Genomic DNA, 72,089 nt, shown 5'->3' on the forward strand with positions numbered 1-72,089 from the left:
GAAAATGATGAAACAGTTATAAACAAGATATTGTTCATTAGTGAACACTAATGCTACATTTGATTGTGAACTTGTTAGCTTTTTTTGGATATTAGATGCAAAAAAGTGCAAAGAATATGCAGTCAACTGTTACAGTACCACATTACAAAATAGTAACTTTTGGGGCACAAAACCCCATTTCCTATAATACTTTATATTAAGATAAATGTATACTCAAAATAGTTTTTGAATCTCGAGATATATAAGTATGTCTCTATATCAGCCTTGCAAAACTATCACGAAAATTTACCAGCCCAGGCACAAAATCTCATGATGATGATGGTGATGAAAACCAAATTACAGTTTACTCTCCTATTTAAAAAATTTACATGCCCAACGCAAGTGGATGAGTAAAACTTTGCAAGGCTGTATGTATATGTATTTATTTATTAAAATATAATCTTGAGGGTTAAAATACCATGGGACAAGAGGACCAAATCTCTAGAAGGAAACAGTTTCTATAGGATTCAGCAAAGGTGGCTTGCAACGAATTTTTTCAACCGTTGGTCCCTTTTTTTGTTTTTGTTTACAGTAATATAGAAAGATGGCCTATGTGTTTGTGTATGTAATTATTTTATGCTTGGTTTTACTAGAACATCAAGACTAGCTTTCTGTGGTTTTTCTGGAGGAAATAATAGACATCTCAGAGCATGTTTACTGGGAGCTATCACACCCTAATTAAAAAGCTGGAGGTGATGGATTTTTATAAATAAATTATTTTTCCAAAATGTTAGTCACTGAAATAAATAGGTATTAACAGAGCCAACCAAACCCAAAAGATTTTTTTAAGTCTGAGTAAAAATCCCCTCCTCTCAGTTTTCGTTCTCTTGACTTCTGTCATGTCAGAATTTGGTAGTTCTCCCAACATTACAGAGTTTTTCTGCATAAACAGGACATACATTTCTAATTTTAAGCTGTTTTGGGATTTGTTTTTAAACTGAAACCTTTCTGGCTTTCTTTATATGTCAAAAAGAAACAAGCAAACAAACAAACAGAAAAAAAGGAACAACCCTAATTAATTTTCCTATTGTAGCTCATCTTTAAAAGTCCAGGGCCCAGTCCTGCAGCCTTTTCTCTGTTCTTACTCAGTACAAATTCTCTCACTGAGCTAAACTGGAGTTTTACTGAGACTTGGATCAATACTGCAAAGTAACGTGCTAGTATTTGTTCAGTTTTTTTAACCAACTAGCTTTAACTGATGCTCAGTTTGTATTTTTTTTCCTTGAATATTCTTGAGTTTACTAGCAGGAATGTTCTATGAGTTAGTAACATTTAAGTTTCTACCTCACTATATTGACAGAAGGCAAATTTCAAATTCATAATCCCAAGTATTTTCACTGGACGCCTGATTCTAAGAAAAACACTTATCCAGTCCTATTAAATTCATAGGAACAGAACAGAACCAATCCCATGCGAACAAGGCATCCAGTCAAAATAGCTTGGATATCAAATACCACATAGTTGTCTCCATAATGTCAGTAGGATTGTTGTAAGGGTTCAACTGCATGCATTCATTTGCAGGATATGGTCCATAGGACCTGAACTAAAACCAAATGAATTCAATAGGATCCTTTCCATTGACTTCAGTGGGTTCTGGTGCGGGCCCATGGTGAGCAAAGTAACATTCAAGACAATCATAGAGAAACTGGACATTATGTTGTTAGAATTGTTTTTTCTTAGTACATCAAAATCTGTAAACGTTTTCTTTAATGGTCATATACGGTTTAGTGCAAAATTTATAATTTAGAGGCAAGTTACAAAGTAAGTGCGGTATATGACAATTTTGCTACTTTAAAAGGAATAGCATCATAAACTCAATTTATTTTCAAGTGCTAGTATATATGTATTTGTTTTTTTCTGATTTCCTTCCATCTGCAAAGAAACAGGTTGTATCAAAACAATACTTTATGACAGAGAGAAAAATGAATATCTTTGCATAAGGAAGGAGTATTTTGGCTCAAGTGAAATTCATTCTTAAGAAATTATTAGAAACTCTAATATAAGACTTAGAACAGGAAGAAAATCTATTTTAATACAAAAATATGGATACAGTTCATCTCAGGAAGCCAAACCTTTTGTTAATGTAGGTGTGATGGACATGGAGCTTGGACACTGGATGTGATGAATCCGTTCTCGTGCCCTAGGGTGTAGGTGGTGGTTTTGGTGATGAACAAGACCCCTGGCTATCAAAACTGGTTGCCTGGCCAGGTAACTGAAAGAAAAGTTTTAGTTTTACTATCATCATCAGGTCTCTCACTCATCATGGTTATTTCTGAGGATGAGAGAGTCATAAGGACCCTCTCCAAAAGATGGAGCTGAATTGTACCTCCAAATGAAAAAGACATTTTTAGAAAATGAAAACTTAATCTGAAGTAATTTTTATGCCTCAGTACACCCCTCCTGGAGAATTAACCATGGTAAGGAAACTTTTTTGGGGGGACCTCATAAGGACCCTCCCTGAATCATTCCATTTGGGTGTGGTTTGCTTCACCATCTACTGAGTTCTGTCTCCAAACCGTGCATATATGCTGGAGAATCCAGGAGGAGGCCAGTGCCCTCTGTGCAGTGCCCTCTGAACTGTTCTGGCTCCAGCTTCCTCTCTCTCACACATTCCCTGAGATTGTAGTTCCGGCAGACACTCCCCAGCTGCCACCGCCCTGGACGCTTCTTTAAGGGTGGTTCCCCACAGTAGAGGGAGCCATGAAATAGTCAGTGCTGCCTCAGGTTGTATCAGCTCTCAACTGGGTTATCTGCAAGGCTTGATTGAAGAGAAGGGGTGAACAACATTTGTCCCCCTGACCCTAATCCTAGCCTGCTCCCTAATGAACCCAGTCTGCACCCTCCCAGCCCGAAAGCCATGACTCCAATGGGTGTTATGGATCTGGAAGGATGTTGTCCTAAGACACTGAAGGGGATCTTCTCAAAGTTCACAGTTACACACAGAATTTTCCCTGCCTTAGGAGTAGAGGGTTCAAATAAGTGATTGTTTTAGCATTGCTGTATGTGGTGTGACAAAGCTCTGTCCTTGCCTCTATGGGGCCTGCATTTCCTGGCGGATTTCGCTAGCCTCAGAGGCTCACTGTGACTCCACGTAACCCTTCTTTCTCTAGAGACAAGGGTCACAGTCTACTGAGCCATTTTCATCATAAGCCAGCAAGGGAGGTGAGGAGAAGTTATCCTTCCTTGCACAGTCTCTGTTGTCTCCCAGTCTCAGTGATTAATCAGGGGGCAAAGGTGGGGGGAGCCCGGGCCCACCCTCTACTCCGGGCTCCAGCCCAGGGACCCTAATAGTATCAGCTATGGTAGCTGACCTTTTAGAAACATGACATGTACAATTCCCTGGGCTACTTCCCCCACAGCAGCCCTCACTTCCTCAAGCTCCACTTCACCCTTACCTCAGGGCCTCCTTCCTTGTGCCTGATATGGTGTGTACTACTCAGCCTCTCCAACAGCTCAACTTCCTCCCACAGCTCCTGACATGCACACTCACCTGACTGACTGGGAGGCTTTTAACTAGTTTCAGCCAGCCCTTGATTGGCTTCAGGTGTCCCAATCAACCTAGCATTCTCCCTGCCTTCTGGAAAGTTCTTAATTGGCCCCAGGTGTCTTAATTGACCTGGAGCAGCTGCCATTTCACTTATCCTGGTACAAGGGATTTGTTTAGCTTGGAGCTAATATATCTATCTCCCACTACTTTTCTATAGCCATCTGGCCTTGCCCCGTCACAGTGGCTACTGGTGTGTAGCCTCAACTCAGCCTACTTAATGGAGAAATCTAAACTCAATATTTTAGTGACACAACTCTCTTTAATGCTAATGATTTCAGATAAGAAAATGATTGCCCTTGAAATATTTACATTTACCACTCCAAAGTAATTAAAAGAAAAAGGAGTTCTTTTGGCACCTTAGAGACTAAGAAATTTATCTGAGCATCCGATGAAGTGATCTGTAGCTCACGAAAGCTTATGCTCAAATAAATTTGCTAGTCTCTAAGGTGCCACAAGTACTCCTTTTCTTTTTGCGGATACAGACTAACATGGATGCTACTCTGAAACAAGTAATTTTAAGCAACCCTTGGTAATCTCAAAATAAACACTAGGTAGCTGCTAAGAAGATTTGAAAGAACTTTATATCAAAACCTTGAGAGCAGAGCAAGGCAACTTCTGAAGTGACACTTTCAGATCAAAATTAAAGCCCTAAATCAGAACCTCACTGATTAAAATAACAGCATAAATCAACAAAATCATTCTTTAGACATGAACTGAGTCATAGATTTCTTTTGACTGTCCACTATTTAGAGAAAATTCAATCCATAAACATAAGAAACTTCCTATTCAAGTGGAGTGCAGGATGGTTTAGGAAGCGAAATGCATCCCTGAAGCCCAGGGTCAATTTCTGACCCCTGGCCTGCCCCAAAGTGGATCTCCATACCAGCCTTTTCAGGGCAGGGCAAGGTGCTTTTCTGCAGTATGTAAGGTATGCACAGGCATCCCCGCTTGGCCATTCAACCCTCTCTCCCCCATCACACACAACTCTCATGCAAGATTTAAGTGGTGTGGAGGATCTTCCACAAGCTCCTCACATGGGGAGTGGTACCCACACCTTAGTGACTGTCATGATTCTCAGAGGCTCATGGAAATGAGTTATTAAATACAGAGAGATGTAGCAACAAGTTGGCTATAGAGATATTCTACTTCTTACCTCTACCAATGGATGCCAATGAGTAATAGGTTTACGGGGGTAAGCCAGCATTTCATTCCAGTGATCTCTTCCAAGTCCTTCAGCATCAAGTCCTGTCCTACACACCCCGATCACCTCATTGTGTCCTACTCTGAGGATTACAGAAGGGCAGAGAAAGCTTTTCGTAATGCAGATAGATTTATTAACATCTTTGAACCATAATGCAGTTTGATTGGTTTAGCACAAAATGTTTTTGAAGATGCCCAAAGTGTGCACATTATTGTTATTAATCATATTTATTACAGGATGACTGAAAAATCCCAGTCAGGTTTGGGGCACCATTTTGTTAGGAGCTATAAAATCACAGATGAAGAAATTGGCCCTGCCCTGGAAAGCTTACAGTTAGAGCCCTGCAAATCTGTGGATATCCACTTTAAATCCACAGATATCTGCGGATGCGGATAACCACGGACCATGTTCGCAGATTGGATGCAGATACAAATTTGGTATCTGTGCAGGGATCTACTTACAATCCAAAAGAACAGGCAAAGAGTTGGAGACAGGGATAACATACAAATAAATGACGATGGTTTTGAGTATGCAGTGTTGCGGCTGTGTTGGTCCCAGGATATTAAAGAGACAAGGTGGCTGAGGTAATATCTTTTATTGGATCAACAACTTCTTGGTGAGAGAGACAAGCTTTTTGAGAGTTTACACAGAGCTTTGCTTCGGGTCTGGGAAACTTACTTATTGTCACAGCTATTTCTGTATTGGAGCAGGTTCTCTCGGGGTATTTGGGTGGCCCATTCCATGAGATGATCTACTTCTCTGGTGGAGTGTCCTTGTTTGATGAAGGTGGTTAAGTGTGTTAAGCTGTGTATCCCAAACTTGCTCCTTAGAGCATATTCTATGGTATTTGAGTACCTGGCTGTAGCTAACAGATTTCTTGATGTATTTGGGGTGGTTACCGGACCTATGAAGGTAAGCATCGTGATCCATGGATTTCTTGTATATAGTTGTCTGTAGGTTTTGAGTGTCACAGGTTAGTTAGTTACATGTTTTGCTGTTGTGTTTTAAATTGTGGGGAGAGGGATGATGATGAGTAGGAATTGGAGGAATGAGGGTCCATCCAGGATCCAAGAGTAACTGCTGATCTTAAGGTATATTTTTCATCTTTAGTCTGTCAGAATAATTAGAACCTCAGGTACAGAAACATAAAAAGTAGATCTATGCTTCTTATCAAGGCATTCAGGGGTGTAACCGTGACTGGCAAAAATCTTAACACCAGCTAAATGCTTAATAGTGCTGACTCTAACATTGATCTATTGTGTGACCTTGATCAAGTCACTTTCTCTCTCTTTCTCATTTCTTCCCTCTGCAAACAGGCAGTGATACTTATCTTCCCCTATGACAAAGCCTTTAATTCTGAATGTCTCTGGAACTCATGAGTAATAGTAGGTGTGAGTGAAGTAGGCTCTGCCCAAGTATTATTCTGTCAATCCATTTCTAACGTAACTTGCAACCCCCAGGCTATTTTACTCATAGGGATGATGTTGTCCCCTTTGTGCTAGGAAACTGGGAAAGGATGGGAGGGGATGGAGCTCTGCCCATATCAGAACATAAGTGGGCGATGCAGTTGTGGGGTATTTCCCTCCTCTATATGGAGACAGGAAGTAGGCAGGGCCAGGGTAATTGACCTGAAGTAATGAGTCCCCTTGTTGAATTATCTGTAAGAATTTAACCCAGGGTCTATAGAGCTAAAATATTTTCTACTGCTTGAGCTAAAGGAATAACTCCATTTGCTGGAAGTTTTACAGACTTACAAACCCTTACACGGTCTAGCCACAGAGTCGCGGGGGGTGGGGGGAAGAGGGGAATGGAACGGACAAAGACTCACACTGTTAATGTGGGTTACATTTACATGACAATTTCCAGTCATGTTTAATTTTCTTCATACCATCATTAATGACACTGATAAACAGAAGTAAACACTGAAAGGTATGGTAGCTTTGAATCCTCCAGGAGAGGATTCAAAAGTGTTATTTTACTGACAGTGGATTTACTTAAAACATGAGGCGGTTAAAATAATAAATCAATTGCTATAATGAGGAAACCACTTGCTGAAGATTAATATTTTCAGGGGACAAATTGCACTTACCGATCATAGTCCATCACAGCAATGGAGAGGCTGACCTGGTCCACATTCTCTGGAGGGATATCGAAGATGATGGCCTCATTATAAATTGGATTAAGTGTGTTTTTCTTTGTAGTTGTTTTCCGCTTTTTCAGCCTTCGACCCTCACACATCAGTGAGACTTTGACATATGGATCTGAGTAACAGGAAGTCATTTTCACACACTGGTCTCAATGCAGTTGAAATGTAAAGCAAAAGAGCAGCACATTCTTAGCAAGTGAACATTCAGGAAAACCTAAGTTGTATAGGTATTACTGACATAAGACAACCAGAGCTGTCTCTGCTGCAATTTCAATTTCCTGTCTACTCAAAAGAAGGTTCAAGCAGATAGAATAGATACACCCACCTCTACCTCACACTCAGCCAGTAGCTCTAATGTTGACCTCTCCACCTGAACCAGTTCTCCTGAAGTTTTCCTGTGATAACCATATTAGTTAAAAAATAAAAGGAGGAGATTTTCAAAAGTGCAGAGGGCAGTTAGGTACCTAACTCCAATTGAAAGTGAATGGGAGTTGTGTGTCTTTGAAAATCTCTCCCCATGTTTTAATGCTTCATTTTCTTTTAATTATCTTCTGCTATTATTTTAGCAGGATAGATTAATCCCCATTGTCCTACCCCTCCAGAAAGCAAAGCAAAACTTAACTAAAAAACAAACAAACAAACCCCAAAACTTTGTAGGTGAAAATCAAAGTACAATATAATGCCAACTGTATCAAAACTTTCCACTGGCTATAGAGATTTTTAATGCTCCACTGAAGGGGTGTCTTCTGAAGAGCATTTCCATTCTGAAAAGTGTCTTTGGTACAACAAGACTGTGGATTTACATGTTTGCCTCGCAGTGCTTTCTGTATCAAGTTTCAGTTTACAACTTTAAAACTAAAACAAAACAACAGTCCTGCAAACTCAGCCTGAACTCTAACAGCCAACCAGTGTTTTATCTTACTCAGCATCAAAATAATAAATGTTGGGATGGCCCGATTATACCCTCTCTTTCACCTGCATAATCCCATTGTCTTCAGTGAGTGCCCTCAGTGACTATTGCTTTCAATGGCTTTGCTTGGAATTGTTTGGAACTTTGTAAACAATTTCGTTGATCATGCAAAAGATTAAACAGAATCCTCATTTCACTCTTTCTGAGCCATGTTGTCTCTGCACAGCTAATAAAAAGAAAACGCAGAAAAAAAAACAACCCCTATTTTTCCACAAAACTGAGCAGATATGACTCAGCATATTCAAAATATACATATTTGTTGAGTAAGAAGTTGTTGTTTTAATATAGCTACTTTTCAGACCAGAACCCCACGTTGTTAAGTGAAAAGAAGAATACCCACCCGAAGCGCCAGTTACATCCATGGCTTTGAGATTTCTACATTTGATTACTGTTAACGTCATTCGCCCGGCAGTAGGTAAATAGCAAAGGGAAAACATGATTTCACCCAAATCTATGCTTTCCTAAAAAGGAGAAATATGGTTAGAATTTTGTGCATTATGCAAACAGTTCAAACAATCCAAAACTGTAGAATCATTCAAAAAATGAATGTGGAAACCTATTTTGCTGAAGATCCAATCTCATTTAGATGTGTTTATAAAGAGATTATAAATAAACTTTTCCAAAAAAAAAATTATTTGAAGTACAAAAAATAATTAGAAATGGAAGAATATTTTGGTGACTGGCTTTTGAGTTTCAGATTGAGGATTTTAGTTCAGGAACAACCTCAGAACTCTGATGTTCCAGGCTGGTGGGACCAGAGGCATGTTGCATTCAGAGTGAGGAACAAGGAATGCTGAATGTAGGATCCTTGCATGCCATGGCTCCTTGGAAATCATGGAGAGATACTAATGTCAGCTCCGGAAGGGACTTCGTGTTCTACCCTCCCAGCCAGGCAGTAAGGTGGTGAGGTATCAGCCTAATGTATATTCACATAAATTAAGCCCATTCCACAAATGTGTGAACAATTTGTGTGGATGTGAAAAATTTGCCTCATTTTGTGAGCTTTTAGAGAGGTCATTGTACTTGTAAAAGTCATCAACATGAAGCTCTTTACCATTTCCTTCTTCTGTGTTCTATTGGTCAGACAGAAGGAAGGAAAGAGCAAAGTAGCATTCTCTACACTATCTTGTTCCTTCCTGGGTGCAACACAACCTTTAGGAAGGTGATGTACAAACCTGGGAAAGATGGACAAAGTCCAAATAGAAAAGGAGTACTTGTGGCACCTTAGAGACTAACCAATTTATTTGAGCATAAGCTTTCATGAGCTACAGCTCACTTCATCGGATGCATACTGTGGAAAGTGTAGAAGATCTTTTTATCTATCAGAGGCTCGTTCACCTGCACATCCACCAATGTGATATATGCCATCATGTGCCAGCAATGCCCCTCTGCCATGTACATTGGTCAAACTGGACAATCTCTATGTAAAAGAATAAATGGACACAAATCAGATGTCAAGAATTATAACATTCATAAACCAGTCGGAGAACACTTCAATCTCTCTGGTCACGCAATTACAGACATGAAAGTTGCGATATTACAACAAAAAAACTTCAAAACCAGACTCCAGCGAGAGACTGTTGAATTGGAATTCATTTGCAAATTGGATACAATTAACTTAGGCATGAATAGAGACTGGGAGTGGCTAAGTCATTATGCAAGGTAACCTATTTCCCCTTGTTTTTTCCTACCCCCCCCCGCCCCCAGACGTTCTTGTTAAACCCTGGATTTGTGCTGGAAATAGCCCATTTTGATTATCATACACATTGTAAGGAGAGTGATCACTTTAGATAAGCTATTATCAACAGGAGAGTGGGTTTGTGTGTGTAGGGGGGTGGGGGGGGGGAGAAAACCTGGATTTGTGCTGCAAATGACCCAACTTGATTATCATACACACTGTAAGGAGAGTGATCACTTTAGATAAGCTATTACCAGCAGGAGAGTGGGGTGGGGGGAGGTATTTTTTCATGCTTTGTGTGTATAAAAAGATCTTCTACACTTTCCACAGTATGCATCTGATGAAGTGAGCTGTAGCTCACGAAAGCTTATGCTCAAATAAATTGGTTAGTCTCTAAGGTGCCACAAGTACTCCTTTTCTTTTTGCGAATACAGACTAACATGGCTGTTACTCTGAAAAAAGTCCAAATAAAATTTCTTCCTATGGAACTTACTCATCACATTACATAGAGATATTATTTACATACAGGAGAGAGACACTGGCCAGAGATGGAACAAGGAAATAAACTGGCCCTGTTGCATAAATATGAAGCTTGAGAACTGAAGGATAAAAAAAAGAGGTATGAATTATGGAGCCTTTCTCCCACGCATGTGTACAGTAATTTCCCTACAAACCAAATATATTTGACAGCAGATATGGTAGATATTGTTCAGGTATGTTTCTCCAGTGAAATCAACAAACAAACAAACAAACAAACACTTTTTAAACCTTAAAAACACAAAACTGGACAAAAAGAAAGTTGTATAGTAAGAACTAAAGGCTCAATCCAAGACTAACGGAAGATAAGGGAGGTCTTTCCATTGACTTCAAAGAGTTTTGGCTCAGGCATCAATACCTATAGTTATATGGATAGTGAGAGATGTGCTGTAGATACTTAATCTTAATACATTTGAAGTTGGCTTATAAATATCATGTTACTGGGCCATTTATGGTCAAACAATTATGGTACGTGGAGGAGAACGTGAAACATTTTACCATAATATGCTGGATTAATAATGCCTGTGTAGAAGGTGATACACAGTATGTTGCTGATAATTATGGGCCAGACTGGGACTCTTCATTCACATTGGTGAGCAATTACTCTCATGAGTAGTTTCATTGACTTCAATGGGATTTAAATTTAAATATATGCTTAAGTACAGTCTTTTGCAAAGGTGGATGTAACCACGTCCTTCATTGCTTTTCTGAATCAGGGCCTCTAATTGTAGCTCTAAATTTGAGAATGTAGGTTTCAGAATAGCTTTAAATTATTTCTTGTACTATTAATAAATACAAATAACTGACTGCCCATGTGTGTGAAAAAGCAAAAAATAGCATATAACTTAAAAATTGGATGGTGCCTGCCTGCGAGTCCCAGTGATAATTCAACCTGGTGACGAACAAAAAATGCTCTTGACCATGCTTGTAGTTGTTTTCTTTACTTCACAGTGACTCAACAGACTTTCTGAGCTTCAGAGTAACCCATAGACATAGTGACAATCTTGGAAGCTTATTTAGATTGAATTTTGTGCAGGTCATCTTATATCCCATTCACATATAAAATATGTTTTAGAGTAACAGCCGTGTTAGTCTGTATTCGCAAAAAGAAAAGGAGTACTTGTGGCACTTTAGAGACTAACCAATTTATTTGAGCATAAGCTTTCATGAGCTACAGCTCACTTCATCGGATGCATACTGTGGAAAATACGGAAGATGTTTTTATACACACAGACCATGAAAAAATGGGTGTTTATCAAAACCTTTTGTAGTGATAAACACCCATTTTTTCATGGTCTGTGTGTATAAAAACATCTTCCGTATTTTCCACAGTATGCATCCGATGAAGTGAGCTGTAGCTCATGAAAGCTTATGCTCAAATAAATTGGTTAGTCTCTAAAGTGCCACAAGTACTCCTTTTCTTTTTGCACATATAAAATAGTTTCCTTGGGGTTTTGTTTTGAAAATTAATAGGTTAATAGGCATGTGCCTATGCAATTTTCATTGCTTGACAAAGGTTCCAAATATTTCAAAATGACTTTTGCTCACATTCAGTCCACATCAGATGGAATTGACCACTTCACCTCTTCTCATACCTTATTTTGTGACACATTACTTTCAATTTTATAAATTACAATGCATTAAAAACACTTCTGGAAAATATGAATAAAACATAAACAAATGAAAAGAGACATTTTTCCACCCATTCACAAAAGGAGTGAAACGCCTTAAATTACCTTTAACAGTTTTGTCATATCTGCATGTTTATTCTAATACAGCCCTTTCAGTTATTAGTACTAATTTATGTACATGGGGCCAGATTATGACCCGTGTATTTGTATGCAGAAGGTACTCTCTTTGCATGGATCCCACCCCATTACACATGGAAAGAGAGTGTAACTACCTTCATACCACCATCTCTTCCATGTCCCCTGCCCCCGCAACAAATACACTACAGATGCTTCTTAACATAGTCTAAGGTCCATGCTGGGGGAGGGGATAGAGATGGACTGGCCCAGGTAAGGGAGTGGGCTGGCCAGAGGAAAGACAAGTGGGACACACATCATCCTTCCATTTAGTCCTGTGGCTATTAAGAGAAAGAGCTAACATAGCCCAGGTGGTATGATCATTCCTAAATAGCCTTTAAGACCCATGACCACCTGGCTGACCTGAGGGCTACCACAGCCAAGGGGATGCCTTGGCAGAGTCTCTCTTTGGCTTTATCATGCATGTTAAGGTTTACAGCTATGATTTGTGACCTTAAATGGGAGTTTCTCTTTTAAATTAGATTTCCAAACACTTCTAATGGAAACAAATGAAACCACAGTTCCCAGAATACTCACGTAACCCAAAGTGTCGGAACGTTTGTATCATTCTTTTTTTGTTAATGGCTATTTGTTTACTAAGCATGAGCATGGTGCTCAGCACCATACCAAAAGTACAAATCAGACACAGATTGTTCCTGAAGTGCTTGTACAATTACAGCTGGGCAAAAATTAATGAAAGAAATTGCAAATGTTTTTCAAAATTTTAATGAAAAGTTGTAAGCAAAATTTCAAATTTACTAAAGGAGTTGACCACTCCATAAGCTAGTTGTAAAAACAGCAAAATATGTTGGGGGGGAAACTTTCAAAAAATAAAAATCACAACATATTTTCTGGACTTTTCAAAATTGAGAATGTTTCCCCCTGCAGTTCTACTTACAATCTAAAACCCAAGCAAATATGGGGCAGGAAGATCCAGAGGATGATGGTTACTTAGATCTTTTAAAAACATTTCTTACAAATATCATAATTCAAGTGAGAGTGACATATTATGACTTTGTGATGTCTAATCTTTGGTTTAGTAGGCGATTGCTAGAATTATTCATGCATTAAAAAGCTGTCATTGAAAGTGCGTGGAGATGTAAGTGATATTGTAATGCAAGGGTGAGGGTGATATAGAATTATAGCACAAATTATGTTATATTTGGGATGGACACATTGTGCCCAATTCTTCCCTCAGAAAGCCAGATGTGGGGGTAATTTGTTATATTTGAATGGTAAAGTTCTCATTGTACAGACTTGTAAATTCTTAGGATAGTTACTATGTCTTCCTCTCTGCATTCTGCAGTGCTTAATAAATAATAAATAAATAAATAAATAATAATTCGTGGCTCTGGATCATCCCTTTTTCATCCATTTAAATATTCCATATACAATGTAGATGGAAAATGACCTTGAAAAATTACTATCCAAACACCCAGTATTTAACAATATGTTGGACATTGAAGGGAGTATGCAGGTTACCTTGAATATAAAGGAAAACATTATTTCTAAATTTCCAAAGTCTTCTCTGTTCCACATACTATTACATATATCACAGAAGGAAAACTGAGTCATCTGGGAAGCATGGATATCACAGGAAAAGTAGGCTATTTGGAATGGCCTACACCAGTTGTAGGAGTCTTATTCCATTGCAGTCCATTTATATGGTGACTGTCTAAAGTGACCATCAGTTAGGAATAGATTGCAGCTGCTTTCAGCTATAGTACAGTAGATCCCTGTTCACCCAAGCCTCCATTAGCTAGCTTTCCATATTAACTGAACAACCAGCACACACCCTGAATGGTTGCTGATGAAACAACTCCGTGATTGTGCAATGAAAAAGAGAACCTTTCATCTAAAACAACGCAAACTGTTCAATTTTTTCCAGCCATTATGAACATGAGTGCTGCTGTAACTACCGCTGTGCTGTATACAGTATTGTATTTTAATGTGATACTTTATGCATATTATATATTCTTATTATTGTTAGTTGTTACCATTGGTATTGCTGTTTGTTGCAGCTTAAAACGCTAATTTCTGCATTTTTAAAAACTGGTACTGGTTACGAGAAGTAACGTTTCGTGTATGCTGTAAATAAAGAAGAGTGCTATGTTTTAATGCTTTTCCGGGATGGGTCAGCTAGTTTAAAAGCAACTCTGCATCTTTAAACTAATGGATAGAAAGCTCTTAGCCCATTCTTCTGATTGTGCAAATTTTGGATTATCTGATCTGACCTTGGTCCCAATTAGGTCAGATGAACGGGGTTCTGCTGTGTGATAACTGCTCAGGTGATTTCACCCATTACACTGACATTTGTGCTCTGACGGCTGCACTGCTGGCCTATTGTAGAGCGAGTGTGCTTTAGAATCTTACTACTAGTAAATCTATTTTTTTTATTTAGCGTGTGCACAGTCGTCTCGCCAAGTGATGGCATCTTCAGTGGCCTGATGCAGTTCTTCTAGGCCACTGCTGAACCTAATCAGCAGGCATTCGTCGACAATGTGCGTCATCATCTGTGTTGCTCCACAGCTGCACAAAGGGCTGTCATGAAGGCCCCAGTGATACTGGTTGGCTGCACAGAGACCTTGTCCGGTCCAGAACCTATTCAACAGGGACCATTGGTAATGGGGCAGGTCAAAACCAGGTGGGAAAATTGTGGGGTTGGCAACGAGGGATTGGTTGGGGATTATAACAGATATCCATTCCTCTTGCCAGAGTGTTTCTGCCCTAACATCCTGGTGTGGCAGATGAGATCATAATGGGCGACGTGATGGCAAACGTGCAGCTGGTGGTTTAAAAAGGTTAATGTGCAGTGGCAGGCTTGAGTTGGCGCATACTTTCTCTAGTAACTTGCCAGTGGCAACCTCTCGTCCAATATGAGGAGGAGCAATATTGCTCAGAACTGGGAGCCATGGGAGTGGAGTCGGATACAGGGTGTCATGGAGGTGATACGCATGGTGGCATGTAACTACTTATCCACCAGTTTGGTGTGTGACGATCGGCTCCATACTGGTGCACAATACTCCACCACCAAATATGAGGTGGCAAGAGGTGACGTCCGCAGAGGTGGGGCACGAGCACCCCATGACGAACTTGGCAGTTTGCTAAGAAGATCTATTTACTAAATAAATTAGTAAATCAGGCCCAAATGCTCTGTCCAATGTCTGGGGCAGTGTGGGGGGGGGAGGATATTTCCATCCAGGGTGCAGAGTGGCTGAAGAGCAGCTCCACAGAGGTTACTATGGCCCAGTGAGCCCTTTCATGGGACTTCCCGATCTCCACAGGCTGAAGGCTGTGTTTATGCCTAGAAGCAAGGCTCTATACCCTTGCATTGTCTACACATATATCCTCCAGAGTAGCTGCTGAACTGCATCCATGGAGCAGGAGGCTGATGTTACCCTTAAATTATTAAATAATATATAGTATAATCAGTCTACCTGAGGGAAACTTATTGCCCTATGTCTTGTGACAACAAATGAGTTCTGAATAGACTGGAATAGATACCATCCCAAAGTATCTAATCTCATCTATGCCATTTATAATGTGTCCATCACTGAAGAATCAAGGTATCAGAATTGAAATGAATGTTTCACTGAGATAATCTGTAGATTCCATCTCAAGGTCCTCTGTCACTGGAGACTGATACCACAGTGGTGTCTAGAGAGAACTGGTATGCACAGATTGCCATGAATGACTTGGAATTCTCTTGCTCTCTGGGTTCAGTATAAGCCATTTCCATATGCTTTGGAACAGTCTCCTGACTTTCTATTTTTAATTTAATTGTGGTGGCACTGATATCTATGTGAGAGGCGTATTTTTGGTAAGTGTGGAATGGAGGTTACTAGTATTTTTGTTCTGTTCTTCTTTTATAGATCTGTTACGGCATGTGGTCCTGTTTCACATTTGTATTAATTATGTATATTTTGCTAAGATATCCAGTAGCATATGGGAACAAAAATTAAAATGTATGATTATAATATATATGCTGGGAAGTGATTCATATAGGTGAAATCCATCCTTGTGCAGAGGAGTAGCACAAAGCCTATGCACCTCCTATTTTGAGGGCTTGAATAGTGCATATGTAAATGACACTAGCAAAGATAGAGTTTTTGTCCCCCTCTAGAAACTGATACGCTACAGCTCTCAACTACTAGTCAGGGTTCTTTAGCTCAAGCAGCGGAGGTTCACACTTTTAGTGCTGAAAGTCCCATATTCAAACCCAGCTAATGGACCAAGCAAGGATGTATACGTACACACACAGAGAGACTACCGTGAGATGTGGGTCTACATAGCTCCATCTACACTTGCAACTGTACACAGTTACATGTGTACTGTTATGCCATAACCCCCTTATTGTCCACATCTGAAGCCCTAAAACATGTCCCTGAAAGAGAGTAAAAAGCAAGAAAGCTAGTACACCTGAGGGGTGTGGGGAAGTGCATGCCTCTGCTGGGGCATAGCCTCATACTCATTCTACAGTGTAGTGGAGATGAGGGTTAGGGGTGTGTACGAGGTCACAAGTATCAATAGTCTTCCAGGGCCATCCCTGTATTGAACCTTTTGCTGCCTCACCCTTAGGCAAAGGTCCCTGACCACCCTTGGCCAGCAGTAGTAGTGACCTGAGAACCTCAGAAAAGTTTTCTGGGTGAACTCTATCGATCAGCACAGGCAATCATGGAGCACATTCCAAGAGCTGCTGCCTGGTCTCTGGAGCACACCTGATCAATGTGTGCTCAGAATACACCATTCTTTACAACTTCACCCAACAGGAGCACAGACCAGTACCTGGAGATTTTTCAGAGGCTGGAGGAAACAGGCGTTTACTGGACTCCATCCTACTGCCAGGAGCTCATGAAGCACCTCAGACTCCTGTACCAAGGGTGAAGGACAAAGAGTTGCTCAGGGGTGGGGTACAGGGGATCTAGCTCATGCCCATGCTCTGATAAGCTGGACTAGATGCTCTTCAGGGCTGCAAGAACAGAGTCTGAAGTGCTTAGTGACTTATGACCCCATCCTCAACCCCACTGGCTTCATCATACAATGGGACACCAATGACAGGCATTGGGGACCTTGGAGGAATTCCTGGAGGAAGCCCTGGAAGTCATGGAGGAGGAGGAGCATGTGATTCTGCCTCTACCTGTCAGACCTGGTTGAGGAAGCCCTCCCTGAGGAGCCTGAAAAGGACCCAGAGACACTGCAGGAACCAGAACCCAAGGCTGGTAAGTTACAATACACCCCCACACTCCCTGGAAATATTCCCTCTTGCTCCGGTGATACGTGCCTGAAACAGCCCCTTTCCTCCAGCCCACTGCTCCAACGTGATATGATCCCCAAGCCAGACACAGCTGTAAATCAATTATTTTATTGAAATTCCATACACCACTGCAAAGTATTTAGCAGAAACTATAACAGATAATTAAGAAGCAGTCACTGTGAACCTGTGCCTGTGTCTTTCTTGGTCAGCACTGAGACTGATAGCCCTTTGGCTGTGCAGACTGGAAAGGAGGGAGGGAGAGAGGGAGTGGGTTTGAAAGGGCCCAGGTGGGGAAAGAACAGTTTTGTGACATTTATGTTTGTTCAAAGACCCCAAACCACACATCCCACTTATCCCCCATCTTTCCATCCCCATATGAATGGGAGCTGCATGGAAGCAAGATGGGGGTGGTTGGTGGCTTGTGTGCTGGCCTGCCGATGTTTGGCAGTGGAAAAGGAACTGTCTGATTGTCCAGCGAAAGCCATAGTCATTCATTCTCCCTGTGACCATTTCAAATGTTTATTACTGTTCCCAGTCCCTGGTGTCTAGCCTCTCCCTGCACTGAGCCACCCTGCAGTAGCCAGCAGAAGATAGGGTGGGTGAAGCATCTGCTTTGCCAGTTGCACACACACAGTGCTATGTCCCTTAGCAGTGGAGAGGTAACAGGCTTGAGGTGTTAGTCTGAAAGTTCAGGGAAGAAAATACACTTGCAGCACAGCTACCCGTTTCCCTGTCCTTTTCCAATGCTGGTCGCTGGACATGGGGCCTGAACTTTCTGGTGATGCAGGGAAGGTTAGGGGGTGGGTGGATGTTCGTTGTGGTTCTTTGTTCCTCTTCCATGGAACTCTGTCTGCTAGCTTAAAATACAGTCAACTTCTTCTTGAATTACTTCCCAGTCCTGTAAGCATAATTCAGCAAATGTTTGGTGTAGGAGAGATTCAAGCTGGTTGTTCAGGTTCTGTGGCAGGGCAAATGTGTTTGGTTCACCTTTGTAGCTCTCCAAACCCCTCCACTCAGCAATATGTAGAGAGGTGACCTTCAGAAGAAACATTGCACTGGCATAGGAGGCCAGATCTCCTCCACAGGACTGGTAAACCACTGCTCTTTTCCATCCCAATACCTCAAACACTGCTTTGTTCTCCAAATGATGCCTGTCTTTTCAAGAACAAATAGATGCCTGGTAATGTACCCCCAAAAGGAACCAACCCCCACCCCAAATGGCTCCTTGATGCACTGTAAACATTACAACATTTTAATAACAGTACTGCAGGAACCTTACCATTATTTGCCTCAACTCCTTCCTTGTGGGCTGCAAAAGTTGTCTGAGAAGGAAGGATGCTGTAAACAGTTGCATTCCTGTGATATTAAAAAGTATCAACATTGTGGCCTTCAGGAGCACAGTTAAGTTGTGTGTGTGTTGGGGAGAGGGTGTTCATAGGTTCCTTCAAAAGAGAAATGAAATATAACACTACCCTTGTGTTTGACTCAGCAGGATGTTCTGATGCCAACGGGGTACCCATTCTGCCAGGAGGGCAGGAGCAGCACTGCAGAGACAGAGGAGGCAGGCAGACAGACTGGAGCATCTGCTCATTGCAATACACAAGAGAAGTCAGGAACAGTTTTGCTTTCTTTGGGCATGGAACAATCAAGCTCTTAGGCAGGGTGGGGCACTGATGAACCAGTTCCTGAATCTAGAGCAGGGGTCGGCAACCTTTCAGAAGTGGTGTGCCGAGTCTTCACTTATTCACTCTAATCTAAGGTTTCGCGTGCCCGTAATGCATTTTAACGTTTTTAGAAGGTCTTTTTCTATAAGTCTATAATATACAACTAAACTATTGTTGTATGTAAAGTAAATAAGGTTTTTAAAATGTTTAAGAAGCTTCATTTAAAATTATATTAATATGCAGAGCCCCCCGGACCGGTGGGCAGGACCCGGGCCGTGTGAGTGCTGCTGAAAATCAGCTCATGTGGTGCCTTCGGCATGCGTGCCATAGGTTGCCTACCCCTGCTCTAGAGTCATGCCACAGGGAATGGGAGTATGCCCCGTGGGTAAGAGGATCATGCACTCATGCAGTCACTAGTACAGCTGGGGGTGGAAAGCTTTTGAGACCCACCTGCTGCTGTTGCCTGGGAACAGGCAGCACCTCCTCCTCTCCCTACTCCTCTTCCAGGTGCCTCACAGGCTGCTGCTGATCCAACACTACCCACTCCACAGTGGGGAGGAACACGCTGATCTCCTGGCACAATACCCTTCGCCGGCACCCAAAAGCCCTCGCTGGGAGAACCCCTCCAAAGCATACAGATGTTGAAAAATGAGCCTGAGCCCCACCCATTAGCCCAGCCAGTGTTCATCCCTCACACTCCATGCAGGAGATGTCCCCTCATCTCCCCCACACTTTTTCTCTTCTAGTCCCCCCTTGTCAGGGGAAGGAGCAGGACAAGGAGACAGGTCCACAAAAGTAATGTTTGCACATTGCTCAGGGAATTTGATCCAGTTTTTGGTTCATTCGCAGTTCTGGTTAAAAACCTGTTTTTGTTCTATGTTCCATAGACCTTTTAAATAAAAGTTATTGTTCACTTCACTTGTGTGGGCACCTTGCTTTCCGAGTATCATCAATGAGATATTTCCCACACATTTGGGATGGGTCAGCAGGATGCATAGCAAATGACTATCAGTTCTGTAACTTTCTAATGCAATGATGCCATAGAAAGACAATGAATTTTCTGTCCCTCCCACAAATCCTTCCCCCCCGTTGCCATGAATTTCCCAATGTTTAACAGAAAGAGAGAGAGAGAGAGAGAGAAGAGAGCAGGGTTTATGACAATGAACAAAGCTCTGAAAAAACTGTTGCTGTCCAATGCACCAGAACAAAAATCAGAGGAGTTTACTTAAAATGTCTTTATGGCTTTGTCAATAATTTAACTGACAATACAGAGAAAGGAAACAAAACTAAACTAATACTGAAGATGTCTTACGCTGAGCAGTGCTTTTATGACCCTTCTTCCTTCACCCCGTCAAACAGTTGCGACATGCAACCAGAAGAGTACTCCCACATAGCGGCTGATCAGTTCTGTGATCACTAGTTGCAGAAAAGATTGCGAAGAAGGAACAAGTGAACCCCCCCAAAAACCTTACAGAACTGTTTTTCAGTTACTTTCAGAATGATTAAGTAGTCCCCAGAGAGCACCATGAAACAGAGTTGTTAACCTATAACAAAAAGATCACTCAGTGCTGGCACTGAATTGCTTTTACACCCTCGAAACTGAAACCAAAACCACAGCCAAAGGGATTGACCCTGAGGAGGAACCCTCACATAATGGTCTGCCTTCATTTGGTACATTAACATGAGTGAAATTCTATGGCCTGCGTTGTGCAGGAGGTCAGACTAGATGATCATAATGGTCCCTTCTGACCTTAGTATCTATGAATCTATGACACATAAGCTGCAGGGATCAAAACCCACCAATGGATGCCACAACACAACTATATAGCAATGCTCTATTGAGCTTCTACAGCAGCACTGTAGCATCACATAGCATCCTTTGGTGTCCCTTGGCACAGACCAAAGTCACCTTCTGTTCCCCCACTGTTCCATGGTGTGCAAGCAAATAGCACCACAAATGTCCCTTGCCCTCTAGGAGCTATGTGCACATGTTTGGGATCTGGCTGCCTGTCTTGTGCCTGCTCAGTGCAGAAGTAGTCCCCCTTATCCTCACATAAATTGGGCAAGGCACAGCATACCACGATTATGCAAAATACATAGGACACATGGGTATCCAGAGGGGTCCGACAGTATCACCAGCAAGGTTTCAGCCTCCCAAATACACACTTGTAGCCAGACAGCCAGCCACCCCCCCTCCCCAGACCAGCATTGCTGGAAACACAGGAGGAAGCCGGAACAGGGCACTTAACATATATTCCAGCACAGCCTTTGAAGCTGTGAAAAGCACAGGTGTGCTGCTACAATGTGCCTCTGGGAACATATACAACGATTAAGCTCACAGCAGGCAGAGGCCCTGTGACAGACATGGCTCTTAGCCCCTACTAAATAGCGTGATGCACACACACCAACATCCTAGGTGGGAAAATATTTACCCTGATAAAAGAAATGTCCAGTAGTCGAAACTTATTGTTTCTCTCCCTTGCAAATGTAAACTACTCTTGCGAAAGCTGGCGTCACCCAGACAGACCAGCCTCAATTTGGCATAAGAAAGGAGAAAGAGAATAAAGGAGTACAGAGGTATAAGTAGGGGACCTACAGCATCATGATTTTTGAGTGCTTTTCACTATCTATCTGCTGATCAGATAAGTGACAGCCTCCCAAGGCTTCTGCAGCTAAGAGGGTCCCTAAGCCTTGTCCCTTATTCGTCTTTCCGCGGAATTGAGTGACCGATCCTGGCTTGGCACCGCTGGAATCGAGAGATGCAAGGAGGGTAAGAAGCACCCACACCTAATCTCCTATCTTTAGTGTACACATATTTTGAAATAGAGCTCTATACTTTGTTTTCTTTCTTTGGGATTGTGGCTTCAGTTTTGTAACTTGTTTGTGTGTGTAACATCTCTACATTTAAATAAGTAGGCACTAGCAATTTTGTAACCACATGATTAGAATCTAGCTTAATAAATTTTGGTAACCATTTGTGCATAAGCCTGACTTGTTTTCTCTGGTTTACTGTAAAGCAGCCAACAAAATTAAAGAACCTCAGCCGTTTTGGCTCTAAAGCCTGGCCATTAGGTGAGAGTACTAAGAGCCTAGCATTCAGTTGTGCCGCCTCCAAGGGGCAAACTCTTGGGGCACCTGTCAGTCAATCCTGGCTGCCCGCTGCGAAGGAGCTCTGAGCTCTAGCAGTTAAAGTCACAGGTGTGGAGAGGCTCTTAGTGCTGCCATTGGGGCACCTGTCAGTCAGTATTGACTGCCCGCTGAGAAGGAGCTCTGAGCTCTAGCAGTTAAAGTCACGGGTGGTTAGGACCTTGGGGCATCCGTCAGCCTAGCCCGGGCTGCCCGCCGCGAAGGGACAGTGCGTCCTAGCGGTTAAAGTCACGGATGGTATAAACGGGCATAGCTGGCACCTCACCAAACATCCTTGGCCGTCGGCTAACAACACTCCACCATCATTCTGCAGCTACTTAGTCTGTAGCTGAATTCTCTTTTTCTTGGATCAGCAATGTTGGGATACAACTTCATGAGCCAAGTTAGGAATGGGTCTGTGGGGTGCCCCAAAATAAATGTCAGACCAGAAACACTGTATATAACCACATCATTTCTGGGGAATAAAGTTCCTTCTTTCCCCCTGCAATACAATCCCAGTCTCCTGAGCACCCTGGCATCATGGACTTTTCCTGTGTCCCCAACATTGGTGATCATGCACCAACCACTGTGGTCCACCAAGACTTCAAGAATGAGTGAATTGTAACTTTTTGGTTCACATACTCACTTGCCCCCTTTGGTGGATAAATTATTGGGATGTGTGTTCCCTCGATGGCCCCTGCACAGTTCAGAAACCCATTCCTCTGAAATCCAGCTATAGTTACAGGGACCTGGGTGGATCTCAGTATTGATAGCCTGGCAAACCTATACAGCCACCACCCTGACAGTTGACTTCCCAACCTCAAATTGGTTTGCAACTTACCAGTAGCTGTCAGGTGCTGTAGCTACCCGCTTCTGTACTGGTATGGGTTTCTGAAATTGAGTGGCATGGCACTGGAGTGTTGGTGCCAGCTCCTCACATAACTCCATGAAGGTTTGCTTCCTCATTTGGAAGTTCTGCAGCTACTGGTCATCCTTCCAGGTTTCCAAGAAGATGTGGTCTGACCATGTTGTGCTGGCTTTCCAGGACCAGAAGTGGCAATCCAGCCATGAGCATACTACTGCAATCGCAGAATTCAATGTATCTGTTCCATGGGACTATAGTGGATTTTCATTAATCCTCTCGGTCAGCTCTCTTCAGCATCTCAACTATTTCTGGACCAATTCCATCCAGTATAAGTGAATGAACCCGCATGAACATTTGTCCTGCAAGCAGGAGCAGATCCATATCATCATGGACTTGGTTCTATGTCTTCCACATGGTTTGGTAGAAAGGAGAGGTGAGTGAGAGTTGCCATTGCCAACTGTGTGAAGGTAGCATCTAGTACCAGCAACACAAAGCCAGGCAATTCCCAGAGTGTCTCCTGTGACACGCAGGTCCCTGGGATACTGTCCCTGCAATAGTAGTGCTACCATCTTGTACCAAATATGGGGCAGCATGGATACAGGTATATATGCCTGTGCACAGTGTCTAGCTGTGCCCAGCACTGCATATGTAGACACTTGGCACTGGTATGGGTTCCATGTATTAGTAATACTTGGAAACGTACATGGGGTGTACATACAGATATAGCTTATATATTTTATTCACCCGCCCATAGTATTCTTTTCTAATAGTTTGCGTCCCTCTGGGTAACATTTTTGAAGGTGCCTAAATGACATAGTAGCCAAAGTCCCATTGACTTTGAATAAGTCGTAGGCACCTAAATCACTTAGGTGCTCTTGAAAATTCTACCCTATATCACTTTATGTCACACCAGTTCACTAAGTTTTACCTCAGCCACCTGACCAGAATATCTCAGTGCTATCAGACTTCATAAAACCAAGGTGTAGATTGTCTGCAATGTTCACTTTTGTATCTCCAACACACTTGTTTATATGACCTGTGACTCAAGAGATACAAGCACAAAGAATTCCAGTCCACAGTTAATCAGATAAGTATTTATTTAACTATAACATCAAGAATTAAGCTTGCCAGAGTTTATTTTAGAAGCAGACTTTTATACTGAATGTTTTATTTTATTCATAATGGCTACAGGTTTTTTTCTTTTTTTTTAGGCAACTCCAGTGAAGTTTTCCAAATTTCATTAGTGTATTGTGAGTTTTTCATCTTCTTAAATTAAATTAAGGTTTCAGTTAAGAGCTAGCCTTACTGAGAGATACTGCTTTACTTTCAGATCCACACTGCTCATAATGATTCACTGCCAAAGGCTTGCAATAACTTGTACAAAAAAAAAAAAAAAAAAGCAACACTGAGAACAGATACAATAAAACATCCACTTGATGGTGAGTATCTTTTATCTATTTGTTTCCTTGTTTTGAACACAAGCCATTATACAGAACCGTGGAACTGAAACAATGGTAAGCACTATACCAGCTTACATTTATTTCTATTGCTCCCTGTTTACATGACTAGCCAATATATTTCTGTCATGGTGAGGCAAGAAAGAAATACAAAAATAGGAGAAACAAAATTCAAAATAAAGGTGTCCACTATTCATATCAACTCTATTATTTAACTATAAAATATAGATTCCTTAGACAGCATTAAATTCTTATCCTTCACCTAGGGACCAACTCTACAACCACTCCTAAGTGACCCTGAACATGTAAAACTCCTGTTAGGTTCAATGGGAGTTTTTTGAGTTCACTGTCTGTCAGCTGGGAGCTTGATCCAGGGGCCACTGAAATCAATGGATAGATTACCATTGTCTTGTAATCACTGTCATCTGGCCCACTGGAGAAAACTAAAGCTGCACCCATTCTCTACCTCTACCCACCTGTGTGGGAGAGGTAGCAGCAATTCTGCAAATGCTGCTAGGCATGATGCAGGTAACCATACAGAAGTGTAAGGAGGTGCCTCATACGCCCTTGTTCCCCGGTGGAGTGCCCAGGATGGTCCATGACATGGCCCTTAGGACTTTAGTTGCTGGAGAAAGCTTCACTCTTTCCCACTCAGACACAGACTTATGGGTTTTCCCAGTTGTTCTCAATGGTTTCCATATCAAATGTCTTCAGTACGCAATTAAAAACACAGTTCTATAGCTGCAAGCCCTGCAAACTCAACTGGGAATCAAACAACGTCCTTTCCTACTCTGATAACATCATCAGAAATTCTAACCCAAATGAGGCATGTTGGTGATGTAGCTAACCTGAAGCCTGTATGCCTATTCCCTGCAATATCAGGGAAAGATATTGCAATAAGAATGTAGTAATTCTGTTGATGGGAGAGCTGGGACAGATTCCATCTCACTTTCCAATAGCTTTGTGGGTTCTACAGTGCTAACAGGAACAAAAAGCAAACAGGGAGCAGATCTGTGAAGTAAGAATGTGTCATTTTTGCATTATCATTTTTCTGACCATAACTGTAGTCTAAGCAGTTACTGTATTGTCACATCATTATTTCCTCTCTGATTTTTCAAACTTCCCAGGTAACTCAAATTAACTCCTTCAGCAGCATTTTTCGGTTCACTACTGCCATGGGCTAGTTAGATGTTACAAGGGCTTGGAACTTTATATTGTTTTATTCATGCTAGTTGGTGATTAATTGCTAGTATTAAAATAATAACTATCCATTTAATTAACACTGAATTACAATGGACATCCCCTAGAATACTGTTGATGACATTAATACCATTTAGATTATTACAATGAAAACCAGAGGAATTCATAACTTTTTGGGCTATTATTAATCAATATTTAGTGACTTTACCAGAAATTTCCTGTTAAATACAATGTAAATGGTTTTTTAATACTAGATATTGTGTGACAGTAAAATAGCAAAAATATTCGTGGGCAGCATTTTCTACTTCTATATGCCATTATGTAGATTTCTAGCAAACCATTCTACACATCTTCGTTATCACCACTTTTTGGTTCACTTTCCAAATGAATCTAATTTACGCTATTATTTTATTAAATAGTGAGTCCTTTTTTCAGTTCCACAAGATGACATTAAAAATACCTACAATGGTCTCATCTCCCTCATAGACAGTGAGCTCCAGCAGCATCAGTTAGCTCTAGTACAGTCTCTAGTTACATTATATGACACTATTTTGAAAATCCAAATGATTTAGGACCCTATTCTGCCACTTTTACTCACATTGAACAGTACCTTACTCTGGAATACTAACATTAATTTCAACAGAAAGCTGGCAGAATCCGTCATGAGATAGTTTGAAATGACAGGAAAGCACAAAAAAGATGTTTTCTGATTTTTAGGGACATTTCAATGTTCCTGGTTTCCACCAAAAAATGTCTGAATGAGTTTTAACATACAGAACAATTGCACATTCCAATATCCAATCAGGGAGTAAATAAAACAATGTTGAAAAATCAGATTATTTTGTGGGTTGGGTGGAAATTAAAGAGGCAATGGGCCTTGGCCTCCAAGAGCATGATAGAATTGCTCTCAGAATTAGGTTACAAAAATTATAACTGCACTAGAGGAACCAGTGTCATCTCAATGAAAGATTACATAGGACCCAAACTAACAATTGTGATGTTTGTCTGTCTGTGTATTATGAGCTCATCATTGTGGTATTTACCTTGTAAAAAATTACATGAAGTCACATGGGCTTTTCAAAAATGCCTCTGGCAGATAGGAGCACTAATCCTATTGACTTTCAATGGAATTTATTCTTTTCAAAACATCATCTCCAGATGATATTTTGTTCTCTTCCCTTTTCCAGGCACATGAATTTCATTCTTTTTTTCCTTCCCAGCATCATCTATTGACTTAGTTATTCTGCTGGGAGATTAGTGTTATTGTGGGAAGCTAGGCCACGGAGATGGGTTTTACGTTTTGACCTGAAGGCAGTGATGGCTGGTATTAAAAGCTGCTAATAGCGCAAACAACATCAGCATGTCCAATTAGCCTCTATCCATAACTACAAGAATAGCATCTGAAGCCTGAATAGGTCTGGAGCGAGGTATATGTGATTGCCCATTTTTAAAAAAATGTGGTATACAAACACTTACACCCTATTCAGTAATACCTTCCACTTATTCATATTCAAAGTGCTTGACAGACAATAATTAATCCCATATCACTGCTTTAGCTCTTGGATTTAATCTTCACTCACAATACTGTGTCTATAAGGATGCATATCTTGCACCATTACTATCTCCAGTTTACCTATGGAGAAACTTTGACACAGAGATGTTAGTGACTTATCCAAGGACAAAGGAGTCATTGTCATAGCTTGAACTAGGAGTCAAGAGTTTCTTGCTCCAAGTCCTTTAATCAGACCACTATATAGCATACCTCTTCCTATTGGTAGTCTGGTATCCAAATGTGCAGAGGCACACAAAGGTTAACCTGCATAGATTCTACATTTATATCAATAAAAAGCAGAGATTTTATCTTTACTTATACAGTACCCAGTACACTGAGGTGCCCATCCTCATGGAGGCCTTAGGAGCCTACTGTAATGTAAATGTAAATAGTATCAGCTATCGTTAATGTGGCATATGGATCAGATTTAGAAAGTATCAGAGGATGGAAGGTTATACAAGAACACTTAAACAGGGCTGGAAGGGGTTAACGTGGCCAGGTAGGCTATTGACTCCACAGGCTGCACCTGCAGGAAGAGCCAGGGAGCAGGGAATTAATTGCAAGCAGGCTCAGCTGGGCAGGAAGAGGCAGAACCTATAAAGCCAGGAAGCTGGCAACAGATTGAGGCAGCAGTCACTCCCTGGGAAGAGGGAGGAGGGTTTGGAGCTGGTACTCCCAGAAAAAGTGGGGAACCAGGAGTGGTAGAAAGCAGTCCAGGTAAGAAGCAGTAGGGGTTGGGAGAGTGCAGCCCAGAACCGCTGGATTAAGGGTCCCTGGACTGGAACCCAGAGTAGAGGGCAAGCCGAGGTTCCCTTACCAGCCACTAAAGGATTGGCACCTGAGGCAGTGAATGGGAAGACTGCCCAGGACTGCTGAAAGAAAGATTCTGATAAACCCGGAAGTGGGAGGACAAAGGGTCAAGTCACGAAGAGAACCCTGTGGTTCCTGAGATGAGAGAGGAGCTGTAGACATGAGAGAGAGATGGTGTGACATCGTGTGACCACATGAAGGACGTCAATCATGAGAGCCAGAGTGACCAAGAGGAGGCTCCAGACAAGCAATGAGTGGAGCACCCCATGACAGATTTAGAAATATAAGAGTCCAACCCAGCAAGGACTTCACATGCCAAATTCTCATTAAGATGGAGTAGACTATTTCTTTTACTAGGGTTCTTTGCATATTTCTTTATATTAAAAACCATCAAAGTGCAGCTGGAAGGATTCATTTATTTCTTCATTGGTTGCCTTTCATTTTTTAAAAATCAGTGGATACAATGAGCATGTTTTTTGTGCATACTGGTTTCATTTTCTTGAACCCTGTTACAACAGATTGAGTGAAGTCTATGACTCCAACCTTGGAAAAGGGATGGCAATACACTTAGGCACTCTAAGGGAGCCGAATGTGACCGTATATGGACTCTCTCAAAAGCTTTGAATAAGAATCAGGTTCCATGGATCTAGAACATAAGATACTCCCAGAGCTTCCATATATCTGCAGCCCCTCATAAGGAGTCCAAGAATGCATCATTATCCTGGATATGGTGTTAATTTAAATTCTCAGCACATTTTACTATTTCTATCAAATGGAATATCTTGATATCGTTGGGCATACTAAGAAATTTTACATAAAATATTTAAAATTCTCCATCTCTAAATTGACAACTATGTGTACGTATGCTTATGCTTGCAAAATGCATTGAATTTCTTATATATTTCATTTATTAAAAATACTACATTTCTATGTGTAGTAAATATTACCTAGATGTATCTCTTGTATATAACTAATTTCTACTGTGTATGGTAAGAAAAATGACATAATAAAATCAATATTTTCTGTAATATAATTAATGCAAGTGTTCAAAAAAATTTCTTCTGTACATAACATATTGTTAGTTAGACATCTATTACAAAATTTCTGTGACTGGCTGAAGATTCCAACTCACACATTATCTTTTCTCAAATGAATATGTCCATAATAGTTGGGGGGGAACGGGAGAGCCAGTAAGCTGGTCTACACAGTGGGACAGGAAAGCTACGTTAAAGTTAATTTAAGACAGAAGATGAATACATTTCATGCTTTTGACCAGAAAATCCTGGTTGAACTACAGCATAGCTCTTGGAAAGACATCCAATCTTGATTTAAAGACTTTGAGTGATAGAGAATCCCCCATATTGCTATGTATATTGTTCTAATGGTTAATTACCCTCACCGTTAAAATGTTCACTTTATTCCTGGTCTGAATTTGTCTAGCTTCAGTTTCCAGCAATTGGATATCATTATCCCTTTTTCTGCTAGAACCAAGAAACCTGGCACCAGAAACCTTATCCCCATGTAGGTGTCTTTTAATGGAGAAAGGGGGACTAAGGGAATTCTTAGCCATACTCTACTTGCAGAACAGGATATGAATATTTGTCTGTGGGAGGGAGGTGGTCCTGGGAAGGCTTGAAAGTCTGAGGAGATGCGACTCACCCTTTATTTGGTGAGTGTGGCACCAATCCCCAGATCCAGACCTAGGGTTGGCTCCCAGTTACCTACAGTGTCAGTAAATCTCTAGGCATGCTTCCTGTGTACTGGAAAGCATGCCTGGACCCATTGGCCAGAGGTAATAAACCCCACAAAACAAACAAACCTGTCCAAAACATGGGGAAGATGGGAGTGAGGCAAGGGGGAAAGAAGTATCAGAGGAATATACCTATGGGTGGTGTCTCATTCACCTTGCTCCTGCTCCAGACTTTCAATTTTTAAAATTATCAGCTGATCACTAATACGGGCAGGCCAGCTTGTGATGAAATCCATTTCCACTAAAGCACATTCATGTACCCAAGCATAGCTTTTCTCATTCCACATTAATGGCACTAAAGGAAGCAGAAAAGTGCATAAGTAAAAAAAAAAAAAAACTGTTCAAGGCGTAAAGTTTATTCTCAATGTCTGCTGAATCAGTTTGAGCACCTACTTCTCAAGGCATGACCCAAATCCTATGGACTTTACTTGCCGGATCCAAAACCTTTTGGCATCTTACCATTGACTTCACTAGACTTTTGAATAGGTTCTTAGAGTATAAATTCCTCATCTTATCTACTTAAGCATTGCTTAACCCAGTGCAGAATTGGACCCTCAGTCTTACAGTTTCTGCAATGTAAGAACTGGAAATCGTTAACACTAACCTGATTTTCATGAATATAAAATAGCTAAAATAAACTCCAAAATAATCCAAAACACAAGTTCATGGTAGCACATTCCAGCTTGTATATGTTAGTGATTTATTATAGTATAGTTTTATTTTGCCACTAAAAATAATCCAGTCAACTACTGAAAAAATGTTGTTAATAATTCAAAGATTCAAAAAGTCTATAAAGTCCCAATATGGCTATACATAACTACAAATTACTTTAATTTTCACATGTTCATTGGTAGTCATTTCTAAGTGGTAGCCACTTTGAAAACAGGCTATTTGCACTAATTCAATACTGTACATAAAGTTGTGTTTACAGTTATAAGCTCCTTGCTGAATGACTGAAGCTCAGAACACAGCCACTACTTCCTAAACTGCATACTTATGATTTGAAATTGTAAAATAGTGGTTCATTAACACCAAACAAGATACTACCACGCTAAACTAAGCACTATAATTAGGCGGGTTTTGTTTCTCAATGTGAGGAGAGTTGTACTAATATCAGCAGCCAAGAACAGCAATAATTCTCAGCTACATGCATATTAGTATGTCTCTCCCAGTAGCACCATTTGGTATGGCATTCTAGTCTGCCCAAAAAGATGTCCAATAAGTTTAGAATGACGAGATCATTTTGGTTTTATCAAGTAAAAAGTTTGCATTTTTGCCTGGTCTAAAGGACCAACAAACATTTAAATGTAAAATCTCTCAAAACCCACCAGAATTAATAATAATAAAAAAGCAATGCCATTGGGCTTCTTTTCTGCAAAGAACTTAAGGCACTCATTGAAGTCAAAGCATGTGAAAGTTAAATACATACCTAAGTGCTTTGCTGGATCAAAGCCTATGCCAATGGAAAGCTGGGATTTTAAGTTTTAAGCCCTGAATGTTCATTGGAAACATAAAGAGATGTTAATATTTTTACCTCAGCTGTAATTTCAATTAAAGTCTAAAAGACCATTTGAGTCCCATTTGCTGCTGACATCATGAATATTTGCTGTTTCCACCTTCAAGAGGAAGACGTTTGACTTATTTAGATATTATAGTATGATATTTTCTCTACTTAGTCTGATTTGCTTGTGAAATCATCAGCAGTATGAGTCTCAAATGGCCTATTAGACTTCTCTAGAAGAGGGAGCCAGATGGTTTTTCTTTACCTTTTGTGTGACTAACTGAATTTTCAGATATTTAATATACGAAAACAAATGTATTAGCTAGTTGACACTCATGCTTTATCATCATCTATAGGTAGGGCCCTACCAAATTCATGGCCATGAAAAATGCATCAGGGTCCGTGAAATATGGTCTTTTGTGTGCTTTTACCATACAGATTTCACAGGCGAGACCAGCGTTTCTCAAACTGGGGATCCTGACCCAAAAGAGAGCTGCGGCGGGCGGGGGGGGTGGTCACAAGATTATTTTAGCGGGGTTGCGGTATTGCCACCCTTACTTCTGTGCTGCTGCCTTCAGAGTTGGGCAGCCAGAGACTGGCGGCTGCTGACTGAGGGCCCAGGTCTGCAGACAGCAGAGCAGAAGTAAGGGTGGCAATACCCTTCCAGGCCATCCTTACTTCTGCGCTGCTGCTGGTGGTAGCTCTGCCTTCAGAGCTAGGCTCCCAGCCAGTGGCCCTGGCTCTCCAGCTGCTCAGCTCTGAAGGTAGCCACCACCAGCAGCAGTGCAGAAGTAGGGATAGCAGTACCTGCAACCCCCCCTATAATAACCTTGCAATGCCCCTCCCAACTCCTGTTTGGGTCAGGACCCCTAAAATTACAACATCATGAAATTTCAGATTTAAATAGCTAAAATCATGAAATTTATGATTTAAAAAATCCTATGACTGTGAAATTGACCAAAATGGCCTCTGAATTTGTCGGGGCCTTATATATAGGTATATGTCTACACTGCAGTTAAACACCTATGGCTAGTCTGTGTCAGCTGACTCAAGCTGGGGCTGAGGGGCTGTTAAATTGCAGTGTAGATGTTTGGGCTTGGACTGGAGCTCAGGCCCTGAGACTCTTCCCCCCTGGCAGCATCCTGGAACTTAGGCTCCAGCATGAGCCCGAACATCTACACTGCAATTTTAAAGCCAAATAGCCCAAGCTGCAAGAGCCCAAGTCAGCTAACACAGGCCAGCCATAGGGGTTTAATTGCAAAGTAGGTATACCCTTAGGTACTCAAATGGCACCCGTTATCATAGCATCTGATCTGAGTGCCTCACAATCTTTAAAGCATTTATCCTCAGAACACTCCTGGGCTGTATTATCATTTCAATTTTGTAGAATGAGGAACTGAGACAGAGATAGACTAAGGTCATGTCTAGACTTACCTCTGGAGCAACCGATCCAGAGGGGGTCGATTTACCACGTCTAGTGAAGACACGATAAATCGACCACCGAGTGCTCTCCCATCAACTCTGGTACTCCACCGGAGTGAGAAGCGTTGGCGGAGTCAACGGGGGAGTGTCAGCAGTCGACCTACTGCAGTGAAGACACCGTGGTAAGTAGATCTAAGTACGTTGACTTCAGCTCTGTTATTCATGTAGCTGAAGTTGCGTAACTTAGATCGATGCCCCACTAGTGTAGACCAGGCCTAAGTGCTACATCATCCAAGAAGCTTACAGAAGAGCAGGGAATTGAACCCAGGACCAAGGCTAGCATTCTGAATCATCCTTTCCATGTTTAAGATCCACTGTTTCATGTACTTGCCAGGCCAAAGAAATATTTTGGCAGTCTGTTAACTCTTCAGAGGTATTGGTACTGGACCTATGATCAGAAAGAAAGTAGGTCCCTGTATCCTACCCATATCTGCACCACTGAGCTGCACCCAGAAGCTAGAACCTCCAAAGCACTACCATCCACTTGAATCTAGCAGTACACAGTGCCACCACTTCTGATATGCCTGTCCTGAGGGTGGAGAGAACAAAGGGGAGGGTGATTCCTTCCTCCCTGAGGTTTGTAGGGGTAAAAGAAAAGAGGAGTTGTCTTCCCACATTAAAGAGGAGGAATGCCTGCGGTAGCCTGTGGTTTGTAATTTGGCCAATCCACCCCTCTAAAAAATTGCATGAGTTCACCACTATATCCCAGCTCTTGCTTAGACTTTCAGTCAAGCTGATCACTTTGTTCAGGAGGAAATAAATTAAAATGCATATGGTGATTTTTTATTTTATTTAATTTTTAACTCCACTGGTATTGTACAGAAGATGGAGCCAACAGAACAAACCATCCTAAACTTGTAGAATTAATTAGTGAATGTTTGGAAAACCCTTCAAGATCCTTGGAGGAAAGGTGCTATATAAGTGCAAAGCATTATCATCATCATGAAACAGACTGACCTTCAAGAATAGACTTCTAAAAACAAAATAATATGCTCAAGAGGACTAAGAAAATGATGAGAAAAACAATTTCATATTCAGCCAAGAAATATTTTAATGTTACCTATGAACCTTTAAAGTCTGCACAATGTAGCAACCAGGGCTGACGCCAGAAAGGGCAGTGGAGCTAGCTGAGACAGTTGTTCCAGTCCTGTGCATGAGATGTTGGTGCTCATTGGTACCTCTAGTGGTGGGTCAGTGCTGATGCACTGCTCTATAGAGCAGCACAGGGTCTCACTAAGTGCAACAGCAACAGGAGGCTAAGGTGGCGATGCCATTAGCAGCTGCAGCTGTAGAAGAGAGGCAGCAGCAGGTGACTGCTGAGGAGGTGCCAGGCAGCATGAAGAGAGCCTGAAATGAAGCCCTGAACAGACCCTGGCTATTCCAAGATCCTGGAAAAGGCGCAAAATGGAAGGCAGACTGGGAATGGGGAAAAACAGGGGCACAGGGGACACAAATGAAGGGAGACGTGAAAAGATGAAGGAGGGTGAAAAAAAACAGGGCAGAGAGACGAGGGTGTGTTTGTATGTGAGAGAGAGAGAGAGAGAAAGAGAGAGAGAGAGAGAGAAAAAAGGGCACAAATAGAGGGCAGAGAAAAGGGGGGAACAGCAAATGGAAGAAGGGAGCCAAGGCCATCAGTGTGAAGGGGGAAGAAGGAAAACAACAAATGCGGGACAGAGACAAGGTAAGAGAGTGAGTCCTCTGGGAGAAAAGGGGAAAACAGAAAGGATGGTGTAGAGCTCCCACCTTGAGGGAGCAGCCCTGCTTGTGTTTTATCTCTTAGACCCACTAAATCTTAGGGGCAGCGCTGGCAGCAGCCTACCTCCTACTGAAAACGCATGGATAAGGAAGGCATATGGCTCAGAGTGACGTAGATACCCTCAGTACAACAACATAACAGGAAGTTTCCTTATGAACAGTGTAGTATTTTAGAGAAAACTGATTTGTTTTCTGAAACCATCTATCTGATTCCGAGTGGAAAAGATGAGTTTGGCCTTTTGACCAGTAAAGATAAGGTTGGGAGGTAGCATTTGTTAGTAGTTGCAGCATGTCACCTATTTGCTTCTGTTCACAGGTGAATTTTATAGGCTACAGTTCTCACTTGAAACAGTAAACCAATTCTCTCTGTTTCCAAATGCTCCCCCATACGTCCTTCTGCTCTCCATCAACATTGAGTGTCTACAGTAGACATTAGCAACAAAGAATACATAGATATTTCATATAGGTTACCCTGTGCATGGGACAGCTGTTAGAAATCATTTTAGACACTGGATCATCTTAACCTCCATCTCTTTTTTCATTTAGATTCCAATATGTGAAAGGCGGTTAATAATACCAAGGTGGTTTCATGGCATATTAGTACATGAACATTTTGAAGGACAACGTGGAAATGTACATATGTTTTGCTAACAGGAAAATATTAACTGTTCCTGTTAAACAGTGACACTTAGGGGTGTTTGATTTAATTAATAAATCTAATTTCCATTTGTGTAGTTTGTCATGAGGGTAACTATGTTCCCAGAAGAGTTTTTTTTAAATTACATTTCACGGCTTCCCAATCATCTTATTTTCCATGCTCAAAGGAAAACACTGGCAACTCTTTCTTTCAATCTGTGCTGATAGACAGTATATGCTTTCCATAAAGTACAAAGGAGAAATTAAAATATCATCAATTTGAACACTTTTGGGACACATTACTTACTGTGGTGGCACAGTGGATGTCTTTCCACACAGTGGCTTCCCTGGAGAGATCAGAGACTTCAAAAAAGTTATCAAGAATAACTTCCCCAATCATGTCATGTCTAGAAAATCTGTCAAAATCATATACACTGAAATGCAATTTCCTGTTGCTGAGCTGATCATAGGCTACAGGAAACTGAAAGGTTTCATCAAAGACAGGATTTAAAGTCTTTCTGTGAACCCGTGTCTGAAACTTCTTTTTCCTGTCTGGGAGAAGGTAAATCTTAACATACGGGTCTGAGGTTCCTGTGAAGTCTTTAGCAGGTAGCTCTAAGGCTTTGACAATGGTAACAACAAGGAGTTCATTTTCATAGTCATACTGGAGAGTAAAGTTAAGTTTCCCACAGATTTTCACATCTTCTTGCTTGTCTTCTGCATCAACAGACTTCTGTTTATAGAGTTCTGGTTTTATTCGCCCAATGCTGGTTGTTGTCTCACCCCGTTGTAAAATCGGATCTGTTCCCATGTTAAAATCAACACTGGACACTTGCATCTGCCTTGGCAAGTGCCTCCTGAAAGAATTATGCCTGCACACACAAAAAATTAGCTTGGATTATCTCCATGAAAATGTATGGGTTTTCCCCAAATAAAAATAAGAACAAAAATTCTAAACAAATCAAAGCTTAGGTTTAAAAACAAATAAATTGTTGTGGAAATCCAGCCTTGAACTAAGAATTACCATTAACACCATACAACATAATTTTACATGAAAATGGAACTTCTTATCCCAAAGGACACCCAATTTCCTAGCAATACAACACATACCTTGTTTTGAAAAATGTGTACCTGAAACTGCAGTAGAAATTATATGACTCCCCAAACTTCAGTAAGACTAGAACATCACTGTAAATTAATAACTTCATTTTTATGGTAAGTGCCATATGATTTTTTTTAATAATCAGAATTGGCCAGGACTTCAGTTTTATATCTCATAAAGTCGGAACTCTAACCCTGATCCCTAGCACCATGCTGGGGTATTAGTACAGTGTTGTTACACAGGAAAAAGTACGGCCTACCACTCATCATCAACACTTCCTGTACCTCTTGGGCATTCCTTGGAGGTTTTCCATCTAAGTATTTAAGAGGTTCAACACTTCTCAACTTGCGAGATCTGTAAAGATCATAAGGTACTAGGCCTGCAGGTAAAAGTACAGCATTTAAACAGTAGAGGCCCTGATCCTGTAAAGATATATACACGTGCTTAAATCTTTTCAGGATTAAGATTATAGTTGGATTCTCGACTGGTGATTTAACATTTTATTCTAGTCGTTCTACCGTTTAAAGCTTTATTAGACATTTGTTTCTTCCATTTTTTCCTGCTTTCCTATTCATCCTACAGTGTGTCAGAAGATGAATTCACTTAATGATACCAAAAGAAATTATTTTTAAACCCTCCTAATTTGGATTGCAGTATAGTACATTCATGATACTTAAGGCCTTATGCTGTCTATAACAGTGGGAATTTTGCCATTGCCTTCAAAAAGAGTAGGATCTGGCCTATTATGTGTTTTACAGTAGTATAAACTGTAGGATAATATACTTACTATATTTCATCTGGTGAAGACTTTGTGTAACCTAAATGTCCATTTGATTTTTCTGCCATTATAAAATTTCCCTAGTAAGCTGTGCTGTAACAAAGTCACAGATTACTCCTATGACTACACTTATACTTAGTTGCCATTAAAAACCAATTTAATTGTCAGAATTCCCTCACTTTTGAACAATCTATTACTTATTAATGCCAGATGTAAATGTGCATTATTGCTCAGTTCTCCCCACTGTTCAGCATGCTGAAACCAAGAGGAGTCACAGCTGTATGTTTATTTCTTTAAACCAGGAAAACAAATTCTCCATTTGAAAATGATTATGAGTAATTTCATGGAAAATATTCTTATTTATGCTGTATGGGAGAGGCTGCACAATGAACAAAACTGCTGTGGATCCTCTGAGTGCTGCACCAAGGGGGCAATCTGCAGCCATTAAATAATGAACAAGAACATTTTCCATTCTGGATGCCTTAGGGGTGCAGGGAATGGTCCTCAACACAGCCATAATTTGGATTTGAACTGGTTACAGGAAATCTCAGTATTTCAAACCTGAAAGTTAGATGACTAAAACACACTTCTGATCGCACACATTTCTGTGTCAGAGAGAAACTCTCAAGCTGAACCCTAACCAAATTTAAAAAAAAATAAGTTAAATATAGGCTCAGGTGCCACAAATGTCCTCGAGTCCGCCTGCAAATTTGGAGGGATTTATAATCACACATTTTTAAAAAATGTTTTTCTCCTCCATGCTGTATGAAAAAGTCTACACAAACAACAGAAGACTCTGACTATGCAGTGGAAACTGTGAAACAAACTGCTGTCAGAGGAACAAAGTAAGCAAACTAGAAACATACAAAAAATGTTCTTTGATCTCTTGCATTTATAATAATCTGCGGTAGCATTTGTAAAAATAGTAGGTAACATTTTTTGAACAAATCTAATTTCTAAGTTGCAAGAGTCCTTTCAAAATTAAAAATATTCACACACACACACACCCTGTAATATCCTCCAGTGAAACTAGTCACTATTTTTAAGTGTCACTTGATAAAACAGTGCAGCTGTAGGATTGCTCTCTGTGGGAACCAAGGCTCAGTAGCACTGTTACTCTACTAAGCCAATGCCCTAATTACACAGTACTTAGTGAATGTTCTGAGTCACAACTTTTCAACAAGACAGATAATTACTCTTTTAATTATTAAGGTGCTTCACTGTTGTCATGGCAACATAGTTACGTTCCTTTCTTCTGCAATAACAAAGGGATTAATGACTGTTATACTGAAGTGCAAGGATCTCAGCCAATCGCATTGTGGAGATGCTGCACAGTTACATACTCATACCTCTGCCAGGGCTTTCAGTGACAAGAGAGTGCAGGCCCATGCACTCTGATTCACTACTGCCCCTAAAATCGTCATCATAAATAATGATACTTAGCTCTTATATAGCATTTTTCATTCGTAGATTTGAAAGTGCTTAAAACTGGCATCCACATCCCCCAAACAAGCATGATTTCCTCAAATCATATGAAAAAAACTTTATGTCATAAATGTTTACTCCCTAGATATTTTCCAGTAATAATAATATTAGTAATTATGTAACAATTAGTAACATGACAGTGCTTTCTGTTAACTCAGTAAGACTCACACCCAAAGAAATAAGAGCAGACAGATGAGACTATGATTAAGGCACCGGACTGGAAGTCAGGATATATGAGTTCAATTATTAGCTCTTTTACAGACTTCCTGTGTGACCTTGGGCAAATCACTTAGTCCGTAGTTTAGCCAAACATATAAGTACATGCTTAACTTTAAACATGTGCTTAAGTTAATCCCTAGAATGGAACATAATCACATGCTTAAGTACTTTGCTGAGTATGGATAGACCTAAGGATGTGCTTAAGTACTTTGCTTTCGGATCATGGTGACTCAGTTCCTCATCTGTAAAATGGGGTGGGGGTGGGTTTTGATAATACTCCTTTTCTCTCAAACTTAAGCTATCTTGTCCAGTTAGATTGTAAGGTATTCAGGGCCTCTTTGTATAATGGGGCTGCATTTTTAGTTGGGGCCTCTAGGCATTACTATAGTACAAATAATAAAGAGTAATAATTTGGCCTTTGGCTTTAGAGTTTACTTAACCCAATATAGGATTATTAACTTGCACAGAGAAAGCACATTCAAGTTATAAACTAATTATAAAATAATGAATAGTATAGAGCAGACAGTTTGGACACACTTATTTCTCCTTTTATATGGTACAAGGATATGGGGACTTACAATGAAATTGTAAGGCGGTAAGTTAGTCTGTTAATGGTTGCTCCAGCCATTAAGCATAAAGGTTTCTCTCTCTTATTTTTAATCATATCTAATGTAACTATTATGTTCTAATTATCTAAATAAATGTCTAATTATTTTTTCAATCCTAGACTCCTAGTCTGAATCCTACTGTGGTAATTAGTTCCATAGGTCAATTTTGCCCTGCATTTTTTCCCCATTTGATGAGCTTTAAATTTGTTGCCTTTCACTTTTGTTGAAAATTCCCTTGGTCTCATATTATAAGCAAGAGTAAATAGATGCCCTCAATTTACCATAAATTATTTTGTGTACTTCTATCATCTCCCCTCTTATTCCTCTCCTCTCTAAACTGAACTGTCCCAGTCTTTTCAATATCTCCTCATAGCAAAGTCTCTCCATGCTACTAATGATTTTCATTTCTTCCTCTGGAACTCTTCTATTTTTGCTATATCTGTGTTGACTATAGTGGGAGTTCTTAGCTCAACACCTCTGAAAATCTGTTTGTATGCATGTCAACCTGGGCACCCAAAAATGAAGGTATCCAAAGTTAGAAGCCACCTTTGCAGATTTGGCCTTAGTGACTTTCTCAAGATCACACAGTGACTTAGTGGCAGAGTTAAAAATGGAATCTGAGTCTCCTCATAGTCTTGCATTCACCCTACTACGCAGTAGCTGCCTCCTGCAGATTTCAGCTGCCCCCTTCCTTTCTCTATTTTGATTAATTTCTTAAAAAGCAAATAATCTCTCCTGCAAAAGCTACTTTAAATTTTATTTCTACTTAGTTAATTTCAGCGGATGAGCTGGAGGAAGGAAAGAAGAGGAAAGAAAGAAGCTGGGCTGAAGTGGGATTGATTTGGGAGTGTCATGAAGTAGGAAAGAGGAATTTAATAATTTCCACCATGAGACCAACTTCTCTTTTAGAGATGCTATGGATTGTTCTTCTGGATAGTTTCAAGTCTCACTTTCTGTTATAGTGAATTAAATCAAGAGCTGTTTAATAAGCCCAGTTTAGATTTTTCAGTAGTTAAACTAAAGTTGCAAATGGCCAGAGGGCCACAAACTGCTTCTGAAAGGACTTCTGGTATCCTGGGGAAGAAAGAGACCAAACAATTCAAGATCTTTTTTAAAAAATGAAGTTAGATGAAATTTGTTAGAAAACAAATGTAGGTAAGAGTATTTGTAACTTACGCCCCCACTAAGAACTCCAGAATGGATGTCTATGTTACAATAAATAGCTCAAAATGATTTTTAAAAAGTTTTTTCCTTTCTGAAAATGTAAATGATCAGTAATCATTTACATATCATAAAAGTAAGAACATACGCTAGGGAGTGTGTTCCTGGGCCTCTAGTGAGTGTAGTTCTCAAGTGGATAAAGGTACAAACCCAAAATGTACCCAAGAGGTGCAACAATGCTGTAGAAATGATCGTCCTGTTATAGTTTACTGCTTAGTTGGGATCCAGACACTGAAGAGTGACTTTTTTAATAAGTCAGCCTTCTTCATATTATTACAAACTATGATAACGATACAAAATGTTCCAGTTAAGCTGAGAAACCTCATTTTTCTGAACATGTCTCTGTGTTAAAAATACTATCCAGAAATTGTGATCAGACACATTGTTATGTTTTGAATAATGTATTATATGATTATAGTTATAATCAGTTAATATCATGCGGTTTGTTTGATTAATAATTAACTAATGCAAGAAGACCAATAATGTATCTCATTTGCATGACAGACTCCTGTCCAGATCGTCTGCTCTAAATCTAAGTTCAGCATAGGTAATGGGGGCTATTAAGGGTTGGTTACACTCCCGAATTCTCTGCTCCAGTACAGGTTAGAGAAGCCTAGGAGCTACTCTAACTTTAGCCACCTGGCAAACTTTACTGATCAGCTATGCTCAGCTGGCAGATGGTCTGAGGGCAATGCGTTCTGGTCATTTTCTGTTGTGACATGCCCTTTCTGAATAGTCTTCTGCTGAGAGTGGTATAGAAGCCAGCTACACCACTTCTATGCTTGCTAGGGACTCTCCTACTGCTACAGGTATTCCAGCAAGGAAGCTGTAGCAAGGTTCTCAGAGTGACACAAAAGGGACTGAGCAATCCAGAGAATTGACCTTTGTGTCTGCTCACCTGATATATAAATTTTTGGGTCATGATAATTACACTACTGAATGTGAGAGGTTCAAGAAGCAGTAGGCAGACAGCTATATGAAACAAGTGTAGGTATGGGGAAAAGGTATTTGTAAATACAGAAAGGACCATGTGGAAGGCTACTGTGAAGCTTTTATGGGGGATCTGATTCTAAAAATACACAAGAAAGTATTTTGTATGATAGACACTCAGCTTTGAGGGGAACCCTAAAAGAGCTATGTCTCCAAAGATCCTGCTGTCAAATGGCAGCTCCAAAGCCAGGAGAGATGAAAGGCCGATCTGAGTGAAGTTTTCCCCTTCATAATCTGGAATGAGCAAGAGAGAAAGACCCCCTGGAAACACTACCAGCTGATACAAGTGAGAAGAGGAGAAATAACTGCTTATATTCCTTAAGATTGTCCTCGGCTCCAAGACTTTTTATGGTTTTAGGGTCTGATCCAACGCCCGTTAGAAATCTACAGGAATACTTCCATGGACTTGAATGGGCTTTGGATCAGGATCCTAGGAGTTATTTCCTTTCCTATATGATACCACACGTAGTACTTGGGTTTGTTCTGCAGCTAGATATTTCTTCTATCTATTCATTGGAGGTTTACACTACCTGATGGAGATTTTGGAGTGTGAGAAGTGATGGTATGGGCAAGAACCTTCCACTTAATATCAAATTATTCTATGTAATATTCTCGTCATGTTAAATGGTACCAACTTTGATCTTTCTCTGGCCAGAATGACAGTTATGATTTCATGGATATCTCTCCAGCATTTTAAAAAAGTTCCATGTAACAAGTCAGATTCTGTGCTCTGCCTCTTAGGAAGTGGAGCACTGGACTTGGAGCCCAGACAAAGTGGGAGAAAAAGACTGCTTTAAGTCATCTGTGCATCCTCCTAATTCAAGGATGTTTAAGAGGACTGTGCAGTTCCTGGTGTGAGTGAGACCTTCCCTAAGGAATGTTTTGATTTATGACAGCCTCACATGGCTACTTCACAGCCTGGAACAGTAGCAGAACAAAGCACTCCAGCCACTCACCATCCCGTTCAGAATACTCCCCCAGCAAATCCCTATGCACAAGAGGTCAATATTAGGTTCTCTACGTACATATATACTGGGCATAAAGGGGCCACTGTGTGGGACAGAATCTGTCTCAAGATGTCATCTTCAACATTTGCCTGAACTGTTCATGTATTTTTGCTTCAGTTTCAAGTGTACATTGTACAAATCATTTATTGAGTAAAAATGAAATACTTTATATTTAGCATTTATTGTTTTCATTTATGTCATGATTCACAGCACATCTCTTCCCCGCTTTCATTTTCCCTGTGTCTAAAAAACATTACTAAATTATTTCAGATGTAGTGATTGATGTTGTATTTCACTGTTTAAATGTCTCATGTGCATTAAATACGTAAGTCACAAAAAATTCTATGATATTACAGGCACTACTACGTCACAATATATCTTTAGTTCACCATATATTGACATAATCCAGTACTTGAGATGGACAAACAGGTGGTATTCTCTAAATTGTACCAGGGCTTTCAGAGCTGCTTCAGGTTTATTAAAAAACCCTCTGTATTATAGGTGTAATGTATTAGGAATATTCCACAAAGAGGTATATTTTGTTGAGTGTGGAAATTTTAATCCTTTTAAAATGTCAATCCACATCTTAAAGAAATGTGCATCAACCACGTTTGTAATTTATTTTATGAGTCAAATTTTCAGTTGATGGAGCTGTAAAAATATGCATACCAATTGTACCTGAAAGCAGGAGATGTTCTATAAACTTGCCTGGCTCTGGTAAATTGCCCTAAAAGATCCTTCCTTAATAAAAGTTTGTATGGAAATGTGTCACAAGTACAAATACATTTTTAAGTACAATAGTGACAGACATAGACTTGATCTTTGCATTTATAAACAATGAAATATTTCAATTTAAATTTTTGAGAGAGTGTTCTTTATGGCTGTTTACTGAAAAATTTGCAGAAATGTTGATGCTTTGGCTTAATATGACTGTTTTCCCGAAAACGTGTAAGCACTGGACTGAGAACACTCCAATTTTGAGGCCTTAATTCACAACAAAACGCTCTGGCTCTTATCTATACTCCATAAATTACTATAAAACTGAGTTTTCCTTACCTGGATGAGGATGTAGGCTCAGTGATCTGTCTCTGCATGCGTGCATGTTTAATTAGATGTTCTTTCAATGCATTCTGGACTTCTGCTGGAATATCAGGTGAAGTGTGGCTAATTTTCATTGCAGCCTCAAGTACCTTCACTGAAGGTTTCCCATTTTCTTTAATTTCCTTTTTCTCGTTGGTTTCGAAAACCTCAGTAGGAGCACTACAGGTGCTTTGAGGGATATTACTGGTATTAGAAATAAGAGGTTTGCTTCTCCAGCATGGCCAACACAACTTCCAAAAGACAAATAGCGAGACTACCAGCAAGGCAAGCCCACAGAAGCTGACGACTACTGCTAGCAGACTGACTGAGATGTCTGCAAATAATCAAAAACAAAGATTGTCAAGACAGTCAAGCACAGAGAAAAAGAAACATGACACAAGTAAGGAAGCAGAAGATTTTAGATATTTCTCTTGTATAGAGCTTTCAGGATATGACAGATTAACATTTTCACTCTTGCAGATATCTAAACAATATACATTTTAAAAGTTTTGCCCACTGATAACAATTTAACTGAAATTCTATTAATTATTGCTTTGTTTACCAGCAAATGGCCAGTTTCTGCCAGTCTTACTCACACTAAAATGAATGGGTGCTAATCATTGAGAGGAAGCGTAGCCTGTCTTTCCATTGATTTTAGTGGGCTTTGGTTTAGGCCTTTGGTGGACTTTGTGTTAGGCCCTTGGGTTAGGCCCTGGCAAGAACTTTCATGGAGTAAAACCAAGAATGTATCTGACTCAAAAAATTAAATCACAGACGCTATCTTCTTTGAGTACACATTAATAGATCATCATGTGCACCCTGTCAGATATATAGTTGTTCAGCATCTTCCAAACTTTAGTCACATTAAGAAATGTGCATTGGATGCATTGGAAACATGTCAGAAGCCCAAAGGCAATGCATAATTTGCATGAAATAGAACAGGATACAGCTGCTCTCTTTTTTAACAAGTATGGAGGTATAACCAGCACAGGCTAACATCTGAAAGCTGCTCAGATCAAGATGGCATTTAGCGTGCTGGTACCTGGAGTCTCCGTGGGCTATCCCTCTGTACTGAAAATGAGGCTCACCACAGAGCACCTTGTAGACCATATGCTGCACTTTAGCTACCCCTGCTATCCAGCATTTGATTTGGCCTGCCACCATGGTGAACATGTCTAATAACATTACCAAAGTGAAAAAAAACAGATTTCATCTCAGCTTTGTGAACAGATTCAAATTTCAAGGGAAGGTTGATGTTTGGTAGTGCCAGTAGGAGTCCTCATTAGGAGAGTTATTATATGAGACACACTTCAGTTTGATTTTTTTCAGTACCATGTTATATTATAAAATATAGACTTAAAAATCCTCAAACCCCTTGTCTTTTGAAAAGGGCCTTTCACATGTTTTAAAATTATTCAATCGGCCCCAATTAAATCTTGTGGAGAATTCTTGTCCCTTAAGCAATTGCTGCTACTGCTTGCTCCAACAAGGGTTGACAGATCTACAGCTAATACTCTGCATCCAAAGCTTCAGGCTCCATGCAGCTAAAATGAACCAGCTGAGAAGCACATTGAGCACCTTAAATACAAGTTTGCTAAAAAAATCAGAGAAAGAAAAAATCCTTGAACTACACAGTGGTTCTATGAAATGGTATGTAACTCACTCTTCTCTTAGGGGGATTAGAAGTACAACTGAAATTAGAGAAGTTTGTTTTTTTAAACATTATAGTTATGATTTCCAGATACATATCTTTCAATAATAAATATTGAGCTCAAGGTCCATATACCATGATAAGGGATAACTGTACAAAAAGAAAAAAAAGAAAGGTTTAGAGCCTTGAGAAAATTTGGAAGGACCAGAAAAACCCTGGGGTTTAAACTAAGCCAAATCAAAATAAAAAGGGTACTTAAAAATCAAAACACAGAACATTTTATACCAGAGAAATGAAACAATTACAGAATTTTAGACATATATATTTTGGCTAGTTGTCTAAAATTCTGGAATTGTTCTATTTCTCCTGTATATAGAGATTTATCTCTTCATATATTAAGTAACCCTTTAGAACTAAATTGTGGCTTGCCCTTACATAGCCATGATGGAGTAAGAAGGGAGTAAGGAATTGTTCACTCCCCTTGTTTGGCTTGAAAAACTGAAATTGAAACCTGTGCTCTGGGAAGAACAGGCTAGGTTCACTTCTGAGTTGCTCCCAGTGAACTCACTGGAAAAGGGGTGAAGGAGCAGGCAGAATCACAGTTCCACCTTTCCTAACCTCACTCATCTAGTGGCCAATCACACAGCAGGAGATTTGAGGGCGCATACTGCATGCTTTAAATGGGTATAGGCAAATTACTCCCTCCTATGCAACTGAAGAGCTGCAGAGGGCATTGTGCCTCACAGAGGCAGAGTGTTTGCCAGGGCTACTCTGGGTGGGTGTTGCTTTGCTAGGTTCTAACCTCAGAGCTGAGACTAAATGCCAACATTTAGCCCTTAAAAATCCCTTTCAGATCAATTTTAAGATTAAAAAAATGCATATTGCTAATTTCTACCACACAACAAATTAATACATTACTACAGCTAATCATAACAATTGTGAAAAACAAACAAGTTTCAATGAGAATCATTCATTCTAAGGACAGAAGGGACCATTAGATCCTCTGTCTAGTCTGATCTGTATTTCACAGGCCATTCAGTTTCAGTAACTAATTTGAATTTTTCTGACTTCAGCTTCCAGCCATAGGTTCATTATGCCTTTCTCCACTAGAATAAAGAGCCCTTTAGTACCCATCATTTTCTATCCATGAAAGTAATTATACACTGTAATCAAGTTGTTTCTCAAACTTTTTGATAAACTAAACAGATTGAGTTTTATGTAGAGAGGGGTGGGAGATAGTTCCCCATCCCAGACTGTGATGAACAGATAGTATTAGCTCATTTCCTCCGTTCTGATGGTCACTCAGCTGAGCAATTATTAAAATTACCCTGCTGTCATATTAAGCCAGAATTCATTCAAGCCCATCTGTGGAATAGTATTAAACCTGAGCTTTCCAAATCCTATGTATCAAACAGGAAATGTCGCCTATAATATCTTTTTCACAGAAAGTTTGATTTGATAAGAGAAAATATCAAGAGACATTTCTTCAGACAGGAGTCTCTTCGTATGCCCATCAAGGAAGTTTAGTACTTAAGGCTGAATCTGTCAACAGGAATGGATTGTATTCCCTATATGTCAATAGTGTGCTATTTTGTCCCTAACTAAGACTTAAAGATAGAGACAAAATTAAGAGCCTAATTTAATTTTTGGATGCAGATGGATGTACATTAATTCTGTTATGGCAAAAGTCATGGGTGTCTGTATTCTGAAATGGCTGTTCTAACCTGCTCTGGGTTCAAAGATGGGTCAGGAAATTGGGGACCTGTAATCAGCTCCCTGACAGTCTCATCCCCGCAGCTGCATTCAGCCATTTACCTTTGATGGTGTCTAGAATAGGGCATCTCAAGTTTTGTTCTTATGCTTCACAATATCTTATAAGAGCTGTGGATTGCATTTAGCATTCCTGTCCTCATGTTGTGCTATGGGTGAAAACATGTGCAGATTGAAGTCAATCACAGATCTCCCATTGACTTCAATAGGGCCAGGATTTCACCTCGGGTATTTTTTGTACAGCATCCAATCATTTGCCATTATTTCATCTCTACAAGCTAATAAGAGTTTATGATTGCAATTACCTGTCATTTTTCTGTTGGTTTTCCAATTAAAATGACTCCCTCAAGCTGTTGTATCTTTGGGCCATTTTGTATTTCTCATTTGAGTTTGTCACATTTATTTTTGGAAATGCAAAGTGACCGAGTAGTATTTACTTCAAATTCTTCTTCCTGTAGCTCTTGGCTTTCACTGTTTATAGGCACCCTTGAAAATACATCCACTACAAAAAGCTTATTGTCAGCCAGTATTTCACATTAAACAAGTACTCCATGAAATTTCATGATCATTTTCTGGATTCTAGACAGTGCTTTGCACAATAATTTCTGTAATAGAGCATCCAACAATTTATGGTCCATATCGACTTCAGTTGATTTCAGCTCATAAAATCATCCACTACCAAACACACTGCCTGCATTTCCTTTTCAATCTGAATGTAGTTTCGTTATATTTCAGTGCTTTGGAAACATATCTCACTGTTAAACCACTCTGTTGGCATCTGAATTTGCTCAATAAGTACTTTTAGGTTATTGCTCACTGCTAATGGACCTGATGGTTGCACATATTTTTGGTGGCACACTGGGATATATATGAATGTGTGATTCATTATCTCTTGAGAGAATAACAATCCAGTCATCAAATATATTTTTCATCCTGAGCAGCAGACAAGTTACATATCCATTTGATCATTGGTACTTTCAGATTGCCTTTTAACCCAAGCATCCACAAGACTTTCCTTTTTCACTATTTCAGACTCTACTTAACAGTGTGTCGTTATCTATGTAGTCTATAGGAAGTGGGTAATGTCCTATTAAATAGTTTGAGAGTCCTCTAGGGTATGTCTACACAGGGATAAAAAAAAAACCCATGGCTGGCCTGTGTCAGCTGATTCAGGTTCGTGGGGCTCGGGCTTTGGGGCAAAAAAATTGCTGTGTAGATGTTCAGGCTTGGGCTGGAGCCCAAACCCTGGGACCCTACGAGGGTGGAGGGTCCCTGGGCTCAATCCTTCAGCACATAATTCTCATGTCCACGGATGTACATACTGCTATTTAAATGTTCTGTATTCAAGTGTTTAGATATTTAAATATGTTAACATTGTTAATATTTTAACAACAAATGTGTGTTTGCATTACTTTTCTGGTGTCAGTAAATATTAAATTATGTTTGCTAACAGGGTTTAATTAGTGGGATTGTTTTTAATTTAATCTGAGTGTAAATTCAGTTGATGAACATCATCTGACAGCAATGGTTTGAAGAGGAAGAAGTGTTTGCAAATAAATGCAAATGCTCCTTCAAAAATCAGTCATTAATTGAAATTCACATTCACGTTCTAGCTGTGAGAGAAAAGATTATCTCAATTAAATTGCATGGTCAAATGCAATAATTGAAGAGAGACCAACACTGACCATTGACTTTCAAGTATGATAGCATACATAATATGGACATTTAATATAGGTTTTTGTTTGTATGATCATTCATAAAAGGCATTCACTATATTAAAAGAAAGGCAAAAGCTCAGATTATGCAAGCAATGTCCTGTATCACCCAATGACGTCTTGCACTGCTAAGGAATATAACTATTCTGTCTGTAGAGACATGGTTACTTTCAAACACAAATTACGTTATAGTACAATTGATAATAATCTTAATGAACACTGATGCTCAAGTAGAAGTATACATGGCTACAGAAAAAGCTTCCCATTCTTCAATGGAGAGATGAAAAAATGTGTAGGAGGAGGAAATCACTTTTTCATTCATGTCTCTTTGGAGTAGAGTGCCTACTATTCCATATTTGTGGTGGTTCATTGATATGATTTTACTAATATGAGCCAACTAATATGATCTCTTAAGCATCCTATATGACACTCTAATAATTTTGGACTAGATTCTGCCACCCTTATTCATGTTGAGTAGTTCCTTATTTGGCAAGTAGTCCCCTTGATATTAGTGGGACTATTTACTAGTACTACTCTCTGAATATGGTACTACATGACAAAAGTGGCAGAACTTGGGTACGACTATCTAACTTTTGGCCTGATCCTGCTGCTTTTCTTCAAATGAAACTCTGCTGTGGTCATGGGCAGATTGTGAACCCCTTACAATAATGAACAGCCTCTCACAGAAGTAATCCCGATGACTTTAATAGCACTACTCATGGAGCAACTGTTCACCACTGAGAGTTAGGGATTTGCGGTCCAGCACCCAGTGAGTTCAGTGGAAGTTTTGCTTGAAGAAGAAATGCTGGATCATGTCTTTTATCAGTGCATTAGTGGTCTCATTTAATGTAAGGAACAGTTTAAAAATGTTAGTGAGTTTTAAAACACACATCTACATATTGATGAGAAATGAAGAAAATGTCATACTACAGAAAAGAATGCCTTTATTTTAAAACATGCTTTATGTTTATTCATGTGAAGATGCCCTAAGATTCTATAGCTTATTAAAATGATGTAGATATACTCAAGACAATGTATTTGCTGAAGAGAAGTTAAAATTTTATCAAGCATTCATCAAATGGAAGACATGTAATCTAATATCCTGATAATTTAGAAAATACATCCTCTAGTATTATTTTTTATGTAAGATGTGTTTCTAGTAATCTTATGAGCAAGCAATTTTATATTCTCACCTCAGCCATTTTTACTTCATGACAAATTGTTATTGCTGCAGAATACAAAATTTAAAATCCCAGGCCTTTTGGCAAACAGCTGCAAATTGGTTAAGCATTATGAATTTAAAATACTGATAAAATTGCTGGCTTTGAAGAAATGCTAAAAATGAAGGTATGCAATCTAATATGAAAACAGGTGCTGAATTTAAATGTCTACACAGGATAATTTGCTTTATCAGTACCTTGGAGAGCACCTTTGTATCTTTCATATATTATTCCTTTATATTACATTTATGTTTGTTAAAATAAAATTAATAATGACCCTCAAAAATTAATATACAGTGCACTAGGTGCTATTTTACTACAAGTAAAGCAACTCTACTGTAAGATTTTGAAGCTCAACACCAACTACATCTCCATTTGATATGATTCAATCTGGATCAAGATAATTAACATATGATGGATTATAACAAATATGCTAAAATATACTATATTTAATTAAAAATGCTAGTGGGAATACTGTGTAGTTCAACCAAATGAAAAATAATCAGTCACATCCACTAGCAACACTTTCGCATACACAGTCTATTAATCTGTCTATCCATTTATAGCATGTACTATATTGTATGTATTCCTCCCGCACACAGACACATTGAAATACATACACCTCTTCTCCCTCCCCCCCCGCTTCACCTCCCCACCCCCCCATTAATGCAGATAAACTTCCTGCTGGATTCTGTTCCCACTGGAAACTTTGGGACTTTTTCCACAACGCCAACAACAGTAGAATCACTTCCTTTGTTCTTGGCTCAGGTAAATAACCACATAAAATGATCCAGAGGCGCCAGCTAGCGTTAACTTGATTAGAGAGATTTCATTATGGATCCTTGTATTCAAGGTGTGTAAATACACCTTAGAATAAAACTTGGCACACGGTGCCTTAGCCTATGAGAAAGAACTAGAAGGGTGGTTGTTGTTATGGTTGTTTTGGTTTTGTCAACAGGAGTTGGAAAAAAATTAGATCCTCATTCCTCTCTCTTTTTAGGTGGGAAGTTTCTCTGTTCTGAAGTGGGATTGTTGAGTGCTATAAAACTCCACCTTACTGCTGAATATGCACTAAAGACTTTGGGCATTAAAAGAAAAAAAAACAAACAGGTGGGACATTTATAATACTGCTATTGCTTTTCATAATGATTTTTAAACTACATGTTTATTATTTTTCTCTGTTGTTCAGGTCTCGCCTGCGAGGGCATAAGAATAAAGCACCAAAAATGAGCTTAATTTTTAAACGCTCCCTTTAAAAACATTACCATAGAAAAGGCAACGGAATCATGAACTATGACAAAGTAAGGTGAGAGAGCTGAATTGAGCCAGAAACCCGGGACAATGCAGAAATTTATCAGAAATTCATTCCCTAACCTTGATGTGCCGAGGTACAAATAGTAAGTGTCCAAATATGGTACCACTTGAGCTCCGTTAACTAGGCAAAACAAGACAATTTCACCTTTGATAGATTATCTTGCTTCTGAGGATTTAAATCAGTCCCTTATTTTCTTCAAGTCTTCCCTGATGGATCCTAGAACAGATCTGACCCCAAAGCACTTCACTGAATCTACAGGTTTCCATTTGTACATTCCCATGAAACCTAGGCAATGTAAAATACACATCCTTAACAACAACTTCACCCTTAAACGAGGGCTCATCCTATGGGACTATTTTATTAAAATATCTGTTCCTTTCATTCATAAAACTCCTTGGTGTTGCCAGGCTTTATGGCTTTATCATCAGTAAGCGATCGCTGCAACAGCTGGTCATCCAGAAACAGCCGAAAGTGCACACAAAGGTATATTGATGGATTGGTTTGGGGTCCCCCAGGATATTTTTCTCCCATAACTATAACACAATATACCTTTTTTTCATAGTTAAAACTTCAACAACAAAAATCGGGTTTTCACATTAAAAAACATCTAAACACCGTGTCTCGGCTCTGTGAATAGGGTTCCTGTCCATTTCCTTCCCTCCGCTCCCTCTAAATCTTGAGCAATGTTATGTAGAGCAAGCCTTCATTTGAAGCGCTTCCAATTCATACAACCTGTTGCCTTGGTGGCTGCCCGACTGAAAGCCTGTGCTCGAAATATCGCAAGGAAAAATAAGGGCCACTGGGAAGAACAGAGAAGGGGAGACGTGGGGTAAATCATACATGTAGACTAACACTTCCTTCCCCCGGAACATACACCATTGTTTATAACACTAAACCAGCAGCCTCTTCCCCCTTCCTACATCGGTGCAACAGGAGCAAATAGTTTTCCAGCCTTAAGAAAGGAAAATTTCCTTGCAGATAAAGCACGAAACAATTAACAATGGAAGTTCAAGTGTGTGTGCGCGGGAGGGGAAGACTAGCACTGGAAAGAGGGGAAAGGAGATGGGATACAAGGCGGGATATTTCCTGTTGCACAAATCCAACCAATTGTTGGGCTTTCACTCTGGGGGTGATTCTCTCTCTCTCTCTTTCCTCCACTCCCTGTTCCCTGATCCAAGGTCCTGACGCCCCCCCCCCCCCGACCCCAGCAGCATTTTCCTTTGCTTTGTACTTCTTGTCCTCAGGCTCTGCAGCATCGCTACAGCAGCAGCCCCTCCGCACAACGTCGGAACCTTCCCGGAGCTCTGCTTTATAATCAGCGCCGTACAGAGCAAATGAGACTCTTGGGCACCAGCGTTTGCTGTGCTTGCGCTGAGTGCGGTCCTGAGCACTTGAAGACAAACTGCTTCTGGTTATTGTTATTTTATCATGGATTCTCCCACCGCCCGCCCCCCTCCACCTTCATAGGCAAAGCAAAGAAAAAGTTCAACTTTCCGAACGCCCACACAACCTGCCGCTGCTATTAGTAGATAACCGTCCCACACGGGTGTTCCCCCCTCTTTGCACCAAGGAAGCGAAGCAGAGGCAAGGAGCAGAGTGAGGGGGACGGGGGACGTGGCGGGGGGGAGAGGGTAGTGGAAAGAAGCTGGGGGGAAGCAGCAGAAGACGAGAGAGGAGCAGGAGAGGGGGGCTCTGCAGAGAGTCCACTGTACCTGTGCTGCCTATACCTTGCTTGGTGGTCTCCAAGGGGAAGAAGATGCCTGAACATTTCTCCCGCTCCACCTGTCCCCCCAGGCACAACTCTGAGATGATCTGCAGCGCCTTGTGACACAGGCTCCCCACACCATCCTCCTTGTGGAAACTCATCTTCTTCTTCTTCTTCTTCTTCTTCTTCTTCTTCTTCTTCTTCTTCTTCTTCTTCCCTCTTCTCTAAGCCATCGCTTGCCTGGGAAGGGTTTTCTGGATGTCACTAAAAAGCCACCCAGCTACCAAGTCACCATCCCCGGAAGAAAAAAAAAAGAAAAAGAAAAGGGGAGAGGGAAGAGCAGCGAGAGAGCCAGTGCAATTGACACGTTGCAAGTGAATCAAGGCTCTCATCAGTAAAGGGGGGGGGGGCGCAAGAGGGGAGGGAAAAAAAAAAGGAGGGAAACAAAATAAGCATTCACTTAGCAACGCCTTTTGTGCCTAGCAGGCTTCGGTAGGCAGCGGCGTCCAATGGCAGCAGAGCGCGGGCGCTTGCACTGGGAGGGATACAGGTGGCGGCAGCGCCGGGCGGGATGGCAAGGCCCCGGGGCAGTCCGTGTCCTTGCGTGTTCCCGGGGGCGGGAGGAGCAGCCTGGCTCGCGGAGCTTTGAGGGGCGCCGCTCTCCAAGGACACTTCTTGCCTCTGTGCCGTGCCCTGGCCCCTCGCTGACACATCCCAGTCCCCTCAGGGTTTCCCCCACCCAAGCAGGAGCTGGGTGGGGCGGGCCGGTGGGGGGACTGAAATATGACACTCCCCTTCTTTACTGGGGGGAGAAGGGACCCCTTACATGCACATTCACCGTAGTCCTCTGTTGAATGTCAAAGGTTGCCTTTCATAGCCCTGGGTGCTGCATGCCTGAGCTCAGACTGTGCAAGAACAGAAAGGAAATTGGGTTTTCCTGTTTTGTTTGATGTGAAACTCCTTGGTTTCCAATTCACACTTGATGGAACATGCTGAGATTATTTTTAAACACACTCGTCTTAATTTGGTGAAATCTTCATTTGTTCAAATGGCATGGATACTATAACCTTGCATAACATATGCACAGCAGTATCAGAGGACTTCACTCACCAGATCACCACAGGAGCTCTGGTGTTTAACTAATTCTTTACTTGTAAAGATATTATTAGGTTTGAAACTGTCCAGTTACTAAACAAGTTAATGTCTTAAAGGTGCTTCATCACAGATTTAGATGTTCTTGATACTTTGTGCATACTTGATCATTTTTAAAAAGTCCAACACAGTTTCATTCTCAGTTCAGAGGGTTCAATAGTTTTAAATAAGGAATCCACTGTTTAGGGGAATTAAGGCTTTATACTATTACATTAATAAACTCCTTAACAACTACAAAGCATTTTATATAGTGATGAAATATAGTCTATTCCATGACTTGTGTATATTTTTCAATGCTAATCGCTGTTCATTAGGCATAGGTTAAAAATAATTTTGGTAGCAGTTTGCTTAAACAGCCACTAGTCTGCTCTAGTTTGCTACTTGGATTCTTGTGCTTCATGAGCAAGAACAGTTAACTTGTTCATTATTGAACTTTTTTCCAGTATGGAATTTTTAATCTCTCACTGTCAAGTTAATTTATAATTGATTTCTAATAAAATGTAAAAATCGATAATGTTCCTCCTGCAATTTTTTTATGCATAGACAATTAAGAACATACATTGTTTAAGTATTGTACAGTATTTCTATTTTCCATTCTGAAAGTTATGTATTTTGAATATGGAGGATATGAATGTGTGTGTAAAAATAAGTTTTGTTAGATGAAGGCATATACATTTATGCATATTAATTCATATACATTTATTTTTTCTGTTTTCTTAGCAAACTAGTGTAGGACTTAGCACACTGTAATACAAGAAAAAATGCCAGGTTTTCTATAATGTCTTTACTTTTCTATGTCCAGATAATTTTCTGGGAACTACATACAATGTTAGGATTCCTAGCATAGCACATCTGGTCAAAGAACTGTACAATCATAGCTGAAGCTCCATTTAATCTTTATATAGACAAATATATATGATTAAGTAAAATATATTTTAGGGATACAAACTTTATGTACATCTTTCATTAAAAGTGAAGGAAACTATACCCTTCAGATTTGAAAATATGAATAATTATTCATTGTTAGATTTAGAGCTCAGTACACAAAATAATGTCACACATCACTGATTAATAATTAAGGAGTCTGTTCACTTCTAAGGGTATGCCTATGCTGCAATGGAAGCCCAGATCTGTGGGACTGGAGCCCACAGACTCAGTGTTTGTAAGCCTGTGCTTGAATGTACACGCTGAATATTGACCCTAAGGTTAGAATTTCTGGACCTGGATTTCACACTCATGTGTCCACACTGCACTACACAAACCTGAGTCAAACCAGCCTATCCCAGGCTTCCTAGTGCCCTCTCCAGCTCTACCACTCTAGCCCTTTGTGCACAGTGGGACAATTTGACTGTCCATCCTATGGCACTTTATAGGAAGTTGTCACAGCCTGCCAGCGCATCCAACTGAACCTGTCTTTTGGGTCTTCACGCTCCAAGCAACCAGAGCCAGCAACGTGGAGGCAATACCATTTGAAGAAATTGTCCTGCTTTCACACTTGTGTCAGGAAATTGGCATAGCAGGCATGAGGCTGTGGTGGACATTTTGGCAGCATTTTCTAACCTGCCGAAGGCAGCTGTCAGAAGAGGACAAAGATGATGACAAAACGAATATAGCAGACTTGAACGGGCTGATACTGCCCATGATTGTTAGTGTAGCTGCTGATGCCCCTGATGAAGACTGGTCTTTCTGGAGCAGGGCCACAAGTACAGACTGGTGGGATCACATCACTGTATGGACCTGGGACGAGCAGCAATTGCTACAGAACTTTTGCATGAAGAAAGTGACATTTCTGGAGTTTTGTGAGCAGCTTGCCCTGATTCTCCAGTGGGAGGACACTCCCACAAGGGTGGTCATGCTGGTCCAGAAACGGGTTGCGATAACAATCTGGAAGCTGTCTACCCCAGACTGCTACAGGTCCATTGCTAACCAGTTGGGTGTTAGCAAGTTGGCTGTGGTGGTGGAGATTTCTGAGGTGTGTGATTTACCCAAAGGTGGTGGGCATAAACAATGTCCCTGAAGTCACTGCTGGTTTTGAGAGAATGGGGTTTCCTAACTAAACCAGGACTACGGATGGGACCCATGTGCCCATAGTTTATCCTCCTCAAGGAGCACATGAGCACATAAACCGTAAATGATACTACACTCCATTGTTATACAGGACCTTGTTGACCACAGAGGCCAGTTTTTGGATGCCAGAATGGGCTGAACTGAAAAATTCATGTCAGGGTTCTCTGCTGATTGGGAGTATACATTCATAGACAGACTGGGACACTATCGCCAACAAATGACAGTGTCATAAATGGAATTATTGTCCCCACCATTGTGCTGGGGGACCCCAGGTACACGCTATTACTTATGAAAGCATACTCTGATATCAGAGGTCTTGGCAAAAGAAGGTTTAATTACATTCTCAGTAGGTTTAGAATGGTGGTTGGGCTTTTGGCAGATTGAAAGCCCACTGGCACTGTTGACGGAACGGTTTGGATTCCATTGTCATCAATGTTGTCCACATTATTGTGGCTTGCTGTCGCCTCCACAATTTTTGTGACTCTAAAGGTGAGCCATTTGCCCTTGAGTGGACCTGTGACAATAATGGAGTACTGAACTGTACACTCAGCCAAAAAGTGCCTCTGTCATAGAATCAAGAGGCTTTGTACACCCACATTCTGTCTCTGTGTGAACAATGGAAGAGGGAGAATGGTATGTTGATTAATCTATTTGTACAGCAATGTTAACAGTAAATGAAGTACTGTCTGCGTACGACGTTAGTGTGTGGGGAGGGAATGTGATTGTCATGAATTTTTAGTCATGGTTTAGATGATTGCTTATGTAATGGGGGGGCATTGCCTTTTGTGACATGAACTGTGGATTTTCATTATGGATTGATCTGAAAAGATGTATTGAGAAATTGTGTTTGGATACAACTTCCTAGATGTGCCTTATTATGTCTTTATCTTTATTCTTTCAATACACTTATTGTACATGATAGGATACAGTGAAGGTAATGAACTTTCTTAATGACAAATGTTAACATGGCTGTATTACAAAAAACAAAGAAAATAAAACAATGTTAAAGAATTGTCAGGCAGGCCAGCTGCCATTAAAACACCAAAGCTAGTAATGAATCAAAGCACATAACAAATACTGAGCAGTGCAAAACTGTGTAACTAATGCAAACAAATAAATTTCCTACTTCTGCATGTCTCCTGGCCCCATTCTACTTTCCCTTTCTACCACGTTCAGCATGCACTTGGCACTAAATGACAGTGGAAGACTGCAGGGGTTATGTGTGCCCTGTCCAGTTAGCATTCACTCCCACTTTTAGGGGCAACCCAACCATAGTATTCACCAATGCATTCCTGGTCTGTGGAGAGGTACTGTGGAGGGGACTCAGGATGTGGTGCAGGAGCCTGACCATGACCATTAGTGCAAGCAGCAAACATGTCTTTCTGCTGTGTTCTGCTCTGCTCCATTGTCCTCCTTCAGTCACCATTCCTGGTCTAGAAACTACACTGCAAATCTCTCCTATACTCTGCAACCTGTCTGTGCCTTTTCCCTAGCCGTGAATCCTTTTCCCTTTGGTACTGTACCTGCTTGTTGGCCCTATCCAAGATATTCACCATAAGTTCATCATGGACAGTCATCCTTTTGGACTGCTTCATGACTGTTCAAAATCCCTGGCTCTTGCTAGGCTGCAGAAGTGGAAAGGCCTGAAAATAGACATCAAATAGTACATTATTATCTCAGTACTTCAGAAAAGGTTAAGTACATCCTCAGAAAAAGTTACATTTTGAATCGCAAGGCAAAAAAAAAAAAGCTTTCTAAAACTCAGCTTCAATATATTCTGAGAGCAACGCTTACGATCCCAGGTGCTCTGTGCACATAACACAGTTAAGCAGAGTGAAAAGGCTGAGCACAGAATGGTAAGGTGAAATTTACAAATGCTATATGTTTAAAAGTTACAGACCATTTTAGCCTTGGTGTGTGTGGGTGTTTACTTCCTAAGCTTTCTCAGTCTTTTCAGGCATTCCACCTTCTGGAGGATAACAATCCTAGAGGTTCCTGAATGGCAAAGGAACATTCTGCTCCAAGCTACTGATTGGAAGCCAGCTGTGTATGCCTCGGAGGTTTTCAAGTTTATGATGACCGAGCAACATATCTATTAGTGGAGTGGGCTGATGTCCTACAGAGGAGGGCCTGAAAAATATACTCTTCCCAGAAATGTGACTACCTATATGAAGTTCCTTCTACAGGAGAAGTTTGCAGCTATGAGCTGTGATTGGGTGAAAATTTATGGGGAAAATCAACAGGATGCTGTGCTAGAGTCCACATGTATTACTGCCTCTGTGTAAACTGCTGAAAACTCTCTGCATTCCTGCCGTTACTGGGTGCAGCTACAATTTATGATACAGCCTGCTCTGACTACATCTACCTATGGACTACACGCAAACAAACATGACAATATGGACTCTCAAAGAACTTCATAGCCAGCCCCCCTCCTCCTTGGCACATTTCTGGACTGCATAAACCCAATTCTCTAAAATACAGCAAGGATTTAGTCATCCATGCGCTATATTTTCCCACATCCTGCATACAGCAGATGATTCATTGTGCTGTGGGATGGCCGATTTGCATGATGTGGTGTACTAAAAGGGTAGCACCCCACCAAATCTTTGTAATAATGTGCAAGTATCTAGTAAAAAGTTTAATGTTAAATGCTTGTTTAACTGCTACCTATGGCTTGTAATAACAATGCATTAGGTCATAACTCAGAAATCCCTCCCATTCATATATTAAACAACAGGCATGGAGCCAGACACATCCAGATGCAGAAGTAGTCTGGAGCCTTCTGCTGCCAGTTCTGAAGCAGGCTGATCTTCCAGGATGGGGGTCATCAAACAGCTCCTCTGGGTATGGGCCCAGGATGAGCTGCAGCTGCTTTGGTGGCAAAGCCTGCTGGGGGACCGACAGGGGACACCAGAGTCACTTGATTTGGCAGCTGCTGGCTCCCCTCTAGTGCTGTAGGAGATCTGGAGGTCAGAAGGTTGCCATCCTGGTTGACTGAGCTATTGTACCCGACACTCAGTGAAAGTCCTTGTAAAAGAGGCAGGATGATGGGGAGTTCCCAAAAGTGTGGTTCTCACACCTGGCTTTCCAGGAATTGCTCTTGATCTGCTTAATCAGCTCCCTGCACTGGTCACTGTTCCATTTAATCCCCAGTGCTTCCAGATTGTCCGTTATTTTTTGGTACATGTGGTCATTTCTGGTGCTCTTACTGAAGTTGAACATCTTACTTACCTAGCACCAGAGATTTATGAGACTCTGACTGTGGTGCCATGACCAGGTAGCAGCATGCTTGGCAAAGGACTACTTCTTCTTGGTGGCCATAGCTAATGCAGGAGATGGTTCATTTTGTTTACAGTTCGGTGGTTGGAATGAAATGGAAGAGTTAAATGCCAAACAGCTGTACTAGAACCAGGGGGTTTGCTTCCCTTTCCTGGGAGCTGATTGGCTAGTCTTGGGATAGAAAGGGCAAGGAACACTGACCCATGGGATAGTGTTGGCAGACTCTCAGGACATGAATCTGGGCATCTAGGCACAAGCTGCATCCACCTTGCAGTTTGGGCCCAGTGGGACTTGGGCTCGGATCCTGCCCCCCCAGGTCCCAGGTCCTGAGGGCTTACTGGCCCGAGTCAGACAGATTTGCATGTAGATGTAAAGGGGGGTTGAGCTTGAGCTGGAGTCTGAGCCCAGGCTTACATTGCAATGTAGACATACCCTAAAGCCATATGCATAGCTTTTACTGAAGTTAATGGGAGGTATGAATATGCACAGAGGGAAGATGATAAATCTGTCTAGAACTCCTAGTGTTAATAGAAGTAAAGATTGAGTATTACTTTGTCTTACACTCAGGAAGTCCACATTCAGTTCTGAGCTCTGCCACTGACTACCTGTGTGACATCTGTGCTCCATTGATATCACTGAGTGTTTTTCCACTGACTTCAACAGAGCATAGGTGCTGGAACTAGGGGATCTGGGGGTGCTGCAGCATCTCCTGGCTTGAAGTGGTTTCCATCATATACAGCAGGGGTCTCAAACTCAGTTTACCTTAGGGTCAGTGCCAGCCCTCAAATCCTCCCAGCAGACCAATAATGTTACTCATGCCACGCAGAACCCACCCCCCAAAACTCCACCCCCAACCTGCCTAAGGCTCTGGAAGGGAGTTTGGGTGGGGGAGGAGGTCTGGGGTAGGGGATTGGGGTGCAGGCTCTGGGAAGGAGTTTGGGTGCAGAAGGGGTGAGAGGTTGGGCTCTGGGAGGGAGTTTGGATGGGGGAGGGTGTCTGGGGTGCAGGCACTGGGCTGGGGAGGAGGTGGGGGTGCAGGAGGAGGGGGATGGGGTGTGGGCTCTGAGAGGGAGTTTGGGGTGGGTAGGGGGTGTGTGGGAAAGGGGTGGAGGTGCAGGCTCTGGAAGGGGGTCGGGGGCTGTGGTGCCTACCTGGGGCTCCAAGGCAGGGCGGGCCAGGGTGGGCTGCTGCCCCCAGGCACTGCCCCTGCAGCTTCCCTTTTGCCACAGGGGCACTTGGGGTGGGGGCAGCATGCGGAGGCACGGCCCCGCCCCACCCTGGGGCTGCAGGGAGGGGCTGGCAGACACATGGAGTGGGCATGTAGACGCTGCTCAGCTCTGCTGCACTGCCGGGGCCCCTGGCCATTGTGGAGCATCCAGGGGTGACCCGGGGAGAGACCCAGCCCCAAAACTGCTGGAGCCCCACGGCCCACATTGGGGAGGTTCGTGGGCTGCAGGTGGCCCGCGGGCCATGAGTTTAAGACCCCTGATATACAGTTTGGTTCAATGGCTCTCAGCACCCCTATTATAAAAATTGTTCCAGCACCCCTGCCACAGAGTCAAATTTTCATCACATATAAGATGGGAATAAAAATATTTCCCTTCTCCTACCCTTTGTATGTCTTGTCTATTTAGATTATAAGCTTTTGGGAGCAGGGTGTCAGGGGACTGGGTCATAGACAGTTAGGCCTGTGACGAGTTCGGTCACATAGCTCCCCTTCAGACTATCACCTGATGTGCTGAAATTACCTCTGAGCCTGTTTTCCCTGCCAGCTTGGGACTCCAGAACCATGCCTTATTGATCCAGACATGCTAGCCTGCTGCAACACAGACCCAGGTCTGGTCCATGCCCCCAAAGCTGCTCAGCAGGTTACCTGCCTCCAGCACCCAGACACCCAGTTCCCAATGGGATCCAAACCCCAAATAAATCAGTTTTACTCTGTATAAAGCTTATACAGGGTAAACTCATAAATTGTCCACCCTCTGTAACAGTGATAGAGAGGTATGCACAGCTGTTTGCTCTCCCAGGTATTGATCACTTACTCTGGGCTAATTAATAAACAAAAGTGATTTTATTAAATATAAAAAGTAGGATTTAAGTGGTTTCAAGTAATAACAAAACAAAGTCAGTCACAAAGCAATATAAAGCAAAAACATGCAAGTCTAAGCCGAATACATTAAGAAACTGATTACAGATAATATCTCATCCTCAGAGATGTTCCAATAAGCTTCTTTCACAGACTAGACTCCTTCCTAGTCTGGGCCCAATCCTTTCCCCTGGTACAGTCCTTGTTAGTTCTAGCAGACATCTTAGGTGGAAAACAGAGGCTTTCTCATGACTGGAAACCCCCTTTGTTCTCTTCCACCCCATTTTATAGCTTTGGCACAAGGTGGGAATCTTTTGTCTCTCTGGGTCCCCCCCAAATGGAAAAGTACCAGATTTAAGATGGATTCCAGTATCAGGTAACATGATCACATATCCTGTGAGACCCTAGCCTCCATTCTTCCTGGGCTGGCCCACAGAAAGGTTTGTAAGTAAACAGAGCCATTTACAACCAATTGTCCTCATCAATGGGAGCCATCAAGATTCTAAACCACCATTAATGGCCCACACTTTGTATAATTACTTTAGGACTTCAGAGTTATATTTCATATTTCTAGCTTCAGAATGATACATGCATACAAATAGGAGGAACACATTCAGTAGTTTATAACCTTTGTTATGATACCTTACAAGAGACCTTTTGCATAAAGCACATTCCAGTTACATCATATTCACACTCATAAGGATATTTCCATAAAACATATGGAGTGCAATGTCACAAGGTCTAGTGGCCAGAATCTGAATGTCAGAGTCCAAGGTCAAAGCAGAATTAGAGGCAGGGGTCAGATCTGCGGTCAGAGTCCTAATGCCAGGGCTAAGGGTTGAGACAATGTCAGAGTCGGGAATCAGAGTCAACCATCAGACTTGGATTACCTGGAGTTGAGAGCAAAGCTGATTCCAAGGCAGAAGTAAGTCTGGGACAGGACTGGAATAAGATTGGGTGCAGGGCAGCGTCTAGGCTAGAACAGTGGAGGAGCAGTACTTGGAGTAAAGTGACCACAGGGAGGTAGAGAATCCATAATCATGTGTGTTGAGCAGTCAGCATGCTACTGCTGCTGCTGGGTTTACGAACTGGCCTGCTAGCTTCCTCAGCCAATCTAGCAGCATAGCTGACCTGTTAGGCTGTCAGAGGCTGAGCAGGCACAGCTGCAGGGCCTTACTCCTGACCCAGGTCCTTCTCTTACTATGTTTACGGACAGTGCCCATCACAATAGCACCTTGATCTCTTTTGGGGCCCCTCTGCACTGCCATAATTCACTTACTGATTATTGTTATTAAGCACCTATGTAGGGTATAACACAAACCAATTAAAAAAGAAAATTGTACATGGTTGTTTTTTAAAAGGTTATTAAGCCTGGGACTTTCAAAGGAACCAAAGAGAGGTAGGTTCCTAATTAGTTGGACACCTAACTTCCTTCAGTTCTTTTGAAAATCTCAGCTTGAAACCCTTGCAGTTTGTAAGGGTGCAAAATAAATCTGTAATTACTCCTATCCCTTTATCGAATGCATCTGCATTCTAAATCAGAAACCTGGATATAAACTTTTTGAATTCATCAGGGTAAAAAAAAAGTGTTGCTGAGAGATTAGCTAAATGAATGATACTAATGGCTGGATGTGTTAGAGCTATCTTGTCCTCAGTCCTGTGAAGCCATACATTTTGCTGTTGGGAAGAGGTTGTTTATACAAGGTGATTCCTTTTTTGTTTATTCAGGGGATTAATTTGGAAATATTTAATGAGAATAAGAGTCATAGCGTTCCCCTCAAACTTGTCCTTTCAATGGAAAATCGTGAATCTGAATTGGAAGTGGTATGAAAGCTTTTCATTTTTTCCTAGCTGGTTGACCTCACAATTTCATCACATGTCCTTGTGTCCAAGAAGCTTGATTATTGCATTTCTCTCTTCGTAGGGCTCTCTGTAAGGCTGCTTCATTACTTGTAGCTTGTTCAGAATGCAGTGGGATGATTACTCCTTGGTTCAAGCTGTGATCATATTATGCCCTACCTGTACTTGTAAGGTTGACTACCAGTAATTGGCAAATTTATATTGGGTCTACTGTTTTGTTTTTTTTAAAGGCTATAAGTATTGACACTGGCTAGAAATTTGCTCTTTGAACTTTCTAATGGCCATTATCTGTGCTCACAAAACTGATGTCGGATTAAACTAGCCTGGGATGCTGAAGACCTGGGATCAATCCCCTGCTCTACTGGAAATTTCCTATGTAATGTTAGACCAGAACCTGGGGAGTTTATTCAATGCCATATGGATGGATGCAGGGCAGAGGTGAACAATGAACGTTATAATTTTGGACTTCAAGAGTCAGGGTTAGATTCTCAGCTGGTGAAACTGGCATAGCTCCATAGATTTCTATGGGGAATCATGGTGGTCTACAAGGTAGGGAGTCAAAGAGACGTGGATTTTATTCCTGGCTCTGCCATTGACCTGTAGTGTTACTTTGGAGAGGTCATGTTACTTCTCTGTGCTTCTATTTCCCCTCTTACCCTTTGTGTGTTTTTTCAATTTAGATCATAAGTTTTTCAGCACAGAGATTCTATCTCACTGTGTGTTTGTACAGAGCTTAACACAGTGGAGTCCTGATCTTGGTTGGTACCTGTAGGTGCTACTAGAACACAGATAAGGGCTTGTCTACACAAATACTTAGTTCGTGGCAAGCTGGGATGTAAATCTACCCCACGGTAGTCTGCCGTATGCTAAACGTCCTTGCTGCCATACACTAAAAGTTCTGGAGTGATCTTTGATCTACTCCCCTTTCAAAGCAGAGTAGTTCAAAGTGCACTACATAATTTTTCATGTATGGCAGCAGGATCCGCACAGACAAAAGGGGCATGGCTACACTTGCAGATGTAGAGCGTTGTGAGTTAAACCAGCCCTTGGAGAGCACAGTAGGAAAAGTGCTGCAGTGTGTTCACACTGTCAGATTCAAGCGCGGCTACATTAGCAGCTCTTGCAATGCCACAGAGAGCAGTGCATTGTGGTAGCTATCCCAGCGTTCAAGTGGTTGCAACATGCTTTTCAAATGGGGGGGGGTGGAGTGTCACAGGGAGTGTGTGGGGGGAGAGAGTTGCTTTTTTGGGTTCTGAGTGTGTGTCATCATGCTCTCTTGTAACTTGAGACAGCAGCAGACCCCACTCCCCCAGCCTCTCTCTCACACACTCACAGCAAGCAACATTCCACAGTAATGGCTTGCTTTGTTCTGGTGCAGATAAGCATGCCGGCTGTCAGAAACGGAGCTTTGAAATGGCATATCCACATTCCTACAGCCGAGTTCAAAACAATGACCAGAGTGGCCACTTGTCTTAAGGGATTATGGGACGTTTCTGGAGGCCGATCACAGCACAGTAATGCAACACCTTGTTCACACTGATGCCCGGGCATTTCAGCCGAGGCGCAGCAAGCGTTATGCTTCTTGTGCAGGTGGAGTACCAGGACCACTCCAGCTGCAGAGTCCAGGCACGCTAAGTGCCTTGCCAGTGTGGACAGGTCGGGAGTTAGGGCACCCGGGGCTGCTTTAATGTGCTCCAATTTGCAAGTGTAGCCAAGCCCTTCGTGTGCAGCAGGCCAGTGCAGGGTAGGTTTACACTCCAGCTAGCTGCGAACTAAGGCCTGGTCTACACTAGAAACTTACATTGGTATAGCTACATCACTCAGTGGTGTGAAAAATCCACACCCCTGAGAGATGTAGCCACACCAACCTAACACCCAGTATAGACGGTGCTGGTTGATGAAAGAATTCTTTTGTTGACCTAGTTACTGCCTCTCAGGGAGGTGAATTATTTACACCGAAGGGAGAATCGCTCTTGTTGGTATAGGTAGTATCTACACTGAAGCACTCAGTGGCCCAGCTGCATCGCTGTAGCATTTTAAATGTAGACATACCCTAAGTATTCATGTAGTCAAGCCCAAATCAGTTTACTGCAGCTGAGAATCTGGCTCTCATAATTTCTTTGGTTTAAGGATCAATAACTGGGAATATACAAAACAAGCAACAAAACTGGAGAAAGTTACAAATTTCATCTTCAGGTTTTTAATTTATCTGTAAAAAAGTTAAGTAAAAATGATTACATACACCTTCACATTTAACTGGATTATCTTTTGAAATGGATTTTTAAAACTATATAGCAAAACTCCAAGGCACTAAGGATTGCTTTAGCTTGCCTGAACATTTTTAACCCTCTAATTTTGAATAAGAAGTGTCTTTCACTGCTAATGTAATAAAAAATAGCTGTCCGATAGGCATTATTGCAGTTATAAAGCAATCCACAGGCCAGAGCCTGTCAAAGCTGAGCATTCCAAACAAGAAAATTTTGAACAAAGGGTGTCATAAAGAGTGGAATGGTATCTGCAATAACAGACTAACACATTATGGCTGTAGGGTATGGGAATGCTGCTTTCATTCATTCATTTGCTTTCAAGATAAAGGGATGTGGATGAGATCACTTCGGTCAGAATTTGAACTCCACTCATGAGGTGAAAGTTAGTGCACTAAGTCACTGCATGAGATAATTGTATCATCCTCTTTTCTGACATCAAGAGATAACTGTTCACTTTGCTTTGTGATCCTATAGCTGAAGGTCAGAATTATTCTAATTCTTTGAGACAGTTCTAAATGTACATGGAGAGAGATGGCCTTGTGGTTAAGACATTGGAGAGTGACTCGGGAGTTCCAGGTTCAAATCCCAACTCTAGCACAGTGTTGTTGTAGCCATGTCGGTCCCAGGATATGAGAGAGGCAAGGTGGGTGAGATAATACCTTTTAATGGACCAGCTTCTGTTGGCGGAAGGGACAAGCTTTCAAGTTTCACAAAGAGACCTAAAGAAGAGCTCTATGAACTTCACACACTGAGGTGTAGGTGGTGTGACCTAGTAGTTAGAGGAGACTCAGAGGGGAAAAACAGAGGTGTGATCAGAAGGCAAACCAATGGTTGGAGCCAGGAGTCAAAACGGAACCGAAAGCCAGAACTAGAGTCATGGTCAGGAGACAAGCCAGTGCTCAGAGCCAGGAATCAGGAGTTCAGTGCTAGGCAGAGACTAGGGCTGGAGTAGAGCAGGCCGGGGTTGGAGCAAGGGCTGGACAGGAAGTAGATCTGGCACAGCTGCAGGCTTGGAAAGCATCGAGCAACTACTTTGCTGTTGTTGCTACAGGGCTACAGCGGTGATGTGTTGGCTCTTCTGACCAATCAAGGACAACAGTCTCTCAGTGAGGGCCCACCCAGTTGAGCTCATTGAGTTGCTAGATGACTGAGCCCACAGGCAGCTGAGTTCCTAATGGTGAAGCTCAAAAGCTTTTCTCATACACCAACAGAAGTTGGGTCCAATAAAAGATATTACCTCTAGCACAGTCTCTCTTGTGAATTTAGGGAAATTGCTTCATTTCTCTCAACTCCGCCATCTGTAAAATGGGTACAATAATCATTCCTTTCTCCCATCCTGTGTCTTTCTTGTCCATTGAGATTATGAACTCTTTTGAGCAGGGGTTGTCCCTTAGCCCTGGTCTACACTAGGACCTTAGGTCGAATTTAGCAGCATTAAATTGATGTAAACCTGCACCCGTCTATACGATGAAGCCCTTTATTTCGACTTAAAGGGCTCTTAAAATCAATTTCCTTACTCCACCCCTGACAATTGGATTAGCGCTTAAATCGGCCTTGCCGGCTCGAATTTGGGGTACTGTGGACACAATTTGACTGTATTGGCCTCCGGGAGCTATCCCAGAGTGCTCCATTGTGACCGCTCTGGACAGCACTCTCAACTCAGATGCACTGGCCAGGTAGACAGGAAAAGAACCGCGAACTTTTGAATCTCATTTCCTGTTTGGCCAGCGTGGCAAGCTGCAGGTGACCATGCAGAGCTCATCAGCACAGGTGACCATGATGGAGTCCCAGAATCGCAAAAGAGCTCCAGCATGGACCGAACGGGAGGTACGGGATCTGATCGCTGTTTGGGGAGAGGAATCCGTGCTATCAGAACTCCGTTCCAGTTTTCGAAATGCCAAAACCTTTGTCAAAATCTCCCAGGGCATGAAGGACAGAGGCCATAACAGGGACCCGAAGCAGTGCCACGTGAAACTGAAGGAGCTGAGGCAAGCCTACCAGAAAACCAGAGAGGCGAACGGCCGCTCCGGGTCAGAGCCCCAAACATCCCGCTTCTATGATGAGTTGCATGCCATTTTAGGGGGTTCAGCCACCACTACCCCAGCCGTGTTGTTTGACTCCTTCAATGGAGATGGAGGCAATACGGAAGCAGGTTTTGGGGACGAAGAAGATGATGATGATGATGATGATGATGAGGTTGTAGATAGCTCACAGCAAGCAAGCGGAGAAACCGGTTTTCCCGACAGCCAGGAACTGTTTCTCACCCTGGACCTGGAGCCAGTACCCCCCGAACCCACCCAAGGCTGCCTCCTGGACCCAGCAGGCGGAGAAGGGACCTCCGGTGAGTGTACCTTTTAAAATACTATACATGGTTTAAAAGCAAGCATGTGAAAGGATTACTTTGCCCTGGCATTTGCGGTTCTCCTGGATGTACTCCCAAAGCCTTTGCAAAAGGTTTCTGGGGAGGGCAGCCTTATTGCGTCCTTCATGGTAGGACACTTTACCACTCCAGGCCAGTAACACATACTTGGGAATCATTGTACAACAAAGCATTGCAGTGTATGTGCTATGTATTAGTACAGGTTCTTAGTTGATATCTCCAGGCTCTACCTTAATACATGTAACAGACGTGTATACACACTTTGTATAAATGCATGTTGGCCTGATTTTCAAAAGGCTGAGTATACACAGCTCCCATCAATTTTTAAAGAGTTTGGTGCTGTTATTATTCTGATTTAAATTCCATTGGGTTAGACAAAGCAGTGAAGGTCTCATAGGACTTTTACAGATACCTGAAATCAGAGCCACATAATGCTTGAGTTTTTCTAGAAATGTTTCTCAAAAAGACTTATAGCACAGAATAATTTATGGAGATTTAGGAGAAGATATAATTGCTTAAGATTAATGTTTAGGGAGAGGAGAGGAGATGATTACTAAAATCTTTTATTTCCAGTTGCCTTTGTACATGATCAGTTATTTTGGCATCTCAAAGTCTTGAGTCCTCTACGCATAGTTGTTTGCTTTCCAGTTACTAGCTGGTGATTAAATAAAAAATGCTTGTCTGATAATTCATTAAAGTGTGATATGATCTTTCCTGTGGCAATTTGAGCTGAAGTAATAAGCACGGAATTGGGAGTCAAAAGGTCCTGATATCTAATTCTGGCTCTTAGACTGATTGTGTGGACTCAGTTGCCTCATCTGTAAAATTAGCATCACAACAACATTTACAGCAAAAGAGGTTGTGTAGATTAATTTGTTAATGGTAGTAAAATGCTTTGAGCAAGTAAAGTGATATATAAATGCTAAATATTAATATTATTACCTGAAAAAACCTATGCTAGCTGACCTCTTACCATAAAAACAAAGATGGGTAAGGCCTTTCTGTCTTGGTGGCAGCTAGCCCAGCTCATGCTGGTCTTGGAAATTTAGCCATTCCTCCATCATAAATTACTGACAAGCTTGTGACAGCTAATGAGAGGCCACAGACCTTAGTGAGGCAGCAACAACTTCTATCCTGTGGTGACAGAGAGATGGACCTTATTTTCATTTGGGGGCGCTGAGAAGTCTGGCTATGGTAGATCTTCTAGAACTTCCCTCACCTGACAAGTTGCCCCTCAGTTTCTTGAGATATAAGGGGGTTATTGTATCATCTGTCACTTAGCAGGAATGCTTCCTTGTCTGGGCCCTCTTAGGCCCCACTCACAGAACTCTGGACCTGCCCTATCTCTTCCTGGGAACCTCTCATGTGCTGTTCAACAAACAGAGGAATGGAAGGTTCACACCAAAAATAGTAAACCCAAGCACGTATGTAGGAGACTGTAGTTATAGAAATACACTCTGTTACAGCAGGTAGCATGTTAATAACGTTGGCCCTTCTTTTCTTTCATCATGGAAAGGAACGATGACTTACTACTGAAATTTCTTCAGTTAGAGATAAGAAAACCATGTTGGCCCAATGCTGTGGTTTGGAAAATACACATGCTTGAAAAAGTCATTAAAAAGAATAATAAAAATTGTTTTTTTCAAAATTTTCCCGGGGAAATGTCAGGGCCAGATTCCCCAGTGTACTTTGACTGCTCTGATGATACAAAGAAATCAAGAACCTGAGTGAAGTAAAGTTTAAGTCTTGATTTGTGTCATTAAAGCAGCACAAAGCACCCAGACTGTACTGTGAATTTGGCCCATCATCTAATACATTCCAATATCTGCAAGCCAGTCAAATTGCCAAGGGCATGCTCCTTATTTACTTCTAAAAGTTAATACAGTATAACTACATCCTGTCCAAAAAACAGTTAATTGATTTATCCAATACTTTTGTTTCGCTCTTACAATGTCTCAATCATAAGAACTGAAAAAGGAATTCTGTCTCCCATTTTGACTTCCAGAATGTTTCATTTGGAAGTCCACCAAGAAGGATTCTGTGGCCCACTGGTCCTGATCCTGGTCTTATTAAAGTTAAGAACTGAATTAATTTCTTATCACTAAATATAATGGGAGCATGATTAGACCATATAGACCACAGGGCAAGACTCATTGAGCCAATTCATAGTTGTATGGTTAAATAAACATTAATTATGATAAACAGTTCTGCTTGGCTATGGTACATTAAGAAGCTTTCTCTCTAAGGCAATCAGAATAAAATAGGTCAAATAATTGTGCAGTGAATCTGTTATCTGCTGCAGCAGTATCCACTGGACAAAATTACTACATATATATCAGTCATTTAGTTCAGCATAATAAAAATAATTAGACCTGAACGTTGCTTTAAAAATGCATCAGTTCTGCCTTGACATTTATTCTTGATAAATGAGCTTCACTTCAGCATTTGTGTAGCAGCAGGAGACCTTTATCTTGTGACATTGTTCTATTCCATTGACATTATTTCTTAATTATCACTGCCATCACTAGTTTGGAGCCCTGCATGTTATTGGCGAAATTCAGCTTTGGCTGAAGTGGGCACGACACTGTTCAATCTCAATGGGAACTGTGCTTGCTATGCCAGGGTGGAACGGGGTACTCTGTTCTCAGGCACTGTTTGTATGGATTGAGCTTTGTATATTTACTGCAAATTCTTGAAAATTAGTACAGAAAATTAATTTTAAAAATAAGAAGCCACATAATACAAATCTCTTGGCCAGATCCTGGTCCCTGTATTTGTCCCTTTTACACTATTCTGTTGGCACCAAGGGGAAGGAAAGCTGCCTTAACAGGGCAACCAGTGTAGCCATCTCCTTGGTGGGCTGGGGACTGGAGCTGGAATGTGGTGCTTCTGGTGAGGAGCTGTCCCAAGGGATAACTGAAAATAAATCAAATTCTCTCTGTTGTGCTCAAGCCTTTAGTACCTGAAAAACTGCTGCATAATAATTTTGCTTGGCCAACAATCTGCTCAAATGTGAAATATTTCCTTTACAAATCCTGAGACAACCCAGTAGCCTGTGTCCACTTCCCTAGTAGATCTTGATAAATAAATAGTTAGACAAAAAGGGTGTCAAGGTTCCTTCCCCACTCTGAACTTTAGGGTACAGATGTGGGGACCTGCATGAAAATCTCCTAAGCTTACTTTTACCAGTTTAGCTTAAAACTTCCCCAAGGTACAAACTATTTTACCTTTTGTTCCTGAACCTTATTGCTGCCACCACCAAGCATCTAACAAAAATAACAGGGAAAGAGCCCACTTGGAAACGTCTTTCCCCCCATGATCCCCCCAAGCCCTACACCCCCTTTCCTGGGGAAGGCTTGATAAAAATCCTCACCAATTTGCATAGGTGAACACAGACCCAAACCACTGGATCTTAAGAACAATGAAAAAGCAATCAGGTTCTTAAAAGAAGAATTTTAACTGAAGAAAAAGTAAAAGAATCATCTCTGTAAAATCAGGATGGTAAATACCTTACAGGGTAATCAGATTCAAAACATAGATGGAAAGGAGTACTTGTGGCACCTTAGTAATCCTTTTTTTTTTGCGAATACAGACTATCACGGCTGCTACTGTGAAACCTGTCAAAACATAGAGAATCCCTCTAGGCAAAACCTTAAGTTACAAAAAGACACAAAAACAGGAATATACATTCCATTCAGCACAACTTATTTTATTAGCCATTTAAACAAAACAGAATCTAACACATATCTAACTAGATTGCGTATTAACTCTTTACAGGAGTTCTCACCTGCATTCCTGCTCTGGTCCTGGCAAAAGCAACACACAGACAGAGAGAACCCTTTGTTTCTCCCCGCTCCAGCTTTGAAAGTATCTTGTCTCCTCATTGGTCATTTTGGTCAGGTGCCAGCGAGGTTATCTTAGCTTCTTAACCCTTTACAGGTGAAAGGGTTTTTCCTCTGGCCAGGAGGTATTTAAAGTTGTTTACCCTTCCCTTTATATTTATGACAAAGGGCTATATTGAAAAAGAAACATAGCCACCTAGAAAAATCACTGAGATTCACAAAGCCTGGGTTGAGTGCCTAAGCTTCTGGTACAATGAATGGGGAGAGGCGCCTTAGAATGGATTCACAAAGCCAGCACACTTAGAGGCTTACATT

At 41.2% G+C, this 72,089-nt stretch overlaps 1 protein-coding gene across 1 annotated transcript; it reads right to left on the minus strand.

Annotated features, from left to right (window-relative positions):
- Window positions 1-2,179: 2,179 nt before the first annotated feature.
- On the minus strand, window positions 2,180-53,002 carry SYT10 (synaptotagmin 10). The gene is made up of 7 exons (XM_077807522.1): window positions 52,849-53,002; window positions 43,442-43,799; window positions 35,283-35,847; window positions 8,244-8,364; window positions 6,877-7,048; window positions 4,740-4,869; window positions 2,180-2,251 (listed from the first exon to the last, which is right to left on the minus strand). The coding sequence occupies exons 1-7, from the start codon at window positions 53,000-53,002 to the stop codon at window positions 2,180-2,182; spliced, it is 1,572 nt and encodes a 523-aa protein (XP_077663648.1).
- Between the last annotated feature and the right edge of the window lie 19,087 nt (window positions 53,003-72,089).

This window comes from Eretmochelys imbricata, chromosome 1 (assembly GCF_965152235.1).
Source record: "Eretmochelys imbricata isolate rEreImb1 chromosome 1, rEreImb1.hap1, whole genome shotgun sequence".
Taxonomy (NCBI): domain Eukaryota; kingdom Metazoa; phylum Chordata; order Testudines; family Cheloniidae; genus Eretmochelys; species Eretmochelys imbricata.

Bases quoted from the DNA above. Each gene is read 5' to 3' on its own strand.
- SYT10 (XM_077807522.1), bottom strand. From the start codon at position 53,002: ATGAGTTTCCACAAGGAGGATGGTGTGGGGAGCCTGTGTCACAAGGCG. The intron at 8,365-35,282 runs GTAAGTAATGTG...TCTCCTTTTTAG, and splicing joins ACATCCACTGTGCCACCACA to GAAAGCATAGATTTGGGTGA. The intron at 2,252-4,739 runs GTAAGAAGTAGA...CTTTTCTTTCAG, and splicing joins ATTGGCATCCATTGGTAGAG to TTACCTGGCCAGGCAACCAG.